Genomic DNA, 63,254 nt, shown 5'->3' with positions numbered 1-63,254 from the left:
GGAATGAGGAGGGGGTTTGTGCGGACTGTGTGGTGAATCAGGAACAAAGCAGAGTTTCCTTGCCACCCTACAATACTGCTGATGCTATAGAAACTCTTCCGAGGCTTAGAGACAGAAGAAAGGCTTCCCGACTTTTTATACAAAAGTGTTCTGATTCTGATACCAAAATCTGACAGAGCACACACAAAAACTATGACCAAATATAAATATAAATGCAAGCTCCTTAAAAAAAATAGCAAATAGAATCTGGCAGCATACGAAAAGAACAGGGAGCTTTCCCTGTGAAGGCAAAAATGATTCAACATTGATAAACCATCACCATAGACAGCATTTGAGATCAGGGAAGAAAAACTGGTCATTGATAGGTTCTGAAAAAAACGCATCAATAGAATTTCATGTCGCAATTTTAACTTTCAAAGAAAACTCTTCATATTATAGAAATATAAGAAACTTAACATGATCTGAGGAGGAGGGAGAAGGCAATCTCAGAGGCAGCACCATAGTTGGCAGTGAAACACTAAAAGCAGTTTCAGCCAAGGGTGAAATTAGAAAAGGATGTTTGATGTCACTATGTTAATAACATAAAAAATAACATGAGGTATAAATTTTGGAAAGAAAGAAGGAATATTATTTGCAGTATGATTACCTGGAAAGCTCGGGAGTATCCACTGGATGCTGTTAGACACAAAAGGTGTCAGTGAAGTAGGCAGTAACAGAACAAAACCTGCAAAATCATATCTTTCCTATATGCTAATCACCATCAAAAAATAAAATGGGGGGCTGGACAGGTGGCGTAGTGGTTAAGTTCAGCGCACTGCACTTCAGTGGCCTGGGTTCGCAGGTTTGACTCCTGGGCATGGACATAAACTATTTGTCAGCCATGCTGTGGCAGCGACCCACATACAAAATGGAGGAAAACTGGCACAGATGTTAGCTCAGGACCAGTCTTCCTCAAGAAAAAAGAGGAGGACTGGCAACAGGTGTTAGCTCAGGGCCAATCTTCCTCACCAAAAAAAATAAATGGGAAGACAGAAAGAGAAAACAAAACACAGCAATGGAAAACAAAAGCACCTAAAAAAAAATTGTTTAAATTTTTGTATCTATGTGAAGAAACTAAAAGTCTGCTGAGAAGCAAAAATCAAGACTTGGATAAATAGAGTCATAATGTGTGCTTTAGATGGGAAAACTCATCATGTAAATATGGTCGTTGGGCCCAATTTAATCTATCAATCTAACTTAATCTCAATAAAATGCCCAACTAGAATTCCTGGGGGTGGGGGAGGAATTCGGCAGATTCTTAAATTCACCTAGAAGAATTAACGTAGGGGGGGATAAAGGAAAATATGAAAAAGGTAAGGAGAGTGGACCTTTCCTGTCAGATATTAAGTATATTACATAATTACAACAATTTGGCATTAGAAAAAACTAATCAATGGAAAAGGAGAATACAAAAGCAGATCCAAGCATGTACAAAAATTTTATTATATGTTTAGTGTCCAGTCCAGCGGCATAGTGGTTAAGTTTGTGGCTCCGGTTTGGCAGCCCAGGGTCTGAGGGTTCAGATCCTGGGCACAGACCTACACACTGCTCACCAAGCCGTGCTGTGGTGGCGTCCCACATACAAAATAGAGGAAGACTGGCACAGATGTTAGCTCAGGGACAATCTTCCTCAAGCAAAAAGAGGAAGATTGGCAACAGATGTTACCCAGGGCCAATCTTCCTCACCAAAAAACAAAAAACAAAAATTTATTATATGTTGAGGGGAATCTTTCAAATAAAATGAGAAAAAGATAGGTTACTCAATAAATGATGCTGGGGAAACTAGTCAGCCATGTAGAAAATGAATTAACAACAACAATAGTAACAACACATTGGGTGCTGACCAGATGCTGGGCAATGTTCTAAATGCTGTACTCATATCAACTCATTAAATCTTCCCAACAATCTTCTGACATTAGTATTACTATTATACCCATTTTACAGATAAGGAAAATAAGGCACAGAAAGGTTAAGTGACTTGGCCAAACCACACAGCTAGTAAGTGACAGAGCTGGGATTATATTAAGAATTAAAAATTAAATATTTAAAGGCAAAAAAATTAATAACTATTAAAAGAGTATGTCATAACGAGAAAATATTTTATAACCTTGAGGTAGTAAAGGCCTTTTGATATGAAACAAAAAAAAACAAAGTGAAAAAGATTAACTGAACTCAAACATATTTAAAATTTTGCATTAAAAAAGAACAGACAAGGGGCCGGCCCAGTAGCGCAAGCAGTTAAGTGCACGTGCTCCGCTGCAGTGGCCCGGGGTTCGCTGGTTCGGATCCTGGGCACGCACCGATGCACCGCTTGGCAAGCCATGCTGTGGCGGCGTCCCATATAAAGTGGAGGAAGATGGGCACAGATGTTAGCCCAGGGCCAGTCTTCCTCAGAAAAAAAGAGGAGGATTGGCAGATGTTAGCACAGGGATGATCTTCCTCACAAAAAAAAATAAAAATAAAAGAACAGACAAAAGTAAATGATGATCCAATTGGAATAAATATTGCAGTCTATACGAAGACGAGGGGTAAATACCTAAATGCAAATACACAAACTTTAATAATCCTCCCTTAAAAAAACAATAGAAAAATAGACAAAAACACAAGCAGGCAATTTACAGGAGCAGAAATACAAATGTCTAAATTATAAAAGATGTTCATCCTCAATAGTAACCAAAGAATTAGATATTAAAGAAACAATGAGTCATTTTACCTGTCACATTTTAAATATTAATAAAAACGGGCATTGGTAGAGTGTGGAGAAATTGAAGCTCAATTTTTTTGGTGGTTGTGTATTTGGTACAACTTTTCTGGAGGGCAATATGAATCAAGATTGAACAGAAGAATATTATTTGACCCAACAATTCTACTTCTAAGACTTCATCCCAAGGCAACAATCGAATAAACGCTCAAAGGCGTATTTATAAGGCTGCTCATCACAGTGTTGTTTATAAAACAGAAAAATTGGACATGTCCTCCATATCCAATAGTAAGGGCTTATTAAATAAAATAAGGCACAGGAAAAAACTATGCAAAGAAGCAACTGGAAGTCTCAAAAATTGCTGGTGGGAATGCAAAATGGTACAGTCATTTTGGAAAACAGTTTGGTGGTTTCTTATCAACATAAAAATACACAAACAATCCTCCTAAATCTTTACCAGAGAAATAAAAACATTTGGCCCCACAAAGTTCTGCCCATGAGTGTTTGTAGCAGTTTTATTCATAATCACCCAAATGGCCATCAACAGGTGAATGAATAAGCACATTGTGGTACATCTATACAATGGAATACTGCTCAGCTGTAGAAAGGAATAAACTACAGATGCATTCAACGACATGGATGATTCTCAAAAGCATTATGCTAAGTGAAAGATGCTAGACTTACAAGCTTACATATTATACGACTGTATTTATATAACATTCTGGAAGGGGGCTACATCATAGGGATGGCACACATCAACGGTTGCCAGGGGCTAGATGTTGGAGGAGATGACTGACTACAAAGGGGCACAGGGAACTTTTTGCACTGAAGGAAATGTTATATAGATTGTATGTTAGTTACAAGACTGTAGACATTTGTCAAAACTTGTTGAACTGTAAACTTCAAAGGGGTGAGTTTTTCTGGATGTAAATTATGCCTCAATAAACCCCACTTTACAAATAAAACACTCTCTGATCATTAAAAATTATTTCTTCTTGTGTTTTGTGAAGTGAAAACATGTATAACATATATTAAGTGAAAAAGTTGTACTATCATTTCAAAGGGATATTTGCACACCCAAATTCACGCAGCATTATTCACAATAACCAAAAGGTAGAAGCAATCTAAGTGTCCATCAAGAGACAAATGAATAAACAAAACGTGGTATATACATACAATGGAATATTATTCAGCCTTAAAAAGGAAGAAATTCTGACACACGCTACAACATGGATAAACCTTCCAGACATTATGCTAAGTGAAATAAGCCAGTCAAAAACAGACAATGCATGATTCCAGTTTTATGAGATACCTAGAGTGGTCAGAGCCATAAAAACGTAAAGTAGGACAGGGGAGTGCTGAGGGAGAAGGGAGTCATTTAATGGGTTTGGAGGTTCAGTTTTGCAACATGAAGAGAGTTCTGGAGCTTGGTTGTACAACAATGTGGATGTATTTAACACTACTGAACTATACACTTAAAAATGATTAAGATGGTAAATTTTATGTTATGTGTATTTTACCACAATTTTTTTTAAAAAGCTGTATTACACATTAAGTTGGTGGTAGAATGTGTGCAATTGCTCACGTGTGCATGAAAACAGCACCAAAACGTTCACAGCTCTTCTTTCTGGATGTGGTGACTGTCACTTTTCTCTTGGTAGTTTTGAGTTTTGTTTTGCTTTGTTTTAAAATGAGCATAGCATTGATTATAATCTATCAGTGTCTCGCTTATTTACCTATTTATTGTTATCTTCCTACTTTGTACTAGAGTGCAGCCTCCTTGAAAATGGGACCTCGGTTTGTCTTTATTGCTAATTCTGCAGTGCCGCATACAGAGGCGGCATTCACTAGTAAGTCTTACAGCAATGGATAAATGCGACGGGGGAGGGGAAATTATTTTCAACCTGAGAAAAAGTCTTTAGAGCATCAGAGGAGGGAGAGATCTCACTTGATATTCAGAGGAAGGGAGAGGCTCATAGAGTTGGTTCTGCAGCAGTACTAAGAGTTGACATGGCATGCACTTTGGCCCCCCATAATCTTCCTAAGTAGCTTTCCAGACCTTCCCAAACAAACACACACTGGAAGCACAGTGTGTCCGCGCTTGCTCTGCCGAGGCATCTTCAAGACTAGACTTTGATGATGCCAAGCTCGTCCTTGCTGTTACTCACACCAAAAATATTGATGTCATCTGTGACTCTCTCTCTTCCTTTTACACCCTGCATCATGTTCATCAGCACAACCTCTTGGCTTTACCTTTTAAAAACATCCAGAATTCAGTCACTTCTCACCATCTCTTTAAACCACTGCGGCCTGTCACCTGGGTCATTGCAATAGCCTCCTAGGTTATAGTAAAAGCCTCTTCATTACCTCTCTGCTTTTGCCCTTGCCCCCTTTCAGTCTGCCCCGACAAAATGGCCAGAGAGAGCCTGTGAAAACGCAAGTCTGTCCCTTCTCTGCTCAAAACCTTCTGTGATTCCTCATCTCTCTCAGAGTAAAACCAAAGGCATTACAGTGGCCTACAATTTCCTGCCCACCCCATTCCATCTCTCTCCATTACTCCCGCTTATGTTAACTGCATCTCTCGTGTGACCATGTCATTGATCACCCAAACCAGAAAACTCTTGATAATGAAAAGAGGCACTATTAATAATGATGCCAGGGCAATAAGCACAAACCAGCACAAAACAGTCCTGGGCCAGCCAGGCATATGTCCACTCTACTCACCTCCCTCTCCTTTGTGTACTTGGAGCCAGCCACATGTCCTTATTACCGTTCCTAAAATATCCCAGGCACCGTCCTGCCTCAGGAGCTTTGCGCTTACTGTTCCCCTGCGTTAAGTTTCTTACTCAAGATGTACACGGGGCATGCTCCCTCACCTCATTCAGCCCTTTACCCAAATGCCAATTCCTCAATGAGGCCCTCTCCAACCACCGGATCTAAAATTGCAAACCCCCTCCCCCGGGGCCGGCACTCGCCATCCCCCGTTCCCGCATTATTTTTCTCTATAGTACTTATTACCACCCGACACACACTTGACATATTTGCTTTGTTTATTGTCAGTCTCCTCACTAGATTGTAAGTTCCATGAGGGCAGGGATTGTAGTAGGTTTTCTACCCTAATGTATTCTCAGCATGGAGAACAGTGTGTAGTATACATTAGGTGCTCAATAAGTACTTTTTGAATAAACAATTTTTTAAAGTTTACTTACACTCCCTTCCAAATAGATGGCAGTCCATACTTCCTTCCAGTGCAGAAATTCTGAGCAGGTGGCATTTGAATTGGGCCTAAAATCCACTCTTCAGCTGCACCCGGGGAAGGTGGTAGCTGGATTACTCTCCATTGGGCCACACCTGCCCCCTGGGGTCCTGTAGCACCTTATTGGCCAGGCAGCCCCATTGTGAGGTAGCTCTGGTTTCCTCCTTGCCAAAGACAGACGAGCACTGGGCCTGGCCCCACATCCAGGCCCCAGGACCTCCAGTCCAATGGTGCCTTCTTCCTCCCAGTCACACTTTCCCCTCCAGCACTAAGGGCTAAACCAGGAGGGGCTGACAGCCCAGGCGAGTCCTGGCGTGTGGCCGAGCAATCTCGAGGGCACCGAGGATTATCCTGAGATGAGACTCTCATAAGCCCCCCAAAGCCAGGTGAGGCAGAATCAACATCAGCGTCCCTGCCACCAGTGCTTCACTGGTTCACACACTTTGGGCTTCAGCCAGGACCAGGCACCCTCGGGAGTCAGGAGCCAGCATCTCAGGCCTGCGGCCCAGGTTTCTCTGGAGAAAAACCCATGAGAGGCTGGTTCAAGGCTCTTACAGGCCTTAACCCTGAGCCGCCGCCACCTACGCACCATGTTGAAGACGTCATTGCTTGGAAGGGACTACAGTAGTGAGCCCAACTCCTTGGACAACGGGGCCAAGTCGCTCTCAGAGAGTAGCAGCACCACCACTTCAGAGAAGGTCCATCCTGCTGAGGAAGCCAACAGATTAACGTAAGCGGCTGCACTGCTCTTCCGATCGGAGGTCGAGCACTGCTGCCTTCACAGCTCTGGGCCACGTCTTCCTACTGTTCTCTTCTTAGTACATTTATCCCCACTGAACAGGAGATGCGCGGACGAAAGATGAAATCTTCAGAATCCAAGAAGGTTGATCCATAGCTCTGGGTGTAGCTCCGGGTATTACACCTGTTTCCCAATTTTTGCAAACAACTCAGGTAGAGTAGCCATCCCCAACATGAGCTTCTTGATTCCAGGAACAATTTCTATCTTAGGCTGGCTGTTCTTTTGTCCAGTTTCAGGCTGCTCTCCTCTCCTCCTACACCTGCTATTATTCATATTCTCTCTCTCCTACAAACCCATCCAGGAAACTAAAAGTCACCGCCTAGCCCCATATCCCTACTTTTACTGCCATAAACTCAGACACATGGAACTTTTTCTTGGGACTTTATTGCCGATCAGATTATTATCTAGTATTCAGATCATATAATAGCCATGGGCATAATGAGATTGTAAATGACAATATCCAGAGTTGATAAGGACATAAGGAAATGCCCTCTCTCACGTCCTTTTGGGAAGAATTAAACTGGAACTTTTCTAGACGGCAACGTTGTCATGTATGTCAAATCCTAACACGTACGTATACAAAACATACAAATACTTATTTGGCATATGCTTTCTTTGAAAGTACACACACACACAGACAAAACACAGTAGTGGTGGTTTCTGGTAAGAGAATTGGGAGACTGAGAAGCAGAGATAGAAGAGAAATTTATATTCACTACATAAGGTTTTAGGTTCTTGTTTTTGTTTTACCATTTGAATTTCATACTGTGTTACTTAGAGTTCTTTTAAAAGTATCATTAAATATAAATAAATATATCCTTTGACAAATAATGCCACTTCTAGGAATTTTTCCTACTCAGATAATAACATAGGTATGCGTGATAATTTTATTGAAGCACTGGTTATAATATTGACAATTCAGAAACAATAAGAGATTATTTAAATAAAGTATGGTAGACACATACAGTAGAACACAATACAGCCATTACAAGTGATGAAGGAAATCTATGAATGTGGAAAAATGTGCAGGACACGTTATTCACAGAGAAAATTAGTTTAGGATACAGCGTTATAATGGTTCTCCTTGTGTAAAATTGTCTGCATTTAAAAGCAAATAGGGATGCCCAGAGGAATGTTAACCAAAATGTTAAAAGTGGTTATTTCTAATTGGTGGAATTTTGGTATTTCGTTCTATAATGGCAATGTATTGTTTTTCAAGGAAAAAAATATAAAGCTAATTTTTTTTAAAAAGTCCCGAGGGAGCTCCCAACATGCCTTTTACTCTCCAAGGCCCTGATCTATGATGCTGTTAGCTGAAACACAATGGTTTCTCCAAACCCTTGTCTCACCTTTCCCAAGAGATCTGATCTAAGTGGGGCAAGACGCTCCTATAGGAAAGAAGTGAGGGATGGAGGGCAGAAGGGGAGAGAAAGAGCACATCTTTTGGAGAAATTACTACCAAAGAATTGACAAAAGAGGAAAAATCAGATTTTTTTTTGCTTTGACGTATTTTCCAATTGCAGTTTTCAAGAAATAAAAGTTACCTCTTGGAAATGGAGGGATAACTAGTGTCCCCCATCCTTAGGTGAATAGACTGAACTAAAAGAGATGCAGGAAGTCACAGAGGTCCCAAGGGCCATCCTGTTCTCTGGACCCAACCCTCTCCCTGGTCCATATTGAAATGTAAAAGCCTGACATGGCCCTGACTCCCTAGCCAATGGGACAAAGACCTGGAGACATGAGCACTGTCTCTGCAGGACTGCCTGTGTGACCTTTCTAGGTCACCTTTCTAGGTTAGAAAGGAGGCCCTTTCTAACAGGTTAAGGCCAAAACAAAGGTGGTAGTGATGGTGACAATGATGATGGTAATGATGATGTTGCCTCATATCTGCAGAGCGCTCCACAATTCCAAGGTCAATCATGTCATTACCTCTTCTGATTCTTACCACATCCCTGAGAGGTAGGCAGGGCAAGAATCATTCCCTCTTCCTTCTTTTTTTTTTTTTTTTTTTTTTGGCAGAAGAAGAAACAGATGTAAGCAGCCAAGGGGTTTCCCAAAGTAGTGACCAAACAAGTTGATTAATGGCAGAGCTAGAACTCAGAATCCGGTGCTCCAACCTCTGAGTTAGAGCTCTTTGCACTCAGCTTTTCATTTCACTCCTTTTTTTGGTTCTCTTGTCATGATCCTCTTCCCACCCCCTTACCTCCCCAGTGGATTGCTGGTGCCTGGGCAGGAGCTGCCAGCACAGGTGTGGAGAACATTTAGAACCCTGGCACCTAGCACTCTCCCAGGCACATAGAAAGCATTCTATATGCACAGTAGCAATTGTTAATAAATTTTATCCCATCCATGGCATGGAATAAGTTCACAAGGAATACTGGTTGAGCCAATGGATGAGGGAGTGAACTAGAACCAGTAAACACTCCATATGCGGTAAGAGATTGTTTTTCTGGCGAGTGAATTAATAAATGACCTGGCACCAATACATACTCTGTAAATTAAGGCAATTATTTTTAATTTTTTCATTGTCTATCTAAATGCCAGGTATGTAGTAGCTCTCAATAAATATTTTTTGAGTGAATAAATCCTGAAAGAAATTGCTTAATGAATTAATGAATAAACTGGTACTAGGGAGTTATCCAGAATTAGTAGCAATTGTTGTTAACTTGTTTTTTTAGAGCCTAGTGTGTGTTAAATGTCTGTTGAGTCAGCTGAACTAGCGCCAGTCCTGGATCAGACGTTCCAGGAGAGATCCTGGGAGCTGAGAGCTAAACCAGAGTCCACTTCCTCTGGTTTTGTTCCTCTTCCCAACGGAGGGTGCTGGAGATGCTGGAAGGAGCCTGAACTGAGGTAACCTTTCGCATCCACTAACATACCCTCTTGTCTTCCTACTCTCCCCTTACAGGATGGTACAAAGCTTGATCCATTTATTGAAATGCAACATTGGCACAGGGCTCCTGGGGCTTCCCCTGGCCATGAAAAATGCTGGCTTATTGGTAAGATGGGAACTAGGTTTACACATTTAGGGGAAAGGTGTGGTGGGTCCCTAAGGCCTTTGCATTGTTTATCTACGGGAAGTTGGGAGTACCCTCTGCAATAGGAAATGTGCCTGTTGGCATCAACCCACTGCAACTAACCTGGAGCTAAATGGAGCACGCCTGGAGGGGATATGCTGTTATTCTTTTTTTATTTTCCAGTTTTATTGAGATATAAATGACATACAGCTCTGTATAAGTTTAAGGTATACCACATAATGACTTGACAATCATATATTGTGAAATGATTACCACAATAAGTTTAGTTAACATCCATCTCCTCATATAGTTACAAAGTATATATAGATATTTTTTTCCTTGTGATGAGAACTTTTAGGATCTACTCTTTCTGCAACTTTCAAATATACCATACAGCAGTGTTAACTATAGTCATCATGTTGTATATTATACCCCCAATACCTATTTATCTCATAACTGGGAGTTTCTATCTTTTGATGACCCTCATCCAATCCCCCCACCCCACCATTGCTCCTAACGACCCACTGTACTCACATACTGATCCAGAGTCTGCTTAGCCACAGTCCTCCCCACTCCCTAAGATTTTATTCAATTACATCAGCAGGCTGGTTGGTCCTTGCAGGCATTTGAGGGTGTGGCTTCTGTTTCAAGCCATTTGATTGACTGTGAGAAAGTGGCTTCCCCAATCCCCCGAGGCTCCCTGCGCCATCCCTCCTCTGTCTCTTTGCTTATGCTGCTCCTTTCTACCTGGTTTCTATCTTTTGAAATCTGCCTTCTCTGTAAAACTTTACTGTTTCCTATTAAAGTTAATGCCACCCTCACCTTGTGTTCTTCTAGAACTTATATCTACCTCGCCTGGAATTCTTAGAGCACTCACAAAGATGAGACTACTCATTTTTTAATCCTCACTCACTTGAGAGCTCTGAGGGCAGAACTCTCTGGTTTATCTTTACACCTCCCCACAATACCTGCTGTAGAGACCAGCACAGAGGAAGTCCCAATTCATGTCTATTGAATTGAATTGGTGCCAGACAGATGATTTCCATCCAGTTAATGCTCATTTCTCCTTCTCTCCAGGCCTGGTAAGTGGCCCCCATCTCTAAAGAAGACATATCTTCTTCTGACATGACTTCCAGTCTGTAGCAGTTCCAACCCAGAGATGTGACTCTCTCCTTTGGAATCCTCAGGGTTCTAGAACTTCTGAAGAGTATTATTACCACATAGCCCTCAGCCAATCTATCTTTGCCAGTGTGGTATTTGCTGCTTCACATAGCTCTTTTATCCTGGGATTTTTGCTTCCTAAGAGTCATTAGATGATTTCTTTACCCTCCATCTCCCACCAGAACTTCTGACCATGATTCATTTGAGACGTATATATTAAGCACCTTCATGTGCATTGTTAGGCCCCGGGAATATCAAAGTAAACAAGACAAAATGTCTCTGCTCTATGGAGCCTACATTCTAGTGGAATCTAGTGGTGCTCTTGATCTCTCATTTATTTCTTGTGATGGATAATGTTATCTCAGGCCACATCTATAAGGGCACGTGTGTCCAGCACAAAGGAGGTGAGAAACTCTATGCCTTTCTGATCACATTTGGGAGATTATGATAAATAAAGAGCACTGTTTTTTAATCTCATCACATATACAAAAAAATGGAAGCTATGTGAGGAGAAGACACGTTCATTAGCTTCACTATAGTAATAATTTCACTATGTATATGTATACCAATCATTGTGTGTACACCTTAAACATACATAATTTTTATTTAAAAAAACAAAAGAGATATTGACAAATTAGACATACTAGAGCAGTGATTCTCACCTGGGGATAATTTTACACACCCTCCAAAGTCATTTACAATGTCTAGAGACATTCTTGGTTGCCACAACTCAGGAGGGGAGGGAGTGCCATTGGCATCTGGTGAGTAGAGGGCAGGGACGCTGCTAAACATCCTACAATGCACAGAATGCCCCTACAACAAAGAACCATTTGGCCCAAAATGTCAACAGTGCCCCTGTTGGGCCGGCCCCGTGGCTTAGCGGTTAAGTGCACGCGCTCTGCTGCTGGCGGTCAGGGTTCGGATCCCGGGCGCTCACTGACGCACCCCTTCTCCGACCATGCTGAGGCTACGTCCCACATACAGCAACTAGAAGGATGTGCAGCTATGACACACAACTATCTACTGGGGCTTTGGGGGGAAAAATAAATAAATAAATAAAATCTTAAAAAAAAAAAACAACAGTGCCCCTGTTGACAACCCTGGACTAGAGGAAGGGAACAAAGTCCTAAGAGGAACCTTTGTCTTTAAACATCTTGGAGGTGGTGAGGGCTGAGGTGTGACAAAGGAATGAGGGATCTAGAAGGCAGAATTCAAGGCAGATGAGGAAAGGCATGGGCTGCCTAGGGAGGTAGCGAGCTCTCTGTCACTCAAAGTATCCTAGCAGAGGTTGGGCAGCCACTTTGCAGCGATGCTATGAAGGGCATTCAAGCCAGAGCAACTGGGCGCACAAGGACATTGAGACAGGGGCTCTCATCCCAGAGGCAGCTTTGTTATGAGAGGGCTGGGAGAAGGCGGGGTGTGGGAGCAATCAGTTTGTGGCTCACCATCCCCACCTCTCCTTTCCCCACAGGTCGGTCCTATCAGCCTGCTGGCCATCGGGATCCTCACTGTGCACTGCATGGTCATCCTGTTGAATTGTGCTCATCACCTCAGTCAGAGGTGAGAGCCGTGCTTCTCTCTCACTCCGGAGCCAGGCCCTATCTCAGGGTGTGCTGAGTTTCTTTTGGCCACTGACCCAATTAGCTGACCACTTCTCCAGGCCTGTCCCTGCTGCTCTGGCTTCTAGAGAGGCGGGGGAGGGGGTAATAAGGAATCCCAGCTGGAAACTCCTAGGTCCAGGCCCAACTCTGCTGCCAACCAGCTGAACGACTTTGTCAAGTTCCTGCACCCTCTAATCTAAATATCCGTACCTGGAAAGATCAAAAGTGATAACAGACGCAAACATGCTCCATAAACGGCCATGTGTATGCGAGATACTTAGGGATGCCCTTCTTTTCATCTTACCTCTCCACCTCCATCCTCCCCCAATATACACACTTTGTAAGAGTAATTTGTTCCAGGTAAACCCCTTTGGGGACAATTTAGTAAAAGTAAAAAACAGAGTTAGGATTAAAATGAATAGCTCACAACATCTTCAATCATTAATAAAGCATATATACAATACTCAATGTTTACAGATTCAAAACTTCAATGCAAAAACAATTCCAGAAAGAAAAGACAAATTCAAGGAACACAATGCTGAGAATTTCATAATTATAAACTAGCAGTTCATGGGTAATCCCTTACAGCCAACCGCCTGGTGGGTCTCTGTCCACAGCACCCAGCTGCTCCTGAGGTGTGCAAACCCAAATGGGTCCTCGCAGATGTGCAGGAAGTCTTCTTATGTCAAAATAGAGATATTAAATGAAACTCCTCATAAAGCCAATTTATCAAACCCAAATAGGTGTATCTGGAGTGTATATCAGTCACCCCTAACTTGTGAAGCACTTTCCAGCTCACAAAACATTTATAAGAACATTTACTCATTCAGCAATTAAATTTATTGCACAATTACACTGTGCCAGGGTCATGGCGAGAGCTTTGCAAGCCTTCTTGTATTTCCTCCTCAAAGTAAACTTTCATGGTAGGCACCATTTTCATTCCCATTTTATAGATGAGTAAACTAAGGCTTAGATGAGTTAAATGCCTTGTCAGAGTCACACAGCTAGGAAGTGGCAGAGCCAGCATTCAAAGCCCTATCTGACTCCACTCCTTAACATTTGCATCTCTCTTCCCCGACGCCTGCTGGGACCATTACATCACTGTGCAGGCTTCTGACATCTATGTCATTAATGATAGCCTTTCCCTGATATATTTTTTGTTTTGGATGACTTGTTTTTCATTTTTTCTAATATAGAGGTTACAGACTGATGGCCTATGAGCTGACTATGGCCTTCAGATACGTTTTGAAGGACTTCCACAATTTTCGTTTTTGTTTTTTAGCCAATGTTTTAAACCTGGAGATTTCACATTAAAAAACAATCTCCACCTCTCCTTGCCAGTCAGAGAGTCTGGCACTTCTGGGGCTTCATGCCTTTATCGTTCAGGGGGGGAGCCGAGTCCCGGTCAACCCTTTTTAGAATAGGCCACGTAGCCGAGAGTTTGCCACTGTCTCTGCTGTTCCCCATTCTGTCTATACCCAGCCCCTCTCACCATATTACTGATACCTGTCTGGTCCCCAACGCTTTTGAATTTGTCGCCCTCAGACTAATATATTTGCCAGTCCTATGCAACGTGACCTTATTTATATTTGAAATACCAAGCACAGTGAATAATAATAAAAATAGAAGGATTGCGCCATGTTCCCAATGCATCTCCATACCCATCTCTCACTGTCTCCTCCCCAAACCCAGACAGCGTGTGAAAAAAACTGAGGCCCGGAAGTCAAAGAGACTTGCTCAAGGTCCACCAGCGTTCCAAGGGGGCATGTTGGGCTTTAAGCCCTGGTCTCCTGACAAGTCTGGGGCCCTTGCCCTCTCCCAGCTACTCCCCTCAGTCGTCCAGTTAGCACTGAGGATCCCGGCCCTTGGCAACCTGCACTGCCCCCACTTGCTCAGAGACAGTTCCTCAGCAGGGCCCCCACCCTCAGGAAGGGCTGCCTAGGGAAGAGCGACAAGATAGGCTGGAACTTGGTTGTCACATCCTACAGGGGTGCTTGGCAGGAGTCTAAGTATCGACTTTGTATAGAATCTGGTCCAAGGCTGGCATCTCAAATGTTCCAACTCCCTCAGCAGTTGGAAGGAGGGAATGAGAGTCCAGAATAGACAATCATGTCTTGGCCATACCCACACCCCCTCTTCCCCTACTTCCTCCTCCCCTGCACACCTCACGCCTTTCACAGCCGCTCTTTCCTGGTTTGCAGACCTAAGTCAACGCACAGCTACTGTTTACTTAAAAAAAACAATCCACTTAAACATTAGTGTTTAAAAAGACAACTACAGAAAAGAAAAAAGTCAGACTCCTGACCGTTTTAAAAGTATACCATTTTAAAATATCTCCTTAATACCGTTGCTAGAGAATTACCAGAATGCTCCATGTTAACACACAAATATATAATCATTACTCACTTCGGAAGTAAATTGTACCTTTAACAAAAACGTTTTAAGTTACGCCTTGCTTGTCATTTCTCTAGACTGCAAAAGACTTTCGTGGACTATGGAGAGGCCATGATGTACAGCCTCGAAACCTGCCCAAACGCCTGGCTGAGGACCCACTCGGTGTGGGGAAGGTAGTGGTCATAGCTTTCATAGTAGTAGTAAGAGTAACGGCAACAACAACAACAATAATAATGATCCTCATCTTTATTTCTAGTTACACGGGTGTTAAATGAATATGTTCTTATTGCAAACGTGGAACAATATAGAGAATCTCTTCTGATAGCACCGTCCCCCATCCCCTCTTCATCCAAGAAGTAATCACTGACACCTACTTAGTAACTATTCCTCTAGACTTTTTCTCTGCATGCACGTGAATATATGTGCTTGAATGGAAATATATATTTTGTTTTGTGTTTTCTTTTACATTAATTAGAATATTTTTTGGAAATTTGCTTTTTGATCTAACAATATGCCTCTAATTTCTTTCTGCATTGGGACATACAGATCTACCTCATTATTTTTTAAGGCTCACGGTGTTCCCCAGTGTGGGTGTATACCATAGCTTATTTAATCCATCCCTTAATGGTGAATATTTAGGTTGTTTCCTTGCTTGATAAAAAGTTTATGGTGTACAAAATATTTTCTAATGTCTTAGCTCCTCTGATCATCTCAATGACCTTCTGAGGTAGGCAGGGTGACTCTTTATTGTCCTGGAAACATGAGGTGACCGAGGCTTATAAAGATAAAATAACATGTCTAAGGACATAGACGTAGGTAGTGGTAGAGCGAGATTCCGCCAAGAACCTAACATTTCAGCCTTTCCCAGCAGGGCCCCTCAGGAGGTAGTGAATCAGGTGGTGGCTGCCAAGATCCCTTCTGCAGCTCCTCTCTTGGGACTCTCAGGAGGTCATCCATCTGCTGATCAGGAGTCACTCTGATTAACAGACAGAGGAGTTCATGGGGCAGTAACGATGAGTGACTTGCAATTGCCCATCATTTGTCACCAAAGTTTATCAGTTTCTGATGACACCTTGAACAAAACTTTCAGGCAGGAAGGGTCCTTAGAGAGCACCATATCCATGCCTATTCAATGGAAGAAAATAAAGCCCAGAGAGGGCAACAAAGCTGCCCACGGTTACACAGGAATTTAGTGGCAGAGCAAGGGCTGAAATCCAGGCCATCTAGCTCCCACCTATTACAATGTACCATTTCCAGCAAGTGAGAAAGAGTTGGGAAAATATTTAAACCAATGATTTGTAACTTTTTAGTGTGCTAAGGGATAGCTGGGGAGCTTGATTAAAAACTGCCCATTCTGAGGAAATGAACAGACACTTCTCCAAGGAAGATATACAGATGGCGAATAGGCACATGAAAAGATGCTCAACATCACTAATCATCAGGGAAATGCAAATCAAAACAACACTAAGATACCACCTCACGCCCGTTAGAATGGCTATAATCACCAAGACAAAAAACAACAAATGTTGGAGAGGATGTGGAGAAACAGGAACCCTCATACACAGCTGGTGGGAATGCAAATTGGTGCAGCCTCTATGGAAAACGGTATGGAGATTCCTCAAAGAATTAAAAATAGAGATGCCCTATGATCCAGCCATCCCACTACTGGGAATCTATCCAACGCACCTGAAATCCACAACCCAAAGAGGCTTATGCACCCCTATGTTCATTGCAGCATTATTCACCATAGCCAAGAAGTGGAAGCAACCTAAGTGTCCCTCGACTGACGATTGGATTAAGAAAATGTGGTATATATATATACAATGGAATACTACTCAGCCATAAAAAAAGACAAAATCGTCCCATTTGCAACAACATGGATGGGCCTGGAGCGTATTATGTTAAGTGAAATAAGCCAGAAAGAGAAAGACAAACACTGTATGATCTCACTCATATGTGGAATATAAACCAACACATGGACAGAGAAAACTGGACTGTGGTTACCAGGGGCAGTGGGGGTGGGGGGTGGGCACAAGGGGTGAAGGGAGTCATATATATGGTGATGGACAAACAAAAATGTACAACCCAAAATTTCACAATGTTAGAAACCATTAAAACATCAAAAAAAAAAAAAAAACTGTCCATTCCATGTAGGCAGCAATCATCAATGGATGCTCAAGCCATTAGGTGACAGGTCATTGGGAAACTTTACAAAGGAAAAACACACTGACACCACCAGACCCCAGGTACCAATCTTAGCATCTCATGTTTAGACATGGGACCGCCATACATGATGTGTCTCATATGGGATACAGTAGAAATACAGAGAATACCTTGGAAATATTCTTGCCAGAAAGATAAATGAAGAACCTCAATCTAATCAAGGCACTAGATCTACTGTCAATTAACAGGAAACACAAGGGAGAGAGAAGCAAGATAACTGAGATTATGAAGAAATCATCAACAAAATCTAGAAAGTGGGACATACTACAGGACAAGTTATCTGGTCTCTTTACACTAACCAAAATAATTAACAGTTGCAAGGAAAAAAAAGAAAACAGGGCAAGGGGAACATAGCAGCTTAAAAAACCTGAGACTTAATAACAAAATGCAATGTACACACTTGTTTAGAAATCAATTGTAAAATAGACATTTTTGAGACAATTGGAGAAATCTGAATATGGACTGAATATTAAATGATATAAAGAAGTTATTGTTAATTTTGTAAGGGATGATAATGGTATGTTGGTTATGTATTTTCTTAAGTCCTTGCCTATTAGAGCTGCATACTGAGTTATTCAAAGGCGAAGTGAGTTGAGGTCTCCAATTTGCTACAAATATTCCAACAAAAGAAGCACGTGTGCGATGGGGGTGAAGGCATACATGGAAGAGGATTGGCAAAAAGTTAATAATTGTTGAAGCTGGGATGAGCACACGAGGAGTCATTGAATTATTGTCATTGCTTTTGTATATGTCTGAAAATCTCCATAATAAAGAGAGAAAAGATATCTCCATTCTGAAGTCTCACCTAGCTTCTGACTCAACAGGCTCGTATGAAAACCAGGAATCTGTATTTTTAGCATAAACCTCAGATGATTCTGGTGCAATTGGTACTACAACCTAATTTGAAAAACACTGATCCAAACGTTAAAATCTAAGTAGAGAAACACATTTTTGTTCCCTGAAAAAATAAATGTATCTCGAAATTTGGGACAATTTAAGAATCCAAAAGAATAATGACAATAATGGAGTATAATATATAAAATTAAAAAATAATTAATGTGAGTCAATTGTGATACAAAAAAAAGAGGAGAGAGGACAATATCTTTCTTAAATGCCAACTAATAAATTTAGAAAAAATGACAGAATTGGAAAACCACTTCCTTGCAACCACTGATGAAATAATTGATTCAGACAAGGATCATTAATGAATGCTAAACCCTTGGCTTGAGGGGAATAGGATATTCATGCCATCTCAAAGTTTTAGCCCCAGATTACAAAGAGGGAAACGGACATTTACCATGGAGAGGTCTGGCAGTCGCCACCACGGTGGAACCACAGGATGTGCTTCCTACTATGACTATAAAAAGTACAAAATATCACCTATGTGGTATGCTTGCCAAAAGTGCTTACCTGAATCTAATCACGAGGAAACAATCATACAAGTCCACAGTGTGGGACATTCTACGAGACAGTTGGCCTGGACTCTTCCCAAAAAGCCAATGTCATAGAAAACAAAAATGGTAGATGTATACAAGGCTGCTCTACATGAAAAAAAATAGAGACGTAGCCAAATGCAGTATATAAACTTTGATGAGATCCTGAATCAAAAAAAAAAATAAAAACAGAGCCACAGAGCCAGCACCATGGCGTAACGGTTAAGTGCGTGCGTTTCACTTCTGGCGGCCCGAGGTTCAGATCCTGGGCGCGCACCGATGCACCACTTGTCAGGCCATGCTGTGGCAGTGTCCCATATAAAGTAGAGGAAGATGGGCATGAATGTTAGCCCAGGGCCAGCCTTCCTCAGAAAAAGAAGAGGATTGGCAGATGTTAGCTCAGGGCTGATCTTCCTCACAAAAAACTAAATAAATAAAAATAAAAACAGCTATAAAAGATATTTTGGAGAGAATTGGGTTGTTTAAAATACGGACTATAAATTTGAGGATATTGAAGTTGATTTTCTGGATATCATAGTCTTAAGAGAGGTATGCTGAGGTAGGTAGGGTTGAAATGTTATGATATCTGTAATCGACTTTCAAATGGTTCTGAAAAAAATGCGTGCACATGTGTGTGTGTGCATGGAAGGATGAGTACGTAAACACATACATAAAGCAGTTAGGGCCAAAAGTTAAGAATTGCTATATCTAGTTAAAGGATATATGGATGTTAATTATACTAGTCTTTCAACTTTTTCTGTGGACTTTGAAATTCTCAAAATAAAAAAAGGTGGGGGAATATTAAAAATAATCACAGAAATAATTGTTTCAAAAATAAATAAATGCATGTAAAAATTAATTTGTTTCTTCCTCTGTCTGCCTCTTCTTTTCCTTCTCAGGTACACTGTCAGCTTCTTATTAATCATCACCCAACTGGGCTTCTGCAGTGTTTATTTTATGTTTATGGCAGACAATTTACAACAGGTAAGGAGGCTCTGCCCTGATCAGACCACACTTGGGAGTTCCCTCAGTCCTGGGAATCACGTTTTAAAAGGCTCATAGAGAAGCCAAAGCAACATCTGAGGAGTGTAACCAGAATGGAGAGAGAGGCTTGCAATCATGTCCAATCAGAAATACCTGAGAATTTTGAGCCTGAAAGGTGGTGGTGAGATTTACTTTAGGTATCCCAGGGCTGTCAAGCAGAAGATGACTAACCAGACAGAAGGCAAACCAAGCTGCAACCTTGCCCTCATTGCATTCCTAACAGGCATTATGAATCACTCACAGCATTCTTCCTTGGCTTCATGGAGTAGAGGGAACGTGCTTGTTTTCGTGCACTCAAACAGCCAGAACTATGACAAGAACTGTAGATGGAATGTTCAAACAGATAGACTTTGTTCAACATTCAGATCTTTCTAACTAAAAGCTATCTAAAGTTGAAGAAGATGTTCTTGTGTAGTCAACTCCCGTTCTCAGGATGTATGAAAGAAATCCATTTGGTAGGGAAGAGGAGGTTGGTCCAGATAACAAAAGGACCCTTCAGCCTTCAGATTTTATGATCCTAAGGGTTTCTGGTTGTCACAATCACGGGCACTCTGTTGGGTTACCAGATTTGGCAAAAAAATATATGACACCCAGTTAAATTGGAATTTCAGATAAGCAGCGAATAATTTTTTTTTACTATAAGCATATCTTATGTAATATATGGGACATACTTTACTAAAAAGTTACCTGTCACTTATCTGAAATTGCAACTTAACTGGACATCCCGTGTTCAGTCTGGCAACTCAACTATACCGCCCCTCCTTCTGCTCTCATCAGATGGTGGAAGAAGCCCAGGTGACCTCCAACACCTGCCAACCCAGGAAGATCCCAGTGCTGACCCCCATCCTGGACATTCGCTTCTACATGCTGACGATCCTGCCCTTCCTGGTCCTGTTGGTGTTTATCCAGAACCTCAAGATGCTGTCCATCTTCTCGACGCTGGCCAACGTCACCACCCTGGGGAGCATGGCTCTGATCTTTGAGTATATTGTGCAGGTCTGTGCCTGAAACCACTGCAGAAGGGGGTCAGTGTCCAGGGCTTCTGAGACACCTGGAGAGGGTCCTTATCATTACGGGCAGGTGAAGGTGAGAAGGTGACATCCTGCTCTGAGCAGCCCCTGCTAAGGTGACATCTGTGAACACTTCTGCCCCACAAGCTATAAAAGCTAGTCATCGTCATCATCATTGTCACACTGGATGACAATGGGGCATTCAACAGGTAGTTATTGAATACCTTCTGTGAGCCAGGCATTCTCAAAGGGCTGGGAATTCAGTGGTCAGTAAAACTGACAGGGGGTCTGCTCTCAAGGAGGTTACATTCACTTGGGGGGATAAACCTCGAGCAAATAACAAACACAAATTGCAACAGTGGTAGGTTGACAAGGGCTACACGGATGATAAAGGAATTTGATTTACTTAGTGCCAGGTTCTTTACATATATTAACTCGTTGAATCTTCACAATGATACTATTTTGGAAGTATTACCTTTATCCTCAGTTTACAGACAAGCAAACTGATAAACAAAAAGTAACTTTTCCACTAATTCCAGTCAGTTTGCTTCCTAAGCCCACTCTATGCTATCATCACAGGCCCTGAAATTCCACCATTGTAGTTTCATTTCTTTGAATCTGAAAGTCTCTGGGGTTGTATTAGTTTCCTATTGCTGCTATAACAAATTACCACAAATCCAGTGGCTTAATACAACACAAATTTGTCTTACAGTTCTGGAGGTCTCACCGGGCTAAAATCAAGGTGTCAGCAGGGCTGTGTTTTATTCTGGAGGCTTTTGGGGAGAATCTGTTTTCTTGCCTTTTTCAGCTTCCCAAAGCTGCCCATATGCCTTGGCTCCTGGCCCTCTTCCGTCGTCAAAGCTAGCAATGATAGGCTGAGTTTTTCTCATGCTGCCATCTCTTTGATTTTCTCTTCTGATTCCCTCTTCCACTTTTAAGAACCCTAGTGACTACATTGGACCCACTAAGATAATCCAGAATAATCTCCTTATTTTAAGGTCAGCTGATTAGCAACCTTAATTCAATTTGAAAGCTTAATTCTCCCTTGCCTTGCAATATAACATATTAACAGGTTCCAGGGATTAGGACGTGGACATCTTTGGGGAGCCATTATTCTGCCCACCCCAGGAGTCTATTAAAATAATCATTTCCTCCCGTGATAGCTGCTGTACCAGTTAGTAGACTGCACAGCTCTGAGAGAAGTGATGGGACAGAGGCGTTAGAGAACTGGAAAACTGGAGGCCTGAATTCATCTCTGGGCTGTGACACTAACTTGCAGAGTGGCCTCAGGCTATTCTCTTCCCCTCCCTGGGTCCCACTTTCTCCACATGTAAAGGTGAGAGGGCTCCCAATAGCCAAAACGTAGAAACAACCCAAATGTCCACCAACTGATGAATGGATAAACCAAATGTGGTAAATACATACGATGGAATATTATTCAACCTTAAAAAGGGAATTAAATTCTGATCTGTGCTACAACATGGATGAACCTTGAAGACATTATGCTAAATGAAATAAGCCAGTCACGAAAAGACAAATATATGATTTCATTTATATGAAGTACCTATAATAGTCAAATTCAGGGAGACAGAAAGTAGAATAGAGGTTACCAAGGAGCTGGATAATAGGCAGTTATTATTTAACGGGTTTCGGTTTGGAATGATGAAAAACTTCTGGAGACAGATAGTGGTGATGATGGTGCAGCAATGTGAATGTACCACTGAATGAGCCACTGAATTGTACACTTAAAAAAGCTTAAAATGGTAAATTTTATGCTATGTATATTTTATCACAATAAAAATAAATAAATTTTTAAGAAGGTGAGAAGATTGACTCAGCTCTAGATATCACATGGGTGCTCCTAACACGGTCTCTATTGAGTTCAGATGCGGCCCAGCTTTTACCAGGCAAAGATTTGGGATAATTTCTATGCCATGGCAAAGCCAATGCTCTTCTTCTTCTTCCTTTCAGGGGATTCCAGATCCCAGCAGACTACCCTTGATGGCAAGCTGGAAGACCTTCTTGCTGTTCTTTGGTACAGCCATCTTCACATTTGAAGGCATCGGTATGGTAAGATTGATGTGGGGTTTGAGTGAATGGTCCCTAGGGCTCTTTAGGGAACCCAGTCACTGTTCCAGAGGTCTAAATAATAGTATTTATGAAAATTGCAGAATATAATCTTCTCCTGGTGGAGGGAAAAGTTAGAACCCATTCACAGGGCGCCAACTGGTCCATGCACCACACAAAGCCTTGAAGACTGAGTGAGAATTGACTCATCAGCCCAGTTGGAGTAGGGCACCCCTGGCAATGGAAAGCATGGAGGAAAATGAAAGTGGGTGTGGCCCCTTCCTGATCCTCTGACCCTGGGCCATCCAGAGAAGAATGTCCGAGCTTGTGGGGGAACCTGCTCCTTCACAAGGTGCCACATCTCTTTCTACCTTTCCTTTTGCAACCTCCTTTCATTTCCAGGTGCTGTCTCTCAAAAACCAGATGAAGCAACCACAGCAGTTTTCTTTTGTTCTGTACTTGGGGATGTCCCTTGTCATCATCCTCTACATCTGCCTGGGGACACTGGGCTACATGAAGTTTGGGTCAAACACCCAGGCCAGCATCACCCTCAACTTGCCCAATTGCTGGTATGTCCCTGACCACCTGGGGTGGGGAGGGGAGGAGAGTCATGGGATCTGAGCCTTAGCAACAGAATGTGGCATTCCCTTGGGTTATCATTAGCAACAAATATTAACTGCTAACATTAGTACTATGATAGCAGGTAAGTTTGATAATCCAGGCACTGGGCATTATCTCATTTAATTCTCACAGCATCCCTCTGAGTTAGCATTATTATTATCAATTCTATTCAATAGATGAGGAAGTTGATGTTTCGAGAGGCTGTAAGTAACTTTCCCAGCTCACATTGTTGGTGAGAAACTGGAACTTGAAACTGAATCTGTCTGACTCTATGCTTCAAAGGCTCTAAAAAAAGAATGATCTGGAAGAGTTAGGCAAACAGGAACAGCAATCACAAAAAGCATAACTCCAGAGTAAAGATTGAGGTCCCATAGATGGACCACTACTTAGGACCCCGATTCCAGAAATGGACCTAGGCTGCCATTGCTATGCTCTAGTTGGAATCTGGTCTGGAGTTCTTGCATTTGATCATTCATTCATTTACTCATTCATTCATTCATCCAGGAAACATTTTGGGGGCTGGTACATAGTAAGCACTCAGAGAGTGTTCGCTATTATCATTGTTCTGGCAGCATTGGGTGCCTAGTGACTAAGCAGTCAGTAGAGCCAAGTGTTTAAGAGCACAGGTGCTAAAACTGAGTAGTGGGATTTGCATCCTGGTTCTTACATGACCTTGGACAAGCTGCCTAATCTTGCAGACCTCATTTCTATCCTCTGTAAAGTGAGGATGGCACTAATGCCCCATTTGTATCAGACAGGATAGACTATTATGCTCCAGTTATAAACAACTCCAAAACCTCAGTGGCTGAACACACACAAATGCTTAATTCTATAGTCATGCTACACGTCCATTATGGGATGGCTGGGGCTCGGCTCTGCACCATCCATCCTCCAGGACCAGACTGATGGAATAGTCACTCCCTGAAATGTTGCTGGCTGCCATAACAGAGAGCACAATGAATCACGCCCTTTAAAATGAAGTGACAGACATCTCTTCTGCTCACACTTCATCAGTCAAAGAAAGTTCCATTGGGGCCAGCCCCACGGCATAGCAGTTAAGCAGCACTCCGCTGCTGGCGGCCCGGGTTTGGATCCTGGGTGCGCACTGACGCACTGTTTGTCAGGCCATGCTGTGGCGGAGTCCCATATAAAGTGGAGGAAGATCAGCATGGATGTTAGCTCAGGGCCGGTCTTCCTCAGCAAAAAGAGGAGGATTGGCATGGATGTTAGCTCAGGGCTGATCTTCACAAAAAGAAAAAGAAAAGAAAAGAAAAGAAAGTTCCATGGCCACACTTCACTCCAAGGGGCAGGGAAGTGAAATTCTACCAAGTGCCTGGAAGAAACTGGAAGTGTTTGGTGAACAGCACAAATGACTGCCATGCTATCTCAGGGAGTGACTGTGAGGATTCATTGGTTTAACATACATAAAACGCTTAGAAAAGTGTGTGGCCCACAGTAAGCACTCGCCAAGTGTTAGCTATTACCACTGTTCAGTCTCCCCACAGCCTTGGTCTTTCAGAGGCTAGGAGGGTGATGGGGCATTCATTCCCACAAGGCCACAGTTGTAAAACGAGAAAAATATCACCGGCCCCTCCCCCGCCCCACTGTGCTGTGGTAATGACTAGACGAGACAGTAAACGTGGAATTTCTTTGAAGTTCTGACTTACGTTACACAAGTAAGACGTCATCCTAACATGCTGTTCTTATTCTGGGCAATTTGGGCCTCTACTAGCTACCTTGGGTGGGGCACTCTCCTTCCAGGGCCTCAGCTGGAAAACATGGTGCCATGAGGACTTCACACTTGCTGTGAACTTGGCTGGTCATGAGACTCTCTAGAGGAGCCTTAAAGAAGGGATAAACAAACATCCCTTCCCAGTAAGAAAAAGACCAATACCCAAGAAAAAATTGGCATGAGCAAACAGTTCATAGGCAAATCCAAAAAACGGCATTTTGCGTATTTGAAAAGATGCTTTGTCTCCCTCGTAATAACAGAAATGTCAATTTTTAAAAACCACAGTGGCAAAGAGCAGCATGTGTTCACGCACTGTTTTGGCAAGGGTGGGCGCAGAAGCTAGCACTCCAGTGAGCTAGGACAGTAAATGGGCAAATGTCAACAGCGATCAGAATGTTAAACCACATATACTTCTACCCAGCATTTTGCTTCTGGGGTTGTATCCTACACGTGCATAGATACATGTACAAGGATAGTCTTTGCAGCATTGTCTACTGGCAAAAGACCGGGAATAATCTAAATATCCATGAATTGGGGACCAGTCAAAAAGTTATAGTATAGCCATGCAATTGGAAAACCAAGGAGCTATTAAACAGAAGAGGCTGAATTATGTGTACTGATAGGGAACAATCTCCAAGAAATATTTAATGAACAAAAACGGAGCTCAACAGTGTGTGTGCGTGTGTTGGGGTGTGTGCACGCATGTGTGTGTGTACCTACATTCTATATAAGCTTGTATATATACTGATTATTTCTGGAAAGACTACGAGAAAACTGTTAGAGGGGTTGCCTAGGGAAAAAGGAACTGGAGACTGGGAATCAAGCGTGGGAGGGAGGCTCTTCATTGCATGACTTTTGTACTATGAATTGTACTCTCTGCAGATGTAGCTTTTTTAACAAGTAAAAGAAAAAAAGGCACAGATTCCTGAGCCACAAGTCTACTGAACCAGAATCTCCAGGAATGTTCACTTTTAATAAGCTTTCCAGGTGGCTCTGATGGCAGGTCAGGCCTGAGTCAACGGAAGTTAGCCAGTTCTATAACTCGATGACAAATACCAGCTTCTGAGCAATGAGTGAGTCCTGAATGGCTCTGCCAAGGAGCCACATTGAATTTCACATCCTTTCTACCTGCCTGCAGGTTGTACCAGTCTGTCAAGCTGATGTACTCTATCGGCATCTTCTTTACCTACACTCTCCAGTTCCACGTCCCCGCCGAGATCATCATCCCCTTCGTCATCTCCCAGGTGTCAGAGAGCTGGGCACTGTCTGTAGACCTGTCTGTCCGCACAGCCTTGGTCTGTCTGACCTGTGAGTAAGTTAAAGGGCACTCTTTGCCCAAAGCTGTGGCTGGGAGCCACAGCGGCATCTACTCCACTATCATTGGCTCTGCCACTTGCCTTCTTTGTGACCTTGAGCAAGATACTTCACCTCCCTGAACCTCAACTTCTCACCTGAAAAATGGGCTCAACAGAGCTCTCACATAGTAAATATTACAGTAATCTCTACTGCCTACACATAGAAAGTACACACTGGCTAGTTTATGGAAGAAAGTTTCATTCACTCAGTCACACTCCTGTATGCCTCCTGTTTGCCAGGCACTGCACTGACATTAATACTCACGACAGCCTAGCAATGGAATATTACCAACTGAGAGAACTAAGGCCAGAGAAATTAAGCAACACGCTCAAATCATATAGCTGCGAAGTGACAGAGCTGGGATTTGAATGCAGGTCATGTAGCACCAAAGCCTATGTTTTGCATTGTGCCATTTTCCTTCTTATCAAAAATTAAGGTCAAGTCCCCTATCACAAAGTGATGTTCAACTGTAGGGAAAAACCCCAAGGGGCTGATTTGTTAAAGTCTTGGAGATCATTTTTTGGGTGCACTCTTTTCTTCTGCTTTCGTCCCTCCCTCCCTCCCCTCCTTCTTGCTTCCTTCCATTCATTTATTCACTCATTCATTCTACGTTACACACTATTATAGATGTTTGGGAAACCACATGAACAGAGCTAAGGAATTCTTTCTCTGAAGCATGCCCAGAGAAGGAAGATCAGAAAAGGTGCCCCATGAGGAATGAGGGAAAGAACTAGGGATGTTTTTCCGGAGAAGCGAAGGCTTGGGGCACTTCTATATCTGTTTTCAACCACCTGTGGGATTATTGGGCAAGAGAGAGAGCAAATTTAGTCTTAAAGGCTTCAGACATCAGAGTCTAAAGTTAAGGGAATCCAGACTCAGTTCAGGGCCAGGAGAAGCTGTGTGAATCTTGGAGCAGTCCAGAAGAACATGCTATCAGATATTACACTTCACGTAACTGGAGTTGTACAAGCAGAAACAGAGTGCCTGCTTGGTTTGAGGTATTACAGAGAGTTCCCAGTCTGTACCAAGACATCAGGAACCTGCAAACATATTGTTCTGAGATCATTCCTAATAGGAAGGGTGTAAGTTGAAGAGAAAAAGTGAGTAGTTCAGGCCACTCGGGATGAGGGAGGACATCACTAGAGACAGCTGACCTTCTAATGACAAGTCTTGCTTCTGTTATATGCTGAATGACCACTTCCTCCTCCTCTATTCGTCTGTCAATTCCATTATCCTTCATTCATTCAACAATCATTTGTTGGTCACCTACTATGTGCCTGACATTGTGCTAGGCACTGGAGATACAGTAGTGAATAATGAAGACTACACGGCTCCTGCCTTCAGGAGGCTTACAGTGGAGGAGGAAATACATGCAAGGAAATAGTTACAACACATTGTGATAAATGTTAAGATGGTACATAATGATGTACCATATGATGGTTAAGATCAAAAGAAGAGGATACCCCAAGAACACATAAGAAGGTCCTGTAACTTAGCTGGGGCCGGGTCAGGGAGTCCTTTCCAGTGGAGTGATATTTCAGTTAAGACCTAAAAGGTAAGTAGGAGGTAGATGGAGGAGTGAAGAATGTACCACGTGTAGGTAGCAGGCTCTGCACAGATCTGAGGCAAGTACTTACATATGGCCTCTTTGGAGAACTAAAAGCAATGCGGAGTGATAAAACATGAAGCCAGAGATTTGGCGGGGTCCAAGTCCTAAGGGACCTTGTGCTAAGGAGCTTGGGAATTGGGGAGCCATGTAAGGGCTCTGAGCAGTGTGTTGGCATGACCAGATCTGACCCTTCTGGAGCACTCCTCCGGTCTACCTTGCCTTATAGCTTTCCTTGAACATATCTTCTCTGCCCTGTCAGTGACAGCTCTCCTGGAGAACAGACACTGATTTTTCTCTGTGCTCCTCCAGCAAGCAATTTATTAAACATCCAATGAAGGAAAGCTGGGATAGGGACCATCCCATCAGAGGGGTGATAGCTTCTCAACTGTGAGAGTCTGTAAGTCTCTCCTCATTCTCTGATTGGATGTGTTGGAGTGATTTCAGAAAGAGGTGATGTTTTCTTCAAGATCCAGCAAGCTAGGATGGGTGCTTTCCAGAACAGGTTTTCCGTAATTTGTTCATAGGAAAATCATATGGCTGCATAAAGTTAAATCAGATAAATTGTATATTTATTCATTCAAACATTGTCAAAATTGGACTCCCCTGGAAGATCCATGATATATGTTCATCATATGTATAAAAGATGGAGATTTATAGACGAGAAGAGATGGGGAGTGAGCAGCCTAATGCTGTCTTCATGTTTTATGTCCTCATTAATTACCAGGATCCTTCTGAGAGTAGGAAAACAAGTGGTTGAGATTCTGACAGCAAAGGGCCAGCTCTCATTTTTTATCTGTCCTTGCTTCTAGACAGTGGCTATATTATGTAGATAGTACAAAGGTTGATTCAGTGTCTGGGCAAGAGCCAAGCATTTATTGAGCACTTACTGTGTACCAAGTTCTTTCATATACATGGGAGGCGGTACAGTAGAGTGGAAAAGGCCTTAGATTGGGCATTTCAACGGATTCTCGTGTCAGCTCTGTGTGACCGTGGGTACATCCCATTCCCTCTAGAGCTCTAGATCTTTCCATCTCTACAATGAGAAGCTTATAATAGATAGGTGGTAGAGGAGTCTTTCCAATAAATATTATATGTGAAAAACACAAGAGATAAAACATAAAAGGAGAGCATCTATATTGGCAGTTAAAACAGAGATGGGAGTCCAGAGCTGCAGTCCCTGACCCACAGCTCAAGTCTGCAGGGGGCTCCTTTCCACCTCTCCAAAATGGTGTATCAGGCATCTGTGGAATTATAAGGCTCCCAAGAAATGGTTTGTTTCTGAGCTCCCTTCTTGCAAAAACATTCAGTGATTCTAAATTTCTTTTCTTTCACTGCAGGTGTCTCAGCCATCCTCATCCCCCGCCTGGACCTGGTCATCTCCTTGGTGGGCTCCGTGAGCAGCAGTGCCCTTGCCCTCATCATCCCGCCCCTCCTGGAGCTCATCACCTTTTACCCAGAAGACATGAGCTGTGTCACTATTGCAAAGGACATCATGATCAGCATCCTGGGCCTTCTGGGGTGTGTATTTGGAACATACCAAGCCCTCTATGAGTTGACCCAACCCATCAACCATTCCATAGCCAACTCCACAGGTGTCTATGCATAACTATCTATTTTTATTTTAATAGTTCTCCCTTCCTCCCATCCCCAATTTGATTTCCATTGTGGATGTTATATACATTCATCAAACCCCAACATCTCTATATTAATTAGCCGCTTCTTCATTTTTCCAAGAGAAATGTAGATGACACAAGTCAGTACTGATCCCTCTCAGGTTGTGCCTTTTTGGTTTGGATATCTTTGGAGGTCTTTTGTATCTCTGAACCAAAACCACATTCAACCATTTGTATTATCAGCCTCATTTATTGGGAAAAGGGATCCCGGGAAACAGAGACCAATCATGAATGCAAGTGCAAAGTCAGTGGTCTTCTCTACTCTTCAGTAGCTGCCCTTTAAGTGTCAGATTTAGAAAAGCATATGTTGGAGAAAGGGGGTTTTCTATATACTCTTCTAAGTGGAAGAGTCATATACAGAACAAAACTAGAACTTAGCAGTAATTTTATCCGACCATTGGCTGTGCCACTGATGTCCTATGGGATCTAGGGCAAGTTCCTCCCTCTCTCTGTGTCAGTTTCCCTGTCTATGAAATGAAGGATTGGACCTATTGGTTATTAAGGGCTCCTCCAGCTCTGACATCCTGAAAGTGAAAAAAAGAAAATAATTTATCCTTTAACCACAGGGGTAAAAACAGAAGGGTTTCCCATCAGCAAGTTAGCCTGTTGCCCTAGAGATAGGCATACCAGAAATAGGTTACGGGATAAACACAGATTTCTCAGTAACCATTCATTATGCTGACTTCCCTACCTAGAAGGACATCACCTCTCTCTCTCTTTTTCCTTCTCTGGTATCTTAAGGCCACTTAGAGCTGATTTAGGCTGAAGGGCCTGAGCAGTTTGTGTGAGGGAAAAAGATTTCATCATGTGAAAGGACTACTGACCTACTTTAAAAAAATAATACTTAGTTTTGGGAAGGGTTTTGAAAAACAGACAATTTTATCCTCTGCAGATGGCAGTATACATTGTTATGCCTTTTCTGAAGGACAATTTTGTGATACATGTCTTAAAATATGTAAACCTCTGACTCATGAATTTCACATCTGGGAATTTATCCTAAGAATATTTTATGTTTGCAAAAATGTATACAAAAGGAGAGTTTGTATTGTTTATAACAGTAAAAAGTTGAAAACCAACATCCAACATGAGGTTAAATTTTGTTCATCCAGAATAAAATGCTATGACACCGCCAAACATTGCAAAAATGCACCTATTTGTGATTTATCAGTGGACAAAAGCTGGTTAAAAACCCTATGGGAACCAAAACTAGACAAAGACATTACAAGAAAATAAAGCTACAGACTAAACTCCTTCATGAACATAGATGTAAAAATTCAAAACAAAATTTTAGCAAATCCAATTCAACAATATGTTAAGAGGATAATACATTATGACTAAGTGGGGTTTATTCCAGGAATACAGGGTTGGTTTAATATTTAAAAATCAAAGTCATTCACCATATTAACAAACTGAAAAGATAAAAATGTATGATCATCTCAATAGACACAAAAAAGCATTTGGCAAAATCCAATGTCTATTTCTAATATAAAACTCCCAGCAACCAGGAATAGAAGGAAACTTCCTTAACCAGTAAAAAGCACCTGTGAAAAACTTATAACTAACACCATACTTGATGAGGAAAGACTGAATGCTTTCCCCATAAGATCAGAAACAAAACAGAGCTGTCTACTCTCACCACTTCTATTCAACATTGTCCCAGATGTCTAGACAGTGAAATTAGGCAAGAAAAAGAAATAAAAGGCATTCAGAATGGAAAGGAAGAAGTAAAACTATCTTGATTTTGAGGATGGTTTCCTAGGTATGTGCATATATTTCAAAACTTAACAAATTATTCACTTTAAATATGTTCAGTTTATTACATATCAACTATACCCCAATGAAACCATTAAAAATAGAATGTATGGGCCAGCCCGGTGGTGCAGCAGTTAAGTGCGCACGCTCCGCTGCGGCGGCCCAGGGTTCGCCGGTTCGGATCCTGGGCGCGCACCAACTCACCGCTTGTCAAGCCATGTTGTGGCAGCGTCCCATATAAAGTAGAGGAAGATGGGCACAGATGTTTGCCCAGCGCCAGTCTTCCTCAGCAAAAAGAGGAGGATTGGCATCAGATGTTAGCTCAGGGCTGATCTTCCTCACACACACACACAAAAATAGAATGTAAAGCATGATTCCATTTTGGTTCTTTTTTAAAAAGCAGTCATATGCATATAGTCAAACAATTTTGAAGGATATGCAGAACATAAAATGTTATAGGAATTTTCTCCAAGTGAGTTGAATTATGAGTGAAATTTTATGCTTTTTTTTTTTTGCTTGCCTGTGTTGTTACATTTTTAAAAATAATGTTAAAATTTCAAGTGAGGTGAAAATTTAATGATGATTTATTTCATTCTAATGGAAACACCATTTTTAAAAAACTTTTTATAGTGAACTCTAAGACCCATATGGGAAAGTAGGCAGCATAAATCTACAGTTTAATGAATATTTATAGGTAACATCACTTTTCAAGTTCACCTTCTATTAGCTGATTGATACTATGGCTTGAATAACAGGAATCCCAGCTGGAGTTAGCAGAGTTCTCATCCTGCAATGCATCATCATTCATTTACCAAAGGTCAGATGTCAAGCAGCAGCCTCTTGGAGGAGAGGTGAAGTAGCTATGAAGGAGGGAGGTGAAGGGGAGCATCCTATCACTAGATAAAGAAAGCTATCAGCCAATAATACGATCTTTGCTCTTTTGGGACGCAGACCATGAGCCTGGAGAAGGTGAGGTTGCAGGGAATAGATAGAAGCCTTACTATAGAATATAGAGCAATAAAATGCAGGTAAGACAGGGGTTTATGACTTGTGAGCGGTCTTACACTTTGTTGAGATTTTAATGGAAGCTATGGATCCTCTTTCCATATAATTCACATATGTGTATACATGTTAAATTTTGCATGAAATTTCAAGAACAATCACAAACCCCATGAAGTTAATAAACCCTGGGTTGCAAAAGAATCTCTGGAAAAAGGAATGCAAGAATTTCTGCTTCTCATAGCATTGAACAATCTGCAGATGGTGGCTAGCCAACTCTGCCACTAAGGTTTGAATGCAGAGTAGGGCAAATATGTAAAATCAGATTAGGGAGGTAAGCTAACAGACAAGGAAACTCAGGCCACCATGTGACTGGTACAAAACACACTTTCTGACTGCAGCCAGCACCCTGAGATCACTGATAGGACTCAATTGGTCATTCCAGTTGCAGCAATGTAAGCAGAATTCTCTGCTGCCATATGCTTCTTTGGCAAAAACTGGGACTTTGTAGTTGGAATAGAGATATTTGGGAGGATACAGAATATGTAGGGGGATCCCTGACCCCCAAAGACCTTCAGAACCATTTCCCATTGCACTTCTTTACTCTACAAATGTGATTTGTCTTGACGTGATTGAGCTGGACTATGATTGGGGCGTAGAAGGGAATGAGATGCAAAATAAGTTTAAGGAGAGGCTGAATTCAGATCTTCGACAAGGCCATTGAAAGAAAGAGTTGAGATTGCTAAAGAACACAAGCCCTGCATGGGGCGGGGGGGCAGCAGAAGTCACCCATGTGAAACTGAGGCATTAAGAGTTGGCTACCAAGTGGGCTTAAGTGACGTAAGTGCAATGGTTTATAAGCCACAGTGTCCCTGGGAATGAAACTGACAGGCAACTCCCTAAGGGTCTACAAGATTTGTTATTAGCAACAATGTCCAGGCTGTGCCTGACTCAACCCACACAGGAGCCCCTGAAGCATTTCCCTGATCTGAGTTTAAAGGTCAAAAAAAAAAAAAAAAACCCCGCAAAAAGACAGAACCTCTACCTGGCACGCTAACACCACTTGGAAGTGAAATTGCAATGATATGACTCTCTTAAGAGACAATTTCAGAGGCCCTCCAACTAAGGAAGTTGAACTTGCTGGTCAGGGAGACTCACACGTGAACCAAATGGCCCTGGGTGATCTGGCGTCTCCCCACATCTCCAGCTTCCTGCATCAATAGCACCTTTTCCTCCCAGCCACCAGCCTTTGTCCAGTTTCCCAAAAGCAGCTCTCTCTCACTGCAGGGCTTCCACATGTGCTATTCCCTCCATTTCGAACTCTTTTCCCTTCTCTTTACCTACTTCATTTCGATCATTTTCAGATCTCAGCTATCACTTCCTCAGGAAAATCCTCTCTGAATTCACTAACTGATCCAGATTCTGCAATCCCCGATACACTTCTATTGTGTAACATAGCACAGTCGTGGTATTTACTTGCATAAATGTTTATCTCCCTTCCTGTACTAAAGTTACATGAGAGCAAGCTCATATCCATTTTTTCCCTCAAAATGGGAACTTCAGCAATATACTTTTATAACTTTTTATTTTGAAAAATCTTTAGGCTTAAAGTGGCAAAAAATATATGGAGAGTTCCCATGTACTCCTCACCTTGCTTTCTCTAATGTAAACATTGTTAAAAAACAACAAAATTCAACTAAGTAAATTTAAAGATCTAATTGGCTTTATTCAATGATTCATAAATTGGGCAGGATCCCATCTAGCAAATAGAAAAGAGCTCCAAAGAGCTACAGACAAGGGAAGGTTTTTAAAGGCAGAGAGGAGGTGGGACAAGGAAGGCATATATGAAAAAAAGGATTATTTTGAGCAAGATCACTTTCCTTTGGGGGACAAAGAGGGTCTATTAGACATATTACCTCATTAGTGCTGACCAGGAAATTCCAGGCCGACAGGTTAAGACTGCATTCCTGAGGAATGGTGAAATTGCAATTAGGTTAGGTATTAAATCATGGTTTGGTGACTTGGGCTTAGCAGAACAATTTTGGGCCTGTTGTTTCTTTTTAACGACATCTTACATGACCATAGTACAATTATCAAAACCAAGTAATTAACATTGGTGAAATCCTATTTCTGGTTATTTTCTAATCCAGCATTCAATCCAACATCTCACAATGCATTTAGTTGTCATATTTTTTATTCTCTTCCAATCCGTGACTGTTCCTCAGTCTTGTCTTACTGTTGATGATCCTGGTACTTTTGAAGAGTACTGGCCAGTTATTTTGTAATGTCTCTCAATTTGAGTTTGCTACCGAGCAAGAAGGCCTGTTGCCCAATGCGCATAAAAAGCCAAAATTATGGCACCGGTTTTTGAGAGAAGAAAAGGCTTTATTGCAAGGTCAACTGGCAAGGAGATAGGAGGCAAGGCTCTCAAATCTGTCTCCCCAATCCAGGATTCGGGGCAAAATTTAAGGAGTTAGGGGCTACTAAGCTACAGCTGTGCCCATGTAAGCTGATTGACTAGTCTCGAAATCAGTCCATGTATGGTAATCAAGCTACTTGGGCTGCTGGAAGCCAGATTTTCCTTATTGAAGGACTTCTTGCTTCGTAAAGGGCTCAGGTGGCAACATTTCTGAAGATTCTTGGTTGCAGGGTCATCCTGGGGCAATAGGTTTCTGCCTAGCACATGTGCAGTGCTGTCTCTGTTACTGAGCAAGGTTTGATTAATCAACTACCTGTTTTAAGGAAGCAAAATTAGCTTCTGTTGGTCAATGTTTTATGTGCTGTTTCAATTCCCCTCTTTGTACAGTCCTCAATCTTATTTTTTTCTTTTGTGAGGAAGATTAGCCCTGAGCTAACATCCATGCCCGTCTTCCTCTACTTTATACGGGACACCGCCACAGCATGGCTTGACAAGCGGTGCGTCAGTCTGAGCGCAGGATCCAAACCTGCAAAACCTGGGCCACCAAAGTGGAGGATGTGAACTTAACCGCTAAGCCACTGGGCCAGTCCCCATTCCTCAATCTTGAGGAAATAGGGCAATGACCTTCTAGGTACTTCCCGCTGATTAGGGGCATAGATTATTTCATCACATTGAGCCAGTCTCTTAGTCCTGATGATAGGTTGGTTCAGTTAAATTCATTTTAGGAGGCAGTGATTCAGATGGGCTCCCAAAGTTAGGTGTATATTTTGTAAGCAAGCAATCAGGTATTTAATGGGAAGCATTTCTATGGAAACAAAAGAAAAACAAAGCTAATGGCTAGAGCAAATTATAAACCAGTTTCTGAGCCCAGGGGACAGCCAGTCAAGAAGATTTCTAGATGTCAGAGTTGAAGCATCTTTTGTAGTTTGAAATGTCTCTGATGATGTCATCAGGTGTTCAGGTACATTTTTGAATGCCTTACACAGCAACAGGCATGAAGATTGTCTAAACATGGGCTGCTGTGGTGATCTCTCTTAAGTTTGTATCAAGTTATCTGGCTTCAGTTTGCAGAGCTTCAGGAAAAAGAGTGGTTTCAGTTCTCAAGGATTCTGAATGAAAAAGATGGAAAAAATTGAAAACATTAGTTTGGAGATTTGTAGCTAGGTATTTCAGGAAAGTAGAAGAATCCAGGACCCACTCCAGTTTACAGATAGAAAACAAAACCTCACAGACAATTAACAGAACTAGAATGTGTATTATAGTGTCTATTGAAACAAAATTTTTCTCTCTAAAATCACCCTCATTTTACTAAAGACAGCAAAATCAAGACTGATTGGTTTGCAAAATAAGTCTAGTTCAATAAACTTGGCCCAAATATTTACATATACAGCAAGAATAGCAATTGATCATATAGGCTCTTTTAAGTCATCTTTGCTGGAAGTTTTCATAAGGAATCTCAGACTGATTTTTTTTTTAATTTTTTGTTTATTGCAGTAACATTGGTTTATAACATTGTATAAATTTCAGGTGTACATCATTATACTTCTATTTCTGCATAGATTACATCACGTTCACCACCCAAATACTAATTACAACCCGTCACCACACACATGTGCCGAATTATCCCTTTTGCCCTCCTCTCTCCCCCCTTCCCCTCTGGTAACCACCAATCCAATCTCTGTCTCTATGTGTTTGTCTATTGTTGTTATTATCTACTACTTAATGAAGGAAATCATACGGTATTTGACCTTCTCCCTCTGACTTATTTCACTTTGCATAATGCCCTAAATGTCCATCCATGTTGTCACAAATGGCTGGATTACATCGTTTCTTATGGCTGAGTAGTATTCCATTGTGTATATATACCACATCTTCTTTATCCATTCGTCCCTTGATGGGCACTTAGGTTGCTTCCAAGTCTTGGCTATTGTGAATAATGCTGCAATGAACACAGGGGTGCATGTATCTTTATGCATTGGTGTTTTCAAGTTCTTTGGATAAATACCCAGCAGTGGAATAGCTGGATCATATGGTAGTTCTATCCTTGATTTTTTGAGGAATCTCCATACTGTTTTCCATAGTGGCTGCACCAGTTTGCACTCCCACCAGCAGTCTATGAGAGTTCCCTTCTCTCCACATCCTCTCCAACACATGTTGTTTGCTGTCCTGTTAATCATACTGAATTTTAAAGGCCTCTCAAGGCGAGGAAAGCCAAGTCAGGACTTGTCATCAGACTCCGCCTGCAATATCTATAGATCTGGGTGAATTCCTCTCTTTTCTTGAGGTTTCCCAAAATATCCTGAGTTCTTACACCTGCCAGGAAATGACCTTCTTTACTCTCCTGGTAATGTTACCAGGAACCCTGTAAGCAAGGTACCAGGCTGATACTTCCAAGTGGCTTTCTTTGTTCCATAAGTCAACTTTTGTTCCTTCGAGCTGTCTGGTCAAATCTGAATCTATGTATATCTCTCTCAAATATGGCATTCCAGTCAAAGCCTTGGTAATATAACCAATGTTTCCAATTGTGTCCTGTTATAAGGAGAACAGATTCTTATTGAACTTATGCAAATAACTATATTGCCATGAAAATAAGAACACTTACTCATTAAGAGTTTCCAAATTCTGGAGGGATCAGGTAGGAAAAAAGAGATGAATATTTCAACTCTGTTACAAAGGTATAATTTACCAAATTGCTATCAGTCATCCTTAAATCTGGAAAAACAAAACATTAAAAAAATCAGCAATATTTCAAACAGAAAAGTCATAAAAATTATAATCATCCTTATCAGTTCATTCAGTCCCATGTAATCAACTCTTGATCTTGATCTTTCATTAGCAGTTTTATGAAGCCATCAATTTCTTCGTTATAGTTCTGTAATTTCTTACCCAGTTCAGTTTTATGATCTGAAAGTTTATCAAGAACCTGTATTCTAGAGTGTCAGAGTCCTTTCCATGAATCTCTCTGAAGATGAAATATACTTGCAAAAGCATCAGAGTAAAACTGTCTGTAAATGACAAAAGACTTAAAAATGGCAATTGATGAATAAATTTGGTTATTTCTGTGCCATATAATATTTTCAGATAGTAACTAGAATTATGACTGATAACCAAGACAGATCAGAATTTTAGGAATGTTACACAATTTTTAAAATACTTACTTATAAGAAAATTCACCCAGGCAATATAATCTAAGAAGATATATCATTACTTATCTGATAATGCTTCCCATGTAATTTAACATATCAAATAAGCCTAATTAATTTAATATCTCCCCTTTACAGAAAGAGAGAACAAATTCTTTGAGAAGTCCCAGGGGTCTGTTGGAAATTCTCAAAGTTACTTTCAGGTCTTTATTTAGGATTTGAATTTTGGAGAAGTTTACCAAAAATATCAAAAAGTTTTAAAACACTTGATCATAGGACACTGTGAAATAATGCTTAGTTATCCACTTAACCAAAGTGACAACAGAAGATGTCAAAGGCAAACATACTGAGTCAAACAGTTTAAAAAAACCTTAGTATTCTTAATAGAGAGCCCTCAGCTTTTTGAACATGGGAAATTATTTTAACAAAACAGAATTTCTGCCTTTCAGGTAGACTTACTCAAAGGTAAAGAAAAACCTTTTATAATCTCTTTATGAAGAACAGACTAAAAGTTCAAGAAAATTATCCTTTTAAGAGAGAAAACCAAATTCTAATTTTACACCAGCTTACTTTTGAGATTAAAACTTATTTACTTAATTAAATTCATTTTAATCCATGCACAGAACTTTTCCTCAGGGTTCCTCTTCCACAAACCTTCTATAGCTTTCTTTTTATGTTCAGAATTTGGTCCATGTCTTCCCCCTTCCTAATACTTTAGGACAAATTTATCTTTCTTAACAACCAAACAAAAATATCTCCATTCCTTGCATCTTCTTTTACTAAAAACATACATCTTACATTCCTTGAATACAAAGATGTTTTCCTTATTAATTTTTAGTGGATTTAATTACATATATTATTAGAATTCTTAGTCATTAGAAACCTTAATTTTTGTTGAAAACTAAGAAATAAGCACTTCTGAACTGTCTTTTACATTAGCATTCTGTGGCTTGGTAAATTTATAAATACTTTTTATAATTTCTAGAAACTTGTTACTTCATAGTACAATCTTTTAATAAAACACTAGACATGTTTATTAATAGACCCAAACATCTTTTAGTTTCTCTGTAATAAGAAGCCAAAAGTAGATAAACCTATATTTAGTCCATGAATTTTCATCCTTTAATTTAACCTAGCAAAACTTCAAAATTTCAAGTTACCAAAGATCTCACTGACATCTAAATCATTTGCTCCCAACAATTAGGTTTAGCTGACAGATTTTGTAAGAGATAACATGAGCTTCCTTGACTAATAAACTCCGGTAGAATAAAAGCTGCATGTCTGCATCATATCCAATGCTAATAACTCTGAAAATATGCCCATCTCAATCAAACCAACATGCTTAAATAAGCTTTTATTTACCAAAGATTATTTCATATCATGTTAACTTAAAAAACATTTGGGTTAGTTTCTATTACATTTAGGAATAATTTATATAAGTGCTTACTTTAAGCCAATTAAATAGCGCTCTTTTAGAAATTATATCATCTGGAGGTAAAAAAAATTAACATATATAACATATATAGACACACATACACAGAGACTCCACAGCCATTGTTTTAAAATTACTACCATGAATCATATACAGTAATACAAGGCTCACTAGTTATGAAAGAATAATTGAATCCAAATTTTGTTTTGGCAGTTGGAAAAGTTAAGTTTACCTGCTCAAATGGCTAAAGCTTTTTTTCTGATGAGAAGCATTTGCATTTCCAAGAATGGCTCTTAGGTCCTAGAGAAGATGGGAGTAGAAAATCTACATTACAAATGCACAGAGAAAGTATCCAAGTTTTCTCCAAGATGGAGTTTCTGGGGCATATTTGCTTATCAGTTTCCAACATCCCAATATCTAGAACCATTTTGAGAGGAATAGGGGAAGTTTTGGAATTGGCAAAAGGACAGGTGAACTTTCAACCACTTCGTAGAGCCATACCTCTAGCCCTGCAGAGATTTGCAAGACAAAGACAGGTGTTTCCAGTTCCCCAAAGAACTGGATTACAGCCTGAATGATATAGGGGTTGACCCACCCTTCCAGCTACATTTTTTTTTTTTAATTGCTTCTTTCTCTCTGGGTACATAGTTATACTTAAGCCTATGGGAGAGGCCTAAAAAAATTCCTATCTGGCTCCGAATATCAGCTATGATCACAAGTCAGTCAGATGGTGGCCTTTCATCTTGTTTTCTGCCTTTTTATCTATTCACTAATCTTAAGACATAATCCATTTACAAAATATTTTGAGGATCCTCCCTGGGTTCAAGAAGTTCAACTATGGCCCTTGCTTTTAGTGTGCTTCTTAGATGATCTTATTTAATTTGAAGTTTGAATTTTGAAATGGCCATTGTTCTAAATTTAGTTTCTGTTCTTTATCCAAATTTCGTTTTAAGCTTTTCTACTAATATTTGTGGAGAAGACACTCAAGATGCTAGATTTTCGGCAAGGGCATTTCTATAGCCATTTTTTTCTTTCCTTTTACAGAGTAGGTCTAATTGCAAGATGGTATTATTGTTCAAAGACCCATCCTCAGGCCACACCTCACCTGACCCCAGTGAGTATTGAGGCCAGGCCATATTAGAAAAGAAAATATACCATTTACACTTTCTATTTTAGAGGACTGTTTCAAGGTGGCCGCAACAAACAGGGTCTTTCTGGGGGTGGTGTCTAGGGTGTGAGAGTTAACTTCTAAAGGGAGTTTGTTATGATCACTGAGAACCTCAGTCCCCAAATGTCCAATTCAGTTTAGACAAACAACATTAATATACAACAATACACAATACAATTCTACACATGACAGATCAGAATGCTAGCCAGACTACCAGGAGTACTCAGAACCAGATTACCAGGAATAACTCACAAGTGAACGTTTTATCCTGTCACTTTACCTTGAGCGATCAGGCCCAAGAATCAGAACCCAACCCACGGGATTCCCCAGAATACAAGTCAAATTTGTATTTCCAGGGGATCAAACCAGAGAGACAAGGTAAAGGACAGTCGCTTTCTTAAAGTTACTCACCCAGAGCCCAGAGACATCTTGATCCAGAAGCAGTTTCTTTTCACAAAAGTTTAGCAAAGCACCAAGGGGCCTGGAGCACTGTGGTGAGAAACAGGAATCCAATCAGCCGAGTCTCTAGACAAAATTGTCTAGGAGGTCGCTTAGGGTCAGCAAAGAGACCCCAAACCCCACCAAGGGCTACAGAGCCTCAGGCAGGCAATCACAGGACCTGTGTCCCTTTGTGGTTGCCAGAAATTGTTGGTGAGCAAGAAGGCCCACTGTCCTATGTGCATAAATAGCCAAATTTATGGTACCAGCTTTTGAGGGAAAAAAAGGCTTTATTGTGAGGTCAACTGGCAAGGAGATAGGAGGCAAGGCTCTCAAATCTGTCTCCCCAGTCCAGGGTTTGGGGCAAAATTTAAGGAGTTAGGAGCTACTAAGCTACAGCTGGGCCCATGTAAGCTGATTGACTAGTCTCAAATCAGTCCCTACATGGTAATCAAGCTTCTTCGGCTGCCGGAAGCTGGATTTTCCTCATTGAAAGACTTCTTGCTTCATAAAGGGCTCAGATGGCGACATTTCTGAAGAGTCTTGGCTCCGGGGTCATCCTGGGACTATGGGTTTCCACCTGGCACGTGTGCAGTGCTGTCTGCTTTTGAGCAATGTTCGACTGATCAACAATTTGTTTTAAGGAAGCAAAATTAGTTTAAGCTAGTCAATGTGCTGGTTATGTGCTGTTTCAAGTTTGTCTGATCTATTCTCATGATTAAATTGAGACTGTACATCTTTGACAATACCACAGAAGTGACATTGTGCCTTTATCAGTGCATCATATCAAGAGGTACACAACGCCAATATGTCTTATTACTGGTGATGTTAACTTTGATCACTTGGTTACGGTGGTGTCCGCCAGGTTTCTCCACTATAAAGCGACTATTTTCCCCTTTGTAATTAGTATCTTGTGAGGAGCTATCTTGAGACCATGCAAAATCCTCTTTCTTAGCATACTTTTATCCAATAATTTTAGCATCCATAAATGATTCTTGTCTGCAATAATTATTACTACTATATTGTTTGCCTAATGACGATTTCTTTTCTATTTCTAGCATTCTGCCATTTCATTGGGATTTTATTGTGTATGGACTCATAGGTACTTATTCTTATTCAATAAATTATAACCCATTACTGTCATTATTTATTTTGTTACTCAAATTGTCCAAGATTTCGCCATTGAGAGCTGCTTCAAGTTGGTCTCTGTGTCCTTTGAATATGCCCCCATATTTTCATTATCCACAACATATTTACTTATTTTCTCAATCCTCATATACACATAAAATATTTCCAGAATTGCTAACCCTTACTCCTGTGAAAAAAACAAATTGACTAGAGTACAGTCTTGGTGTGTAGTTCCTTTTATCTTTAGCTTTGTAGTATCCCAACAAAGTACTGCAACTTAAGTTATTTTTTTCCCTCCCCCTTCAGTGTGGTTGTATTACTCATTTGAAATACAGTTAGTTTACTTGTTACTATTTGTATTCCATATTGAATTCTCATTTTCTGATTGATTTTAATCATGTTTTGGGTGTTCCACCCCTTCATTCTTTACACCCTGTTATCATTTCTCCCTTCTTTTTACTATATTCCCACCTAACCTCTGTAAATAATTGATCTCATTAATTTCTGGTTCATCTTTCCTTATTTTGTGCAAATGATAGACATATGTATGTTTTCTTATACCCCCTTGTAGGAGAGGAAAGCTTTTCCCTTCTTCCCTTCTAGGTTCTTTGGTTGGTCTAATAATTAAATTGACATAAGACAGACTAATAGGAGGGGGGAAAAAACAAATTTAATTTTGAATGTACAGGACCCCCAAAGATATGAGTATCCCTGACAGTCAGGCAATTGAGGCTTATATGCCATTCTAAGCTAAGAAGAAGCAGGTAGGAGTCTGGGACTTCAAAGGGGAGGAAGACAATTCATAGGAAGATGACAACAGCAAATGTTTGGTAAACAAATGTTTGCCATGCCACGTAGATATGTCTTTCTGATACAAAAACTTATCTCTGATAATAGCTCTCTTCCTGCTACAGATCTCCATCTAAATTCCTTTAGGCAGTTAAAGGGGACGTCAAAAGCTCTTCTTGAGTCTGTTGGGCCTTGATTTTCTTCAACTCGAAATAATTCACATGCCAAAGTGGCACATTCTGGGGAGGTCTGCCCTGAACCCCAACACCTCCTTCTTTCTTTAATGAAAAGTAGCACCTTACATTTTTTTCCCTTAACAATATATCCCAGAAATAACTATATTGATTCAGAGATCTTCTTCATTTCTTTTTACAGCTAAATAGTACTCCATCATGCAAATATACCATGGTTTATTCAGTCACTCTTACATATGGACGTTAACATTGTTTCCAATTTTGGAATCACCATGCTGCAATAAATAATCTTGTGCATATGTATTTTTGTATTGTTGGAGGCGTATCTTCAGAGGAAATTCCCAGAAGTGGAATGGTTGAGTTCAAGGGTAAGTGCTTTTGCAGTTTTATTAGGCACTGACAAATTCCCTTCCAGAAGGGTTGTACCAGTTTGCATTCCCACCAGCTATGGGTGCAGGTGCCTGTTTCCCTACAGCCTTGCCTAGCAGAATGTGGTGTTGTCTTTTATTTTTCAGTAATCTGAGAGATGATGTTATCTCAGTATTTACATTTCCCTAATCATGGGTGAGTGTGTAAGACTTTTTCATGTTTAAGGGCCAATTTTATATCTTGAGTATGTGTGTGTGTGTGCGTGTGTGTGTGTGTAAGAGAGAGAAAGAGAGAGTCGTCTGTTCACGTCTTTTCCCAATTTTTCTATCAGGTTTTTGGTCCTTTGTCCCTTAAATTTTTAATTCCTTATATGCTAGGAATATTAACCCTTTGTCTACAATATATGCTGCAAATATTTTCTTACAGTCTTTTGACTTTTTGGTGTTTCTTGCCAAGCAATTTTTTTATTTTTATGTTGTCAAATTTATCAATCTTTTATTGCCTCTAGATTTTTCACCATGTATTCTCTTAGTATTTGTATGATTTCATTTTTTTACATTTAAACCCTGGATTCATTTGGAATTTATTCTTGCATATGGTATTATGTATGGATCTAATCTCAACTTTTTCCAAATGGCTTTCCAGTTGGCTCAGCATCATTTATTAAAAAGTCCACTTCAGGAAGATGTGGTATATATATACAATGGAATACTATTCAGCCATAAAAAAAGACAAAATCGTACCATTTGCAACAACATGGATGGACCTGGAGGGTATTATGTTAAGTGAAATAAGCCAGACAGAGAAAGACAAACACTGTATGACCTTGCTCATATGTGGAAGATAAACTAACACACAGACAGAGAGAACAGTTTGGTGGTTACCAGGGGGAAGGGAGTTGGGGGGTGGGCACAAGGGGTGAAGGGGCGCATTTATATGGTGACTGACAAATAATAATGTACAACACGAATCTCCCAATGTTATAAACTATTATGTTAAAAAATTTTTTTTAAATAAAAAAAAAAAAAAGTCCACTTTAGGGGCTGGCCCTGGGGCATAGGGGTTAAGTTCAGTGTGCTCCACTCTGGCGGCCGGGGTTCATGGGTTTGGAATCCCGGGTGCAGACCTACCACTCGTCAGCCATGCTGAGGCAGCAACCCACATACAAAGTAGAGGAAGACTGGCACAGATGTTAGCTCAGGGCTAATCTTCCTTAAGCAAAAAAAGAGGAAGATTGGCAACAGATGTTAGCTCAGGGTGAATCTTCCTCACCAAAAAAAAAAGTCCACTTTGCCCTGTGATTTGAGATTTTCCCCCCACCCCTACTAAACCCCCTCCCCACCCCTCTGAGACCTGGAGGAGCATTTGACCCAAGAGCATGGCATGGCAGAAAAAGATTGAGCTAATAAGACTCCATTCAAGGATATGAACTAAAAAATGACTGTGAAAATAAGGCTGAAAGATCCATTGGAGGGAGAAAAGGCTGGAGCGGTCACACCGCGATGGGAAAGCACAAGAGCAAACCAAGGAAGCTGGAAGGCGATGAGGCAGAACGAAGCAGGTAACAAGCAGCTCATGAGACAGAGACCCGAGTCCCTGAAGCCGCCTCGGCTCGCCTTTACCACTGCAACAAACTCTTCCAACAGTAACCGCCCACTGCAAACAAGCTCCTGAAATCCCCAGATGTGATCAACGGAAAAATACGCAGCCAAGACAAAGGAGGAATTCTCAGCAAATTAAAAAGATTTATTGGCATTCCAGGCTTCAAATGAGCCCAGAACCTGGGGCTGGTCTGTGGGTCAGTAAGTTGTCACGGGAGGACGGGACGGTGGAAAAACCCAGGCACGTGACATGAGTCCACCTCTCTTCATTGGCTCTTGCTCCACAGAGCAGGTGCTGGTGGGTTCAAGTCTTCAGCATTTGCCCCAGTCACCCTGTCAGCGCTCCAAGGCCAGGGCAGGCAGCCTCGTGATCCTTGTAACTGACAGCTCTCACATCTCTACCCCCCCTAGCCCTGGAAGAGCCTTCTCCTTGGGTCAGACCCAACGGATTTGGCCCTATAGAGGGAGAAAAGGGTGCAGGAGGGGTTGTCTTGAGACTGAAAGGACAAGGCACGCATATTCTTACATCAGAGGTCACAGACTGGCCACCCAAGAGCCAGATATCCCCAATGACAAGTCTGGCCCGTTTGGCCTGCACAATGTTTTAAAAAATAATTAGTTGCCAATATTTAAAAATTGTAAGATTTCATATAAAAGTCTGGATTTCTCAGTTCTCTAGGGAAAAAAACTGAGCATATTTGGCAAACTGGGCCCACACATTCTCATGTGGCACTAACTGGCTCTATCTGGACAGGAGCTTCCCCTACAGACTGGACATGCCCTTTCCAACACACCCCCATCCCCACCATTCCTAATTACACCCCCAACTCGAGATTGGGCATCAGCTGCCTTCTATCAGTGCATATGTGCTATTATCTGAAAGACATGCCTGGAAGCAACAGGTTCCTTGTGGTCCTCGTCACTCATTTATGTCTCATGCTTGGCCCTGCAGGCACCTGAGTTTGTAGTATCTTAAACACACAGAGCATCCTTAAATATCTCTCCCAATGAAGCTCCCCACCACACATCTTGCCTCTCCACGATACACTATGCCCCGCTGTTAATTGGGAAAAATCTAGAAAAGAATACTAAATGAATCATAGACATTTAATGGAGGAATAGACTGAGATCAACTACTTCAGCCTCTTCATTGTAGGAGGGGGTTGGAGTAAAATGAAAACTGTTAATACTCTCTCTACTTTTAAGTGACAAAATTTTAATGAGAAAACCATAAAGGTACTTCAAGAGGCCAAAATTGGGTCAGTCTGAACTTGGGGTCAAAAAATGTGCTGGTCCCATTCCTTGACTGTTTAGAAAATGAGTTAAGCTCTTAGGGAGAGAGCCCTAGGAAGGAGGAGGAAATGCCATGGCCAGCCCAGGAGACGTCCTGGGCTATCAAGAACCACCAAGCTCATCCTCCGTGAGGTTAGGGCTGCCTGCCCGCACCTACAATGTAGGTGGGACAAGGCTTTCAGCGAGGGGAATGGCATCATTGTAGAAAGGGGGACAGAGAGTCAGAATTTGGCCTTGGCAAATGCAAGACAGGGGAAGAGTGACAACCTCCTCATATTCCTTCATTCTGCTGTGGCTGGTGCCACATTATTCACCCTTCACAGAGGCGGAGATCTTGATACAGCCCAGACGAGCCCCGCCGGTGCTCAGGATGCTCTGGAGGCGGTAGTTCCCCCTGCTGAGCCAGCTGGGCAGCTCCAGGTGGGGCAGGGGGAAGGTACTCTTGGGCAGTGAGTAGGTGCCCTGTGGGAAAGCCAGTGGATCACAGGTCAGTGGGAGCCTTCTGATGTGACTCTCTCTTGGAGCCACCTCTAGGACTACAGGCATGAACTGCCCCTCCTCCCATTCTCCTAAGAGCCACCCGAGATTAGAGATGGCCCTAGCACCTTAGATCATGGAATGTTACAGCTAGAGGGCACTGGAGGTCACATCAAAGTTCAAGTCTCCCATTTCACAGATGGATAAACTGAGGCCCCCAAAAGATAAGTGATTCAGGATAGATCACTCCAATTTACATCCACAGACATTCACATCTGGAGGAAGAGAATGCAAGGACCTTCTCTCCTAACCCCACGTCTTTACTCCAGCCACAGGGACAATGCTGGACTAAGTACTTCCCTCCCTAAGTACTTACTTCTTTGAAGGGACAGTGGCAGGGAAGCCCGTAGGTGTGCAGGGGCTCTGGGCAGGGCTGCCCAGGGGGAATCAAAGTGTCAAGTATATCACAGGCATTGTCAAAGGTACAGCTACCAATTTGTTCCACACATGGAATTTTGATCCACACGCCAGCCACTTCCTTCTCCAGAGTTATTTCCACCTGGTGAGAAAGAGTTTGAAAAAGTGTAAATTCCAGGCAAACATACCAGCTCCTCTGCCTCTGTAAAAGTTCAGCATTTTATTTTAATCGCAGAATTTTTAGTTGGATAAGATCTTGGAGATATTCTGATCTAGAAATGACAATATTGTGGTACACACCCCAACATTATCCTTTCCTGTGCCCATGGCAGACATTAATAATCGAATGTGATTTATTTTTTCCCCTTCACTGAACCACACAGTCTTAGAATTCTTTAGGTAGCCACATGGGGCGAAGCTAACACTTGAGTTGGAATGCACTTGTCATCTAACTACTATAATCAGCTAACTGTGGCACTGCTTCCTAGAGCCTTCCTTCTGAGCCCAATCTTGGCTTCAGAACCTTTTCTACACAGGACTTCATCCAGCTACTACCAGCTGAGTCGGTTACCAAGATGAAACCTATGTGCTGTTCTTAGACCATATTTTCTCTATAGAGCCACAGAAGACAGAATTCAAAATAGGAATTTATAGGGACATCACTTTGGGATTGGTATAAGGATGATCTTCTTAACATCACAGCTAGGTTAACACAGGTGGAACTACCCTGAGAAGTGGGGGGCTACCGGTACCCAGTTGGGGGCACTACAGAAGGACCCCTGCACCCAGAGAGAAGCTGGATGAGAAGACCTATATATGCTTCACATCTCCACGCTGTCACGATTCTGCTCCTGTTCTGGAGGTTGGAGCTGATCCAGAAGTGGCCAGGACTTCAAGGCAGACAGCCCCAGTTGCGCCTGGCAGGTGCTAAGCATTCACTAAGTATTAGCTGTCGAAGAGCCAAATGAGTTATCCCTGAGGACCGTGTTCGTGTCCCCCCAAAGGTATCAAGGGACAACTGTAAGGAAAGGGCAGGAGGAAGTTAGCTCACTAGATCATCTGATTCTTCGTGGGTGTTATGGCAGGAAACCACATTTTTAGGATCCCTTTCAGTTCTGACATTCCAGTATTCTATGAATCCCAGCCTCCAGGCTCACTTGAGTGGGGCTGTCGTTTCTAAGAGACAAATCCTGGATGGGAACTTAGTCCCCCAGAGCCTGCTGGACTCAGGCTGGCTCCCCAGGCTGTGGACTCAGTCTTCCAACTGCCCCAGATGTCAGGATCAGACCCAGGAGGAAGGGAGAGGTCAGTGCACCCTGTGGTCCTGAGTGGACAAACTCAAATTGCTTCCCTCGCTGGCCTCATTCTGCTCTACTGACACACACGTCATCTCCCGCCCCCAAGTCACACACAGTCCCCCTCCCAGCCCTCCTCTCCCCTGCCAAGCCTGCTCCAACCTCTTTGACTTGGAAGAGTCAGAGGGCCTGGGCTGGAACATTACTTCAGTGCCCTTGGAGGATTTACTGCTCTGTCTCCATGCCCTCGTCTCCAAAAGTGGGATATTTGAGAGTGCCTACCTCTCTCACAAGGTCCCATTGAGTGAGACAACACCTGTAAAACACTCAGCATACTGCCTGAAATCCACAAATTACCTCCTACCAGTCTGCCTCTCCTACCGCCTTCCTTAGCCAGTACCCCCTTCTTGTTTCAACTGTACCCCAATGAAAAGGGTTGAGCCAGTTATGCCCTGAACAAGAACACCCAGCTGAGGGGACGAGTGGGGCCAAGTCCTGCCTGAGCTCCTCCCACCAGGCTGGAGGCCGGTGGGGCTGCCTCCACCAGAAGAAGCTGGGCCTCCCTGTCTCTACTCCTACCCCCGCCCAGGACAGGCTGAGCATAGGAGGTCCTCAGCAGGAGTGCAGTGAACTTAAGACAACAGGTGCTTCTGAGGCAGCAGCCATGGTGACTATTTGAGATTACAGACCATGGCTCATTTCTCAGTCCTTGTTCTCAATCTCATTGCTTATATGGCTCAGGAAAGTGAGCAAGACTGGGTAACAAGGTACCATCAATCTCTCTAGTCCAGGACTCGACCTGGGCGAGTCCATAGCTCGACCTAAATAAACTTCTGTGTCATGGGACCTGGCTCGACAACAAGACAGACAGAGGCAGTGATGTGTAATGGAGTGAGGAACCCTGCACCTGTGGGGGCCCAGGGGCAAGTCCTTTCCCCTCTCAGGACCGTGCTCCGCCACCTCGACAATGGAGTACTTGGATCTCATGATCTCGAAGAGACCTACCAGTTCTGACATCCTAAGAGTCAGAGTTTCTTGCAGGTTGAAAAAAAATGACTTCTTCTCTTGGCCTCTGGCACAGGGCTAGACGCACAAAGGCTTTAGGTAAAGACCCACTGATAGCAACTGACTTGAAGGGGGGCCATTAATGCAACTGGGGAGGGGGCATTATATCTCTGCCACAGGCCTCAGGCAGGGGTACTGCAGAAACACGAATTTAAGGGGAATGAAAAAAGCCAAACCACCAGGCCTGAAAGCCACGTGTCTAAAAGCCCAAAATAAATGTACATGCCGAATACATCAGCAAGTTAGGATCCCTGAGGGTGGGAAAGCCAGGGTCCCAGAGGCTGGAACTTGAGGGAGGGCTCACAGGAGGGAGTTCTCAAGAGAGTTCCTCGGCTGGCCCCTATCTTGCCCATGGCTCATGGAATCTGGGGCATCCAACTTCCAAAAATTGCAGCTGGAGTTAAATCCATCTGGGTCCCAGATGGGACTTTGATGGAAGAAACCTCAGTTCAGCAAGGTCAGAGGAGGAGAGGATGAGTTGGCTCTCCTGCTAAGAGGTTGTGTGGGCCTGGACCAGTCACTCTCCTCTCTGGGCCTCAGTAACAAGAGGTAGAAGCCATTGACCTCAAGAGCCCTCCAGGCTCCTCCATGCTTGAGTCTGGGCAGCTCTGCTAAACGGGTCTTTGCTGGCCAAGGGGAAAGTTTGGAGCACTCCCCTGCAAACACACCGAGCACTAAGTCCACCTCCCTGCCAGTCAGAGCTCAGGAACAGGAAACATAAGATAAAGACACCAGCCTCGAATGTGCTAATAACTGTGTGACCTGGGGCAAGTTGCACCCTTCTCCGAGCCTCAGTGTCCCTCACCTGTAAAATGAGGCTAATCATCTTTTCTCCTAAACAAGTGGTAAGAGGCTTTCACTTAATAGCTAATATGCACATACCCTAAAAAGATAAAGGAAGATAAGGATAGTAAATACATACATATCAGAAATGTAGGGGGATCTGAGGGCAATTTTTACAAAGCACAATGGCCCAAATTTATGACAGGTAATAAAGAAATAGAAAAGGGGGTGGGGAGGGGTCCATCTTAATGTGAAGATGGCAGGGAAAGCAGGCTGGGGGCAGAAGAAGGAGTTTGCCAGCTTTTCCTTCCAAGCCAGCTGCACAGCATCGGCGTGCTTGGCAATGCCAGCGGTCTGCGTGGCAGTGGCAGGAGAGCAAGCGCGGTGGCCGGCCTGCCAAAGAGCCCTCCACTCCAGACTCGGCAGCGGGAGCACGGACACGGCATGTGTGTGACCCCAGTCAATTATCACTTGAAGAACAGCTCAAGAAAATGCATGGCCTAGCCTGGAGAGGACTTGGGAGGAGATGCAGAGGAGAGCAGGGCCTGAGAGCTGTGCACACACACAGGACTGCTGTCTGGGTCAAAGGGACCACAGGACACGAGCTGACATGTACAGAGCAGGTCTTGTGTGCCAGGCCCTGGGCAAAGTACTCACTCTCCGCCTTGTTAACTCAGTAATTGCTCCAGAGAAACCTATGAGGAAGGGATCATGATTAACCCAGGTCAAAGAGTAGTTACAGGGACATAGATTCCAAGTCAGAAAGCTTTTAAAGAATCAAAGCAAAACTGGTGTCAGAATAGATGGGCACCAGGACAGGCTAAACGGCATAGAAGAATATGGTATAAAGGTAGCAATTCAGAATAGTGAGAAAAGGACTATAATATATGGTGTTGCGATGGATATATAAAAAGCCTTTACTGTTCTGTGAGAAAATATGGACTATCCACGCCCAGAATAGGCCATAGACATGAACAAACTGGTTATTCCCAAGGTAAATACAAAAGGCAAAGAAGTCTAAGAAAGGACATTTAACCTCATTAGGGATGACATAAAAGCTTGGAAAAGATTTTTAGAAAAATGCTCAGTACCAACAAATGTGTGGAAAAAGGCAAACCTGTCATTGCTGGTTAGAGGATAAATGGGTTCAAACATTCGGAGGCACTTTGGAAATATGTGTCAAAGGCCTAATAAGTCTGTGTCTAGAAAACCAGAAAAGTATAAAAAGATGCATTACAAGGATAATTTCTGCAAAAGTGTTTACAAAAGCCAAAAAACAAACAAAACCAAACAAAATTCGTACCCTGAAAACAAAGTAAATGTCCAACAATAGATTTGTTATGTAAATTATGACAGATCCACAACAGAATATTTTGGCCATTAAAAATGATTAGGCAGATCTCTGCCAAATGCCCTAGAAAGAGGTATGGAACATATAGTATGACGGGAAAAGAAATGTGAGTTTAATAGCACATGTCAGGGCCGGCCCGGTGGCGCAGCAGTTAAGTGCACGTGCTCCACTTCGGCAGCCCAGGGTTCGTAGGTTCGGATCCCAGGCACGCACCGGCACCACTTATCAAGCCATGCTGTGGCGGCGTCCCATATAAAGAAGAGGAAGATGGGCACGGATGTTAGCCTAGGACCAATCTTCCTCAGTAAAAAGAGGAGGATTGGCATTGGATGTTAGCTCAGGGCTGATCTTCCTCACAAAAAAAAAAAAAAATAGCACATGTCATAGAATCCCATAATTATAAATGTATCTATATTTACAAACGTAGAAAAAATTCTGACAGGATATACAAATAGCTAACAATGACTATCTTGTGAGGAGTTAGATTGCAGGAGGACATTTACAAGGAACACTGCTTATTTTCATATATAACCATTCAAAATTAATATGTATGTTATACGTGATTGTGTGGGGAAAGTTCCACAGACTAGCCTATAAAATGTTAAAAGTGCTTACCCCTTATCACTAAGTAGTGAGATTTCGGGTGATTTCTTTTATTTTTTCCCACTTTTTGACCATTTGCGTTTTCTAAAGTGACTACATATCACTTGCTAATTGACATGTCTGTTTTATAATTAACAACAATAGCAACACCAAAACCAAATCACCCAACGGGAGCTGCCAGACAGTCTAGGAATCTATGCATCCTTTGCTGCTCTGGGATTCCAGGATTCCTAAATTATTCACAGTTCCCTGAGCACACATCCCTCAGTGCCCCTGCCAGCCGGCCCATGGCACCTTCCCTTCAGCACATCCCCATTCACACCCACCCCCTGGCTCACCTTCTGAGGAGGATTAAGGGCGACAGTGGTCTTCACCTCAGCACTGATAGTCACGTTCCCAGGAATGGCAATGGGGTCAGGTTCCACAGTCAGGCTTTTGATCACGGCAGGGTCCTTCCCCTCGTCACAGTTATCCCAGGAAAAGCTACCGAGCTGGGATGGCCAAGGACAATCAGGCAGCAAGAATAAAAGAGAAAAGAAAAGTTGACCAAAGGAATTCTCACAGGTCAGAAGAATCAACAGAATGGGCTACTGATGGAGTGACGGTGGGTGAGGTACCTCCCCTCTCTGAGCTTCCTCTGCAACTCCACATCTGCAAACCTGGGATAACATTTGTCCTACCCATTTCATAAGCAAGACTAAACTAAAAAACTCAAAAGACACATCTCCCAAAAGTGTGCCATAAGCTATAAAGCACAATATAACAGATCTTGAACTTCAAAACAGGAGACTAACCGCATCCAGCTTTGGTAGGTACCTTCTCTGGTCTCCCACCTCATGCTCCCCACTCCGCTCCAGCCAGTCTTCCCTCCCTAGCAGGAAGCTCTTGGAGGACTCACCTTTGCAGCCTTATTCATGTCACACCCCATGCCCAATATAGGGCCAGCAACAATAAGAAACACAAAACACAGTGGGAAACATTACAGCACCCAAAACCCCACCCTCATTGGTGTGCAATTAACCCAGGGAGGGAACAGGACACACATGAAAAGATCCCCAGTGGGCCACTTGTTGATCAACAACCCCAAGGAATGAACTTCCCCAATCCTAACCAGTGCTTTCTTACTCCCATCCCACTGCTCATGTCCTGTCCCCAGCTGAGTCACCATCCTCTCCTCTGCTGCACCACTTCTCCTCTTCGTCCTCCACATCCCCAAAGAGGTCTCCTGATTCCACCATCTTGTCCAACTCCACATGACCGCTAACTCTCCACTCCCATGGAACCCTGTCTGGTTGTCTACGATCTTTAGCACTTCCTACATCATGCAGACTCTCTGCCCACCCACTCACACCTTTCCCAGCTCCCTGAAGGCCACCTGCGAGAAACTTTCAGCACTCCCACCACGCACATCCCATCTTAGAAGGAAAACTTGCCAGTCCTATACCCACAAGCCAACTCCCATCGCCAACACACCCGACTGGGCCGAAAGGGAACACCTAGCCCAAGTTAGGCTGACAGATTCTCTCTGCCTCCAATTTGGGAATTGAATTGGAGAAAAATCACTCAGAGGACTTTGGGCTTCACGCTGTCATTGGGTCTTAAGCCTTGGGATGGGGCCAGAACACATAGATCTGTGATCCATGACCAAGCCAAAGTTCAGGAAGGGACAAGAACCAAGGGCTCTGCTGGTCAATGGAAAAGAGAACAGATGGAGTTCCCCCTCCATCCCCCCCAAACCCCGGCTACCTAAGTAGGCAGTACGGGGTAGCAGTGAAGGGCATGGCTTTGGAGTGGGATATGGAGTAAATCAAGGCTTTAGTCAACAGATGTGGCTTGAAATCATAGTTCAGCCACCACACCACGTGATTCAATAGGCGAGTTTCCCCTTTGATGCCCAATTTCCACTTCTTTTAAGCAGAGGCATTTATACTTTCCTCTCAGGGCTGTTGCGAGGGTGAGAGCATGTATGTAAGGCTCACAACACTATGCCAGGCCCCAAGCATGATGAGCTGGCTCACTAAACGACAGTCATCAGACATCCCAGCCTCCACCTCCTGCCATTAGTTCCAAGAGATTCCTTGTATACCTGGAGTAAACTTCCCTTTACTTGAGCTCCTTGGAATGGGTTTCTGTCTCTTGGAATAAATCATCGTGCCATGACTAAGGAAGGCAGGACAGGGTCTGATTCATCCCCGCCTTCTCCACAGCCCCTTACACAAGGTAAGTGCCAGCCCATAAATGTTTCCTTCCACATTCATTCCCCAAATACTTATGGAGCAATGATCACAGGCCCTGAGCTGAGAGCTGTGTTAATAGTGGTAAACAATTAGAAATGTTCCTGCCCTGCCTTGAGGAGCCTACAGTCCAATGTGAATAAATATTACCCACTATGATTTCTGAGCACCACAAAGGAAATGAACAGAAGGAAGTGTTGAGAGTAACAGAGAACTTACTTAAATAGGGTCATGAAAGTCATACTCAAGCTGGATTCCTGCAGGATGGGGAGTAGAGAGAAAAAGAATGTTCAGGCAGAGGGGACACGGGCAGAGGCCCTCGGTAGGAAGAAGCCTAGCTGCTCTGGGCACTGCAAGAAGGCCAGTGGACTGTATGTAGTGGACGAGGGACCCAGACTAGGTTGGAGAGTGGCAGGGTCATTTAACAGAGGACCTCGTAGGTCATAATCAGGAGGCTGGATTTTCGATAAGTGCAATGGACCTCCATTGCAGGTATGTGCCATGCTCTGGTTTAGAGTTGAGAATAGATTGGAGAAGGATAAGTCTGGAAGGGAGGCCACCATCAAATGAAAAGATTGTTTGGAGTTAGGAGCTGTGCTGGAGGGTAGGTAGGAGGTTAGCCATTTCCGGGGGCTGCTTTCACAGATTCTAAGGCAGCGTGATTCACACTGAGGACTGAGTCCAGGTTGGGGCAGGTCGCCTGAGTGTCCTGTTAGAGCTGAAGAATTCCCACCCCTCTTCTAAGCTTCCCCTTCCCCCAGGCCCTGGGGGAGACATAACAAGGCGGTTTCTCGATATATAGGTTTCCTGACTAGAAGCTTCTGTGGCAATGAGTTCTGCAGCTGAGTCCAGCCTCGCCCAGAAAAGGCATGACGGATTAGCAACACCCACTAAGGGCCAGGCCTGGCACCAGATATTTGCCATCCCCAGCAGAGGCCAACATGTGGAAAGACGCAACAAATAGCAGAGAGGAAAGGCACAGCTCTGGAGGCAGAAATATGAGTATTTATCACAGAGTCGGGTTAAAATCATACCTCAGCCACTCTCACTAGCTGAGATCATGGGTAAGTTAACCTCTCTGGAGGTTCAATTTCCTCATCTATTAAATGGGCATAATTATATCCTCTCACAGGGCTACTGGGAGAGTGAGAAGTTTGTACACAGAAAGCACAGGTCACAACTCCTCCAGACTGTCAGACCAGTGAAAACACAAGACTGAGAAACTGTCAGAGACCAGAGCAGACTGGGAAGACATGATAACAAATGCAACATGGTATCCTGGATCCTGAAACAGAAAGAGGACATTCATAGGAAAACTGGTAAAACCCAAATAAAGTCTAGTGTGTAGTTACTGGTCATGTGTCAAGGCTGGTTTCTCAGTTTTGACATATGTTCCATGGTGATATAAGGTGTTAACACCAGAGGAAACTGGGTGAGGAGTATAGGGGAACCCCGTACTATCTTTGCAACTTTTCTGTAAATCTAAAATTATTCCCCCAAAAAAGTTTATTAGGAGAAAAAGCACATGGCTGAACACAAAGCACGTAGTATGTGCGCAATAAATGGCAATCATTTTACAGTATCACAGAGTCTATTAAGCACCTACTGTATGCCCAGCGCAGGGCTAGACATTCTCCCCTGTTTTCTAACGCTCAACACAGCCCAGCATCACGAGACCAGTTAACCCAGCATCATGAGACTGGTTAACAGTAGAAAAGGAACTGGAACTCAGGTTTACCAGACGCTCAAACGCTCACTATCCCCCCACAGCCTTCATCTGGCCCATGGCCTCGAGGTCAGGGCTCTGAATCACATGAGCCCAGAGATGTGGATGATAGCAGATAAGGATCAAAAGAGCCACTTGTTGTGTAATCTTGGGTGAGTCCCCTGTCCTCTGTGGGTCTGAGTGAGGTGGGTGAACTCTATGATGTCTCAAGATCTCTCCAAAACTGCAGATCTTAAGACCCTCTGGTCTGGGATAGCACCCATAGCCGACATATAGGAGAACGGGAATGTAGGGCAAACTCAAGCCTTAGCCGGACCCCACCTTATAGCGGTCAGACCTGGAGCCAAGAGAAACATTCTCAACCTACACTCAGGGACAAACTGTAACCCTCTGGGCAAAGAAGGCCAAGAGGTCCTTGCTTCTTCACTCAACAGGCAAAATAGACTGCTTGCCCCTGGGGCAGGGTAGGGCTGAGCCCACTAGCTTACATCACTTTATTTAAGATCTTAGAGCTTTTCCATCCATGCAAGCATTTCCCTTCACCCACAATCATCTGAGAAAGGCAGGTTGGCCTCATCACACCCATTTTACAGATGAGGAGACCAAGGCTCGAGGAGACCAAGGCTCAAGGAGCCCAAATGCCATGCCCATGGATTAGAGACAGAGAAGGCATCAGAGGCCAAGCCTCCCAGCTCTCAGTTCTATCTCACTTTCCCCTACACCACACTATTCCATGTTCTCAGACAAATGTTTCCAAGGTGGTTGGAGGGAAGGGATCTAGGCTGGGCCTGTCTCTTTGACAGCTGCCCGAGATATTGTCTTGCCCACATCTCTGCAGCAAAGAGGCAATGGAACTAGGCTTCTCTAGGTCTCAGAATGACAGAACTTCCCTTTCCCAAGGGCCTGGAGCACGAGGTGAGTGAGAAGTGAAGGGGGAAGCCTGGAGGCTGGAGCATCTTCGTGGCTTACAACCAAGAGCAGGGCTGGATCTTTGTCACCAGAAGAGTAAGTCTGGACCTTCTGGCCTAGAGGGCCTCTCAAACCCACCCACCCATCAGGACAAGCAGAGCAGTACAGAAAGGGAAGGGATGGATGCCAGGCCTTTTCATGGGGTGGAAAGGAGGGCAGGTAAACAGGGCTGAGTCTTTGGGCCTGGGAGCTGTGCCTTAGTCTTGCAGTTCAGCAAAATTTCACTCAGGCATTTGGAAAAAGGGCAGGAGAGTACAGACGAGAGTGAAATTAACACTTCCAAAAAAGTCAGGAGCACAGCAAGGCCTTATAGCCCACCCTCATAGAGAAAAGGACCCACTCAGAGTCCCATAGTTAGTGATTTGGGGCGGCTCTGCTGCAGAAAAGGAGTTCTAGAGACCGGAGTCACCCTCATAACCCACCCGGACTCTGCACACCCCTAGCTGGGCCAGGATGCTGGAAGCAGCCTCTTAAAGGAGCGGGAGCTCACCCGGTCTGGGAGGATGCTTACAGGAGCCGCAGGGCCGGCGAGAAGCAAGCCGAGGGCGATCAGGAACGGAGCCTGCATCAAGGGTCTCATCGCAAACGGTTGGTCCACTCGCGGCGAACTACAAGGTCTCTGGCGTCGGCGGCGCCTTTAAAAGCCTGCCTGCACTGTTACGCAAAGCTATGTATTGCTATGCAAAGCTGAGCGCCGCCACTTCCAGGATCGCTTCCCCTGCCGGGGATCTGAGGTTTCAAGGCCTGGGATTGGGTAGATCTCTCCCGACTCCGCCCCGCAGAGGTTCCTCCTTGAGCCCCTCCCTCCCAGAGTGGGCGTCAAGCCCCGCCTTCCGATGGGCAAAGGCGGAGCCTGAGGAGGAAAGGGGCGGAGCTGAGCGCGAGGGAGGGGCGGGACCAGAGCTCGAGGAAGGGGCGGAGCTGTCCATTCTAAACTCAACGCTCTGGGCCAGCCCCGTGGCTTAGCGGTTAAGTGGGCGTGCTCCGTTGCTGGCAGCCCGGGTTCGGATCCTGGGCGCGCACCGACTCACCGCTTCTCCGGCCATGCTGAGGCCACGTCCCACATACAGCAACTAGAGGGATGTTCAGCTATGACATACAACTATCTGCTGGGGTTTTGGGGGAAAAATAAATAAATAAAATTAAAAAAATAAAAATAAATAAAATTAAAAAAATAAAAATAAAAAAAATAAAAAATAAATAAACTCAATGCTGTGACGATCCCTGCGCCAGGGTCTTTGTGTTTTCACACCAAGTCCTCCTTAACGGTAATGTTACACTCCCTGTCTACATTATGCTTCCCCACATCCATGTTATGAATCACTGTCTTTTTAATAATTATTATAGTCACAATAATAATAACTAACATTTAGTATGTGTTTTAATGCATGCTAAGCACTGGTAAGCACTTATAAAGGAATCAATTTCGTTGCCCCATCTTACCACTGAGGAAACCTATACACAGTGGGGTTAGCTTTGCCAAAGTCAAGAAGCTAAGAAGTGATAAAGCAAGGATTCTGCTTATGTACCCCATCAGCCAAGATTTTGTCAAGCTACTACAATTTGTAGTTGAGTTTTGCTTTTTTATATAAATTTTTTATTTTGGAATTAATTTTAGATTTACAGAAAAGTTGCAAAAATAATTTAGAACTCTCAGTGTGTCAGTCCCCCCCGCCCCGTTAACATTAAGATACCTGGGTGTTTTTATAAAAACTGGCATTGGTACATTACTATTGCCAGGGTCAGAGCAGGCTGCCCCAAGAAGTACCACACTGGCATATTGATTATTTTGAATTAAAGTTGCTTGAGAAAACAGCTGGTGCGAAAAAGGGCACTCTGACCCTCCTCTCTCTGTCCACCCTGAAAGCAGGAAATAAATCTCCTATGTGAAAGGTGATGAATAAATGAAAAGCAATAAGATATATTGGCGTGTACAAGGAAGCCATTTGGTTTAAAACTAATTTGACCCGACTTTGTTTTTCCAAAAAGGCCTCACGTAGCCTGTTGAGCACGCATTGTACAACAGCTTTAAACATTTACAATGTCCCGAAGAAAAGAAACATGCCCTTAAAGAGAGGGATATGTCTTCCCCCCACAGTGGCGTTTCTTTGTGGATAAGCATCTTTTCCTAGAAAGTAAGAATTGGTTACTGACCTGCTGTGTTTACCTTGTGACCACTGACCTGCTGTGCCACCAAAGCAATCTTGAGACTGTTGTAAAAGAGTTATTCCTGTCATATGTAACATATGCTCTTTGTTGCAAAATGGTGTATAACCACTCTGTACAACCCACTTCTTTGGTGTGCTTACCCCTTTGGGAGAGGAAGCCCCCGGGCTATAGTCCTCAGACCTGAATCATATAATAAACTCACCCCAATTTTGATTTATAGATTGATTATAGATTATTTTCATTGACAAGGGTTCCCTTCCCACACTAGGAGATAGAGAGATAGCCTTATCACCAGAGCCGGGGAATTCAGGGCTGAGAAACCTAATAAACAAGCTTGTTACTTCTTTCCTAATTTACTACCCCAAGCCCAAAGTCAGCTTAGATACCTCGATAACTAAGTACCCAAGCCTAAATTTCTTTCTCCTGTCAATTCCTCACAAATTTATTATTTCTTTGCCTAAAACTTATAAAGCCTGCTTGCTTTGGTAGTTTCTTCTGGTCCCAATATCTATTGAGGCCTCTGAATGTACAAATAAAATTTGTCTTCTTTTTCTCCTGTTAATCTGTCATGTGAAAATTTAATTATTAGAACACCCAAAAAAACTAGAAGGGGAGGAACTCCCCCAGCCTGACACTGTTAACTAAGCTCCAGACTTTGCCTGATCTTTTAACATGCTTTTTTAATTGCATACCTTCCTCCCATTCTAATAAACTATTCCCTCTCTCATCTAGCACAACCTCTTCATTTACACGAGTGTAATTTGAGGTCCCTTGAGGACCAATGTCACACAGCACAATGGTTTGAGAGATGTCCGTGTGGCTGAGCTCCTGGGTGGATGTGTGGGTGGTGGATGGGGGAGCTAGATGCCAACACTACTGGAAAATAGGAAGGAGCTGCACAGCCTCTCCTCCAGCATCATTCCTTCTCCATCTGTGCACCTGCCAAGGCCCCTCAACCACCTTACTCATTTCCTCCCTACTGGCTCAATACACCCTTATCTCAACCTCAGCCACACTCCTTCACACAAGAAGTCAATGATCTTGGGCAGTAAAGGCTAATGCTCCCAGCAACCCTGGGGAACCTCTCAATGAGCAGACACATTCCTTGGAGATTAGAGTATCTGACATCTCCATCTGAAGGGCTTTGGAGGAGATTCTGGAAGGCCACAGACACAGTGACTGAAAACCAAGACCATAACCAAGATGGAAGGTGTAACAGGACAGTGGTTTGTTCAGTGTGCTTGCTCCAAGTCAGGCAGACCCAGGCTTGCATCCTCTGAGAGCCTAGGCAGCGGCCTTAACCTCTCTGGCCTTAGTTTCCTCATTAGCAAAACAAAGACTAAAATAACAATAATAATAATAATAAAAAACAACTACCTCTCAGTTCTAAGCAGTTCATTCATTCAACCAATATTTAGAGATTCAACAGTTGAACAAGATAAAGGCCCTGCCCACCCACCCCTGTAATCCCACTCCCACAAAGACTAAGCTCTATTCAAGAAGAGCAATCAACAAGTAAAGAAATAAACAAGGTATTATCCAATAGTAATAATACCATAAGACAAGAAATCAGGTTAAAGTAGTAAAAAGCACAATGGGTTGCCTTCTTGAGTCTAAGAATGCTCTGAGGGGGCTGACTTTGACCATCTTTGGGAGAAATGAGAAACATTTCGAGTAAGAGCCAATCTGAAATTTAAACACAATTGAGACAATCAGGCTATGGTTCCCAGCCAGGGCTGCACACTGCAGTCCTTTGAGGAAGCTTTTAAAAATCCTGATCCCCAGGCCACACTCCAGACCAATTACATCTAAATCCCTGGAGGTGGGACCCAAGCACTGGTATTTTTTTTAAATCCCAGATAATTCAAATGTGCAGCAAAGGTTGGCATCCAGTGATATAAAGCACCTGGCATACAATAGGTACACACACACACATAAAAAGGGTAATTATTAAAACATGGCCCCTCTCCTTGAACAACTCACATTCTAGGAGCGATGGGTTGAAAAATTGGAAATTGTTGTCACTGTAATGTTAATCGTAATGGGCTTCCTGAAGGAGTAACTGGGTCTGGGCCCTGAAATAACTTGGTCCAGAATACCTACAGCCATGTTTGTGTGTGGTGGGAGTGAATGTTGCTGGGCACCCCATGTACGTAAAAAGGCTGATATGGTGAATGCTCTGAGTGTGTTAGGGAGGAAAACTTTTCTTCCCTTCTAGGTTCCTTGGCTGGTCTAATAATTAAATTGACATAAGGCAGATTAACAGGAGGAAAAAAAAAAAAACAAATTTAATTTCATATGTATGGGAACTCCAAAGATATGAGGTTCCCAACAGTAAGGCAAGTAAGGCTTATATGCCACCTGAGCTAAGGGGAACCGGGCAGGGATCTGGAACTTCAAAGGGGAAGAAGACAACTCCCAGGAAGATGAGAACAAATATTTGTTTACCAAATATTTGCTGTGCCATGCAGATAAGTCTTCCTGATGTGAAAAGTTATCTCTGGTAATAGGTCTTTTCCTGGTACAGGCTCCCTATCTAACTTCTTTCAGGCAGTTAAGAGGGGGTCAAAAGCTCTCCTTGATTCTGTTTGGCCTTGATTGTCTTCAGCTCAAAATAATCCACATGCCAAAGTGGCAATGCTGGGGTGGCCTGCCCTGAACCTCATCAAATGTAATGAGAAGGGCTTACCACCTCCAGTGCGTATGAAGCAGGCCCATGGGTCAGATGTAGAGGTCATAGACAGGCAACACAAACCTCAAACATGATTTTTATGTCTGCATGGTATTTCTCAGAAGTTTTACTTGGTCATCAATGTGTAAGGAAAACAGGTGATTTCTCATAATGTAATGGATATTCAGCTTTTCCTGGAAAATCAGAGAATCTGGAAATACCAGCCTATATTCCCACAGGACAACAGTCCATTGAAGCTGAGCCGTCACTGATGTTTTCGGTGGGATCTGGGCCCTGCAGTCTCCACAGCCTCTACAGGCCGTGCCTCTCTCCCTTTTGTTACCACCTGGTCTCTGTGAGGTTTCTTCCCAAATTTAGTCTTGATGAATAAATGAAAAGCAATAGGGTATATTTGAGTATATGAGGAAGCCATTTGGTTTAAAACTAACTCGGCCTGGCCTTGTTTTCCCAGAAGGGCCTGACGTGGCCTGTTGAGCATGCTTTAAACATTTACAATGTCCCAAAGCCAAGAATGATGCCCTTAAAGACAGAGATGTTGCCTCTCCCATATCAGCATGTCTTAAGGATAAACATTTTTCCCAAAAACTAAGGATTACTTACTGATCTGCTTTAACTCACCTTGTGACCACTGACCTGCTGACCACAGACCCGCTGTGCTCACCTTGTGACCACTGACCCGCTGTGCTAGCAAAGCATCTCGTGACAGTAGTAAAAGAGATATTCCTATCATATGTGATATATGCTTTTTGTTCTAAGACGGTGTATAACCACTCTGTACACCCTACTTCTTGAGACAGCTTCCTCTCTTGGTGGAAAAGTTCTCCCAAGCTATAGTCCTCAAACTGGCTCATAATAAACTCACCCCAATTTTGATTTATAGATTGATTATGGATTATTTGCATCGACAGTCTGGACACCCAGTTTTAAACCTTGGCTATTCTTGTTATTAATGTGTAATTTTCAAAAAGAAGGTAAAATCATAACTCTCATACAGATTTAAAATGAACACACATTA

The 63,254-nt window shown here is 42.7% G+C and overlaps 2 protein-coding genes across 7 annotated transcripts; one reads left to right on the top strand and one right to left on the bottom strand.

Annotated features, from left to right (window-relative positions):
- Positions 1 to 6,586: 6,586 nt before the first annotated feature.
- SLC36A3 (solute carrier family 36 member 3) lies at positions 6,587 to 29,666 on the top strand. The gene is made up of 10 exons (XM_058544599.1): positions 6,587 to 6,726; positions 9,701 to 9,791; positions 12,442 to 12,530; positions 15,043 to 15,138; positions 19,521 to 19,605; positions 20,443 to 20,661; positions 22,647 to 22,745; positions 23,145 to 23,311; positions 26,234 to 26,403; positions 29,398 to 29,666. Exons 1-10 carry the CDS (start codon positions 6,587 to 6,589, stop codon positions 29,664 to 29,666), a joined length of 1,425 nt encoding a protein of 474 aa, XP_058400582.1.
- Positions 29,667 to 34,185: 4,519 nt separating this feature from the next.
- On the bottom strand, positions 34,186 to 58,090 carry GM2A (ganglioside GM2 activator). Of its 6 annotated transcripts, XR_009220591.1 has the most exons (7): positions 57,869 to 58,090; positions 52,788 to 52,940; positions 47,312 to 47,494; positions 41,058 to 41,135; positions 39,711 to 39,778; positions 37,506 to 37,908; positions 34,186 to 36,012 (listed from the first exon to the last, which is right to left on the bottom strand). XR_009220591.1 is itself a non-coding variant. In XM_058544417.1 (6 exons), exons 1-6 carry the CDS (start codon positions 57,956 to 57,958, stop codon positions 35,997 to 35,999), a joined length of 588 nt encoding a protein of 195 aa, XP_058400400.1. In that variant the 5' UTR covers positions 57,959 to 58,089; the 3' UTR covers positions 34,186 to 35,996. The 6 variants fall into 6 exon arrangements, 5 of the variants coding, with proteins under 5 accessions (XP_058400400.1, XP_058400398.1, XP_058400399.1 ...); XM_058544417.1 differs by lacking the exon at positions 37,506 to 37,908 and having other exon boundaries at positions 57,869 to 58,089; XM_058544415.1 differs by lacking the exons at positions 34,186 to 36,012; positions 37,506 to 37,908 and adding an exon at positions 36,953 to 37,432 and having other exon boundaries at positions 57,869 to 58,089.
- Between the last annotated feature and the right edge of the window lie 5,164 nt (positions 58,091 to 63,254).

This window comes from Diceros bicornis, chromosome 1 (genome assembly GCF_020826845.1).
Source record: "Diceros bicornis minor isolate mBicDic1 chromosome 1, mDicBic1.mat.cur, whole genome shotgun sequence".
Taxonomy (NCBI): Eukaryota; Metazoa; Chordata; class Mammalia; order Perissodactyla; family Rhinocerotidae; genus Diceros; species Diceros bicornis.
This window is presented reverse-complemented; position numbering and strand designations above follow the sequence as displayed.

Excerpts from the sequence above, each read along its gene's own strand:
- SLC36A3 (XM_058544599.1), top strand. The coding sequence starts at position 6,587 with ATGTTGAAGACGTCATTGCTTGGAAGGGACTACAGTAGTGAGCCCAAC. Across the intron at positions 15,139-19,520 it reads ACCCACTCGGTGTGGGGAAG|GTACACTGTCAGCTTCTTAT; the intron begins GTAGTGGTCATA and ends TTTCCTTCTCAG. Across the intron at positions 20,662-22,646 it reads TCTTTGAGTATATTGTGCAG|GGGATTCCAGATCCCAGCAG; the intron begins GTCTGTGCCTGA and ends TCTTCCTTTCAG.
- GM2A (XM_058544414.1), bottom strand. The coding sequence starts at position 57,958 with ATGAGACCCTTGATGCAGGCTCCGTTCCTGATCGCCCTCGGCTTGCTT. Across the intron at positions 47,495-52,787 it reads CCCTTAATCCTCCTCAGAAG|GTGGAAATAACTCTGGAGAA; the intron begins GTGAGCCAGGGG and ends CTTTCTCACCAG. Across the intron at positions 41,136-47,311 it reads GCCACTGTCCCTTCAAAGAA|TGCTCCAGGCCCCTTGGTGC; the intron begins GTAAGTACTTAG and ends TTCTCACCACAG.